Here is a 72,089-nt window from a genome sequence, read left to right as displayed (position 1 = left end):
AGTGAAGCACCCTCCGTGCTCTTTCTAGCCAAGCTTTATGATTCTTAACTTGTTCTGCAGTAGCATTTCTGGCAAATTAGGCTCTTTCTCATCACTTGTAACCAAATCCTAATAGCCTTTTCCAATAAAAAAGTTCTCCATTCTAAATTTCCAAATAGGATAGTTATGGTAATCTAATTTCTCACCAACAATCTAGATGATATTATCAGACCCACTTGCATTTGCCGTAGTTACAAAAAAACAGATTCCTGCAACTTTTTACTGTTTTGGACCATCAATATCTTTCACACCTTAGCTTGGATGCAAATATTGTCAAAAGCAAAAATGTAGCCAGTGCATGGCTCTACAAACTTCTAGTTTAATGCAAATCCAAATTCCTTAAGGATTTTCTGATATCTACTGCTAAAAACAGCCACCTGCACACTTTTGATTGCAGTCTAAGAACTTCCAGTTACCACTGCACAACTGATCAACTGGAATCAAATGGCACTTTGCTCCTTTCAATGGCAAGGCAAAGCAACACACCAACCAATAATGGCAATCAAGCTGTCCAATAATGCCTCACAATATTCCAACAGTCAATCACTAGTAGCTCATAGCATGAGCAAATGACAATCAATATGTAGCCAGAATCAGGCATAAAAAGTACAATCGCTTGCTAGGCATCAAGATCCTCAAACCAACCACCGTATCACAGCAAGATCAAAGGCATCTAATCCATTGCAAATATTCAAATATCACTACAAAATCATGCATCAACCATGGACCATATCAGGCCCCAAGATGCATCCACCAGTAGTATGTCACTAGCATAGGATCACCTGGCAATATGACAATAGATAAGCATAGCCTCATGCATAGTAAGGCATCAACCACTATCAACCATTGTCTTTGTAAGTGTATGTTCCTACAAAAAAACTATCCCCAGGCACAAGTCTACCACCCCTATAGCAGTGGGCTATGCCAATCCTTGCAGTAAAATGAATAAGAAAAATAAGTGTAGTGTAAAGAAACAAGGCACCTGTATTTCTTTTTCAACTATAAGTGGCAACCAATCTCTTGAGAACCTTCAAGAGGTCTTCTTCCCTCAGTCTCTAAGCTTTGATAGATAGTCTTCAACAGACTTGAGCAAATGCAACTTTCACACCTTCAATATGCCAGATTTCTTCACAGGAATTTTAAAATGGCGATTTGGAGATGTAAACAATTGAATTCGGCCCAAAAAATAGTAGACCCAAGTCTTATGGACTTGAAATTACTCAGAGTAGCAAAATTGAGTAATATAAAGTATTTGTTTTGATGTCGTGACCAAAAACTGCCCATAAGCATTGAAGTGCTCTGATACCATGTCAAAGAAGATAGTGTAGCAGAAGCGGGAACACCTAGGTATGAGAAAGAACACCAAGAGGGCAGGCAGCCTCCAACACACAATCTATTCCATACTAGAAGGAAAAAGACAGTACATCCACAAAGTGAACACACTAAAAAGAACTAAAACCATAAGATAAGACCTAACTGGACTGTACACACCAATAATAGTGCCGATAGGCATATCCAGCTATCCATAACATATCTGTGGGATAGCATACCCAAGCTTGTCTTCCAACACAAAGAGAAAATGAGAATGCTGAGAGTGCTCACAACAGAGGTGGAACAGAAGGTCGTGAAAGAGAGGGAGAGCCAAAAGAGAGCCACACAAGTTTTGGTGGGTGTAGAACACCTAATCTTCTATGTCATTCATATATATGTGTGTTTAAGTATTGCACATAACTAGGGTTAAGGCGCAGTGGCCTTTAACCCCCACAACCTCCCACTTAAAGGCCAATGTGCCTTCAAGGGAGAACAGCCAGTGAGCATACTATCCAATGCCCATCAATACATGACAATACTCAAACCGATGACTAGGTAGACTCCGTCAGCATATATGTAGGGTTATCATCTATATGAACCTTGACAATCTCTATGCACTTGTCCTTAAGTACTTCCCTGATGAAATGGTACCTAGCCTCAATGTGTTTGATTTTGCATGAAGAACCGGATTTTGTGGTAGCTAAATAGCACTCATAGAATCACTATGCAATGTCGGTCCACCAGAATGAATCTCCAAATCTACCACTAGACGATCAAGCCATATAACCTCCTTGTAACCCTCTGTGGTTGCAAACATACTCAATCTCTATGGCAGACAAAGAAATACACTTCTATGTGCGAGACATCCATGACACTACACCACCTGCAAAGGTGAACACATAACTAGAAGTGAATCTCCTGCTATCCACATGCCCTGCATAGTCTGTCTCTGTATACTCAAGTACACACATCTCTCCTCTGCCAAAGAAGATGCACATCTCCTTGGTACCCTTCATATACTTCCATGTGGCAAAGAAACCAAGTCCCAAGTCTTACATTTCATGAGTGAATTCATCTGTGATTGCATAGCATACTCCCACATTTGGCTCATTAGCTCCACCAAGATCCATCATCTTTCCTTGATTGTGTACATGTGGGAGTGCTTAGTGGCACCATTTTCTACACATTCAATGCATGGATAGCTTGCTATCTATCAGCATGTGAGGGTGCACATTCAATGCATGGATATCTTGCTGTCTATCAGCATGTGAGGGTGGATTCACATCCTGAAAAGTGATTCTCCTCATTTCCACATCCCTCATGGGTGTCTTATGCATCTTCTTCTCATTGAAGGCCACATCATGGCTTTGTATGATCTTCCTTGCTTCTAGATCCCATAGATGATAGCCCATCTCTCCACTTTCACCATAACCCAAAAAGATGGGAAGCTTCACTCCCCAATCCTTAGGAGGTGGAAAAACAAGCTTTTTAGCACACAAAAATGCAAATCTCACCTACTTCCCTATGGATCTAGTCTTTGAAGTCTTCTGACTCAACATCACACTTGCTATTGTGCACACAATCGTATAGTCTGATCGAAAATTCGATGCACACACAAAAAATTTCTTTGTGTCACACGGCATGGTTCCAGGGTGGTCACACGTTTGTCACGAACAAAGAGTGTCATATTAAATTCTAAATTTCTCACTCATTTTAGATTAAATGTTATTGAAACTTTGTAAGTGGTCTCTTTGCATTATGTAGAGCTTAACTTGATTTATTGGTAATTTTTTGAATGATTTATCTAATTATAAATAATTATTTATAATAAATAAAGTCATAAAATACATGCATTTTAGTAGCACACCACATTTTTTTAGTATTTTGAATAATTAAGCAAATCCAATTCGGTGGAAGGTTAGTAGGCACATAAGGGTGTGTGGTTGAATCATCAAATCCCAAATCCAACGGTTAGATTTAGGAAGATTGAAGTTTAATTTTTACTTTTACTGCTTAGAGGATCAACAAAGAATATTAAAAATGAATCTAGTAATTCTCAAACATAACCAAACATTTCAAAAATGTCAATATTTTGTCCTCTGCATGATGAATAAGAGGAAAAAATTTTGGTTAAATTTGAGTAAGGGAAACGTACGATATGGCCTCCAACAGTTAAATCTCCCTTTTGTGGGGGAAAAAGGGCCACCCAAGCCTAATACCAAGACAAGGTAGGCTTGGTATTAGGCTTGCTGAGGTAGGCTAGGAGCATCATCGACCCTAGTGGCAAGCCTTTGGAGTCTGCATGCTGCCCATGTGGAAGGCTGAGTCATCAAAACCATGCCACGTTGTTAGACCACGTGGTGCCATCTCATCAAGCAGATGTGACATCACTCCTTGCCATGTCACCTTACATTGCCACACGTGCTGCCACATGTGCCACCTCATCATTCCACATCATCAGCCATGTGATCACACAATGCCACCTTGGCATACCTCCTCAACCTTGCCACGTCACCAATCCCTCCACCTCAATTTGCCATGTCAATCTACCACCTCATGAATGCCAACTCATCATGCCACATCACCTTTCAATGTCATCGAAGAGGCCCAGTACCACATCATGACCATGTAGGAAGAGACTATATTACCACATCATGACCATGCATGGTGCCACATCAGCCAGATGTATACACATGACGATGTGCGAGGCATACAATACCTCGATCGAGGTATATAACCTGGGTGAGGCATACAATACCTCGATCGAGGTATGTGACCGAGGACACCTAGGGATACCTTGATCGAGGTTCATACATACATGCGTAATGCACTGAATACCTCGATCGAGGTATAAGGTCTGATCGAGGTATATGATGCTCTGGGCATAGCAGACCTCTCCACCAAAACTTAGCCAATTAGTATCAATCTTAGCACCAAAACTTAGCCAATTAGTTTCAATCTTAGCACCTCTCCACCAATAATAATGAAGAGCAATCTAAGAGCAATCTAGTGGATGAGTTGAGGCTCTCTATAAGACACCACGTTTTGGTTCATTTCACCCATTCTTAGCCATTCTTGCCTCCTCATCACTTTGTCACACCTTCCATCCTACTTTCATTGAGAATGGGTTCTCAAAGCCGTAGAGCTAGTAGACGTGAAAGATGTAGGAACCCCCCCCCAAATCTCATTGACGAGGAGTGCAAGCGGAAGGCTCGTAAGCGCAAGAGAGCCTCTAGAGCTCGAGCTCGCGTTGCCACCACTGATCCACCTCCAGCTCTACCTCTACATCCCACCTCCACCCCCACCTCCACCCCCACCCCCACCTCCATTGTCCCCCCATCCTCATCCGCTCCCCTACCTCTAGCCTCCGCCCTTCCCCTAGCCACCTACATTTTGGCCTGCACCTCTACCTCTTCCCCCTCCACCCTCCCCCCTCCCCCTCCCCCCGGTCCGCTTGGTGCCTCCCTTCCCCCATCCACCCTACCATCTCCCATTGATCCCCTTGCCCCACCTTGCAGCAGCAATGTTGCTTCACGACGTGACTTGCCGAAGTCCACTATCCGTCGTCGTACTAGCAAGATTGTGGAGTCTTTTTTTTGTGACCTCACGCCAGCTTCGCAGTCTTCTCTTCTCACATCCTTGATTGATCACCCTGACTTGGTAGAGTGTAGGAGGCTTGCTGGTCTTGGTGCACGTAGAGATAGGGTTGTATCTAGCGAGGTCCTTAGCAGTGTTCGACGTTCCTATGCTTCTATTAAGCATAGGAACTCCAGTGATGCCTTGGCAGCACGTCGTGCTATTGTGGCTGCCATTAGTAGACCTCATATGATAGGCCATGTGCGTACCTCTTCACGTCTTCTTCAGATTGCACCGCGCACATTGCGAGTAGGCATCATTAGGAGGCAGAGTCTAGAGGATAGTGAGACTGATGCTCTTTGGGCTTCGAGTGGTCGTGCACCTCGCAGCGATCGATTGTTGGATGATTCCACTAGGTCCTTCATACAACAGTTTTGGGAGGAGCATTGCAGAGCATCCCCGGTGTTCAAGAAGGCATTGCGGAAGAGGGTGTCACGCAGTGTGTACATTGAGCATGGTGCATGTTTTTTGGAGTGTACCCAGACTGAGTTGTACACTCAGTTTGTAGAGGCACACCCGGAGTTCAAGATTGGGCAGAGGTCATTTGAGCGATGCAGGCCATGGTTTGTGTGATGCTCTCAGGAGCGTGACACATGCTGTTGTCACTACCATGTGGATTTTGGATTGATGTATGACGTATTCCGTTCCCTTGATGGTCATAGGGGAGTGGTTCCTACTAGCCCTCGCGACTTCATTCATTCCATATTGTGTACACGAGATGGTGATGCTTTATTCCACTCCCTTGGTTGTGTGGAAGGCACGTGTACTTTGTGTGGTGACTTTGCTAGAGTGCCACGAGTTGCACTAGATACTTGTGATGTGCAGATGGTTCATTGGCAGCAGTATGAGTACTGTACCTTGACATTAGATGGTGGTGCACAGTCGAGGAGGTTGCAGCTTGTGGGGAAGGAGACACCACGTGTTGTATTCATTGATTGTTTTCGAGGGAAGCTGTACTGCTACATACGCCACTCGCACACTGCGAAATGGGAGGATCGTCAGTTTCGTGCATGTTTGAGGACATTTCCTACAAGGGTGGTTGCCTCAGTGGTGGACTTTGTGGAGAATTACACCTTTGCACCACAGCATGAGATCCAATCGGAGTATTATTTCTCCGAACAGGTGACGTGTGATTGAGTATTGATTTTTTCCCCGCCTCATTGTATTGAATTATTTCAATAATCATATTTTTTTTCAATGCCATATTGCAGGTTGCTATATTTGTGCACATTAGCTATCGTCATGCACAGGCTCATGTGGATGGCATTGATATGCACCACGTGAAAGGTATAATGCGTACATTTTTACAATCCCTACTAGCACGACTACGTGTGAAAAATGGCGCACGTACTAACCAAATATGCATGTGGACTTATCTATTGGAGATTAAACTTTGCACGGCTCTTAGGCTACCGTAGACGTACATCCACGCAAGATTTGGTGCCCAACTGATTTGGTATGCGCCACATGGAAGGACAGCTACGTACATTTTTACAATCCCTACTAGCACGACTACGTATGAGCTATGGCGCATGTACTAACGAAATACGTGTGTGGACTTATCTGTTGGGAATGAAACTTCACACGACTCTTAGGCCACCCTAGACATACATCCACGCAAGATTTGGTCTCCAACTTATTTGGTTTGCGCCACATGGAAGGTATAATGCGTACATTTTTACAATCCCTACTAGCACGACTACGTGTGAAAAATGGCGCACGTACTAACCAAATATTCATGTGGACTTATCTGTTGGAGATTAAACTTTGCACGGCTCTTAGGCTACCGTAGACGTACATCCACGCAAGATTTGGTGCCCAACTGATTTGGTATGCGCCACATGGAAGAACAGCTGCGTACATTTTTACAATCCCTACTAGCACGACTACGTATGAAAAATGGCGCACGTACTAATGAAATACGCACGTGGACTTATCTGTTGGGGATGAAACTTCACAGACCTCTTAGGATACCCTAGACGTACATCCACGCAAGATTTGGTCTCCAACTGATTTGGTATGCGCCACGTGGAAGGACAAATGCATACATTTTTACAATCCCTACTAGCACGACTAAACCCTAACCCTAAACCCTGAACCCTAAATCCTAAACCCTGTTGGGGACAAAACTTCACATGCCTCTTAGGCTACCCTAGACGTACATCCACGCAATATTTGGTCTCCAACTGATTTGGTTTGCGCCACGTAGAAGCAATCCCTACTAGCACGACTAAACCCTAAACCCTAAACCCTAAACCCTAAATCCTAAACCCTGTTGGGGACGAAACTTCACACACCTCTTAGGCTCCCTAGATGTACATCCACGCAAAATTTGGTCTCCAACTGATTTGGTTTGCGCCACGTAGAAGCAATCCCTACTAGCACGACTAAACCCTAAACCCTAAACCCTGAACCCTAAATCCTAAACCCTGTTGGGGACAAAACTTCACATGCCTCTTAGGCTACCCTAGACGTACATCCATGCAAGATTTGGTCTCCAATTGATTTGCTTTGCGCCACGTAGAAGCAATCCCTACTAGCACAACTAAACCCTAAACCCTAAACCCTAAACCCTGAACCCTAAATCCTAAACCCTGTTGGGGACGAAACTTCACACGCCTCTTAGGCTACCCTAGACGTACATCCACGCAAGATTTGGTCTCCAACTGATTTGGTTTGTGCCATGTAGAAGCAATCCCTACTAGCACGACTAAACCCTAAACCCTAAACCCTAAACCCTAAACCCTGAACCCTAAATCCTAAACCCTGTTGGGGATGAAACTTCACATGCCTCTTAGGCTACCCTAGATGTACATCCATGCAAGATTTTGTCTCTAACTGATTTGGTTTGCGCCACGTAGAAGGAATCCCTACTAGCACGACTAAACCCTGGACCCTAAACCCTAAACCCTGTTGGGGACGAAACTTCACACGCCTCTTAGGCTACCCTAGACATACATCCACGCAAGATTTGGTCTCCAACTGATTTGGTTTGCGCCACGTAGAAGCCATCCCTACTAGCACGACTAAACCCTAAACCCTAAATCCTAAACCTTGTTGGGGACGAAACTTCACATGCCTCTTAGGCTACCCTAGATGTACATCCATGCAAGATTTGGTCTCCAACTGATTTGGTTTGCGCCACGTAGAAGCAATCCCTACTAGCACGACTAAACCCTAAACCCTAAACCCTGAACCCTAAATCCTAAACCTTGTTGGGGACGAAACTTCACACGCCTCTTAGGCTACCCTAGACGTACATCCACGCAAGATTTGGTCTCCAACTGATCTGGTTTGCGCCACGTGGAAGGTATAATGCATACATTTTTGCAAGCACCTTTTCAATGCTTAATGTTTACAATTACGACACACGGCATTATTTTTAAAATACATTATGTATTAGATGTGTGAATTGAGATATTTGAAATTCAAAATCATACTCTTAATTTTAAATACGCACATGGGGATGAAACTTCGCACGGCTCTTAGGTTTAGTGTAATAATTGCAAGCATTGATATATATGAAATTCAATATGATATTCAAAATGATAAAGTTGGATTTTCAATGCTTAATGTTTACAATTACTTCACATGGCATTCTTTTTTAAATACCTTATGTATTAAACAAACTATAAACTGAGATAAACTGAGATAAACAAAGTGTGAAGAACATCATGAAAGTACGAAAATGCTCATACATCATAAAAGTGGGAACAATATCATGAAAGTACCAAAATGAATCTGTACATCATCATCATCATGCTGCAAAAGTGCATCCCTATACAAGAAACATGTGAAGCCTAAACAATCAATATGAATCCGAATCTGATATCTCTACATATGATCCTCTAGTGCAACGCTGACGTGGCTTCTGTATGACCCGCTGCCCAACCGTCCGCTGTGTGCCCTCAGGCAAAGCCGGCTCAGATGGGCCAGCCTCATCACCTGCATGAGATGGGCCAGCCTCATCATGATGAAGAGGAGGGCATGCTGCACGTGCCACCGCTGCCATCTCTGCCTCCCTCGCCTCCTCTATGTATGCGCGTCTCAGCTCCCATAGCCGTGCATTTACGAATACTCGTGCCTCAAATCCAGCGCGAGTAATCGTCTCTACATGTGAAAGAGGCTGGTCTCGGCCCCGCCTTAGCTGCTGCTCCACCCACTGTTGCAATGATGTCTGCAGCTCTGCCTCTCGCTCAATCCGGCGTGCCTCCTCTGCTTGTGCCTCGTCACCTGGCATGAAATCACCATACGAAAAGCGTCGTGGAACGCATGCTGCAACCATCGATGTATCAACACCCTCCTGCATTAGCAACGCTCTCTGTGCCTCCTCCCTGTAGTGCTCTGTCAAGACTACGCGGGCGAATGGATCAATAGCCTGACGATGACCAGGATATAGATCATCCATGCCTAGTCCTCTGTATGTCGCCACATCAATGTTAGCAAAGCATACAGGGCACACTGATCGTGCCACCATGTGGCGGGTCATGCAATGGAGATGTGCGATGTGGCCGCACCCTAGTCCAAACCACCCTACGGTGTCAAACTCCTCGTGGCAAAGGACACAAGTGGCAGTAGGAAGCCTGGCTATGACTGCTGCGTCTATGGGTATCCTAGTCCGCACATCTACAGGAGGAGCAGGGTATAGGGCCACGCTGGGGTCGATCCTATGGCGAGATGGATCACAACTAATATGCCTCAACTGCAAAATATAGTGCTCTGCACGATGGTATGCTATGCGTGTCCGAATCCTCTGCTCCTCCAAATCTGTCTGCAACAGTCGTACGCGAGACTCCATCTCCTGACGCAATAGATATGCCTGCAATGCAAACATGTCGCGTACATGGTGAGAATTAACCAAAAAACTTCAGTTCAAAACACACTACAAAAAAATAAACTAACATAATCAAAATAACTAACCTCGTCCCTAGACTCGGCCAACAATGCCTCCAACTCTGCAATCCGTGTGTCTCAAGCCTCCAACTCGTGCTGAGGCGGCGTAGATGTGGGAGGTGGTGTAGATGTGGGAGGCTCCATCGATGATCGAGGTGGGGGAGGTGGAATCGCAATAGATCTCGATAGGGCAGAGACCATGTGCTACAAGGATGATGCCACTGAATGAACATCCCCCCTAATCTGTCCTCCCACCGCTCGCAATGCCGGTGCAGGGATGGTGTGCAACTCTGGTGCCTCGCGTCGACGCCGAACACCTGCAATCTGATGCTCCTGACGCCCCATCCTACCATGTCCCGCTCCTGATCCTGGACGGGTACTAAGGTAGTCCACCCGATGACCAAGCACAAACTCAGCGTATAGCTGCATGGCAAACGACCTGGCTATCTGACGGTTGTGAGGCAATCGACCACCATTCGCAGCGAGATATCTCGGATAAATGTGTGCTGCTATGATGGGGTGCCTATAACGTAAAATATGCAAGGGGAGCCCTGATCGTGGTCGCATCGCCTCGGTGTGACCATCCCAAAACATATCCTCCAAGGCCTGCCTGTGATGTGACTCACACTCAAACAACTGTCGAATGGCTCTCCAATCCAAGCCACCACCAGTGATCTCCGCCTCAGCCTGTGCCTGAAAAGCTATCCACAACATCCTCAACTGTGTCCAATCGACCCAGAGCCTCAATAACTGAATCCAGACTCGCAACCAAGTGAGGGGGTGCCCTAGCATCCTGCAGTGCCCTCATCTCAGCTCTCAGCATCTCTATCTGCATACGAATAGTGGTGCTAGAACCTGTGCGCTGGCTGGCGCATGCACAAAAAAAACACATGTAAATTAATATTCTATTTGGGTAATGAAAATAATATTCTATTCAATATGACTTATAATCTATTTACGTAATGAAAACTATTTGTACGTACTCCTTGATGAGGTAGGATGTCGTTGGGATCATCCTATGCACCTACCGGTCGATGGGCCAAATGTGTGGCTCAATATTAATCAATATTATTAATAATTCTTAATTTTGATTAGAATTTTTTCAAACTCTAGTTGTTGCATTTTTAAACTTAGATGTCTCAAATATTTTTTCCTTATATGTTTCCCTTTTTTCACTTTTTATCCAATATGAAACTTTTCCACATGTGGTGTAAGGACCACATTGTCCACTTATGGCCCCTATACTAAGGACAGATAGTGGAGAGGTTTGGTTAATAAGACCTTCTTTGAATGCTTTACTGCCTTGGGTTTGCAATAGACATGGAGGAGATAGAAGGATACCTAATACATTACTTTGAACGATACACAAGCAAGGCGCATCTAGTATTTCTCGGACTACACATTAAAAAAGAGAGCGGGTTCACACTACAGACCTTTTAAAGTGAGAACTTTGAGAAAATAATTAAGCCTTTTCAATATTATCTATTTTGGTTGGGCAATCCACCTCAACTAGTGGCCATTCCTATAGATCATCACTTGGTTCCCATGCTTGGGGAGAGAGGAGACCTTTGGACAATCATAAATTACGTATGTGTTTTCGATGCGCTGGTGCATTTACAAGATCCAATTAGCCATATGCTTATGCATCTAACCACTCTAGTGTTGGGGTCTTTGCCCATGTGGTGTGGTGTTTTAGGGATAATGCCCATGTGGTGTTTTATACAGCCTACTTACTCTACCTAAATTATGAAACAACTCTTAACCAACTATATAATCTATAATATTCCACATAAACGATGATTTTTTAAAAGATGGTTTTGAAGACTAAAAATAATTCCAAAAATTATTAAAAAAACTTTAAAATGCATTTCACATTTGGAAATATTTTATAATTATTCCTATAAACTAAAATTTAAACGTTTCTTTATATTAATAAAAATAGCACTAATTTAAACTTTAATCTCTTTTTTTTTAAAGATGATTTTAAAAACAAAATATTTACATTTTCTCATTTTAAATAAATAATTACGTAATTCCAAAAATCATTTAAAAAAACTTTCAAATGCATTTCAATTTTAAAAATATTTTATAATTATTCCTATAAACTAAGATTTAAACGTTTTTTATTTCAATAAAAATAGCTCTAATTTAAAAAAATAACTTTAATCTCTTTTTTTCCAAAGATGATTTTTAAAAACCTAATTTTTACTTTTTCACATTTTGAATAAAAAATTCCTCATCAAACGTTTTTTAAATTTTAAATTTTCACATTTTAAATTATAAATGTCGTAATTCAAAAATTTTAAAAAAAATTTACAAATGCATTTCAAATTTATAAATACTTTATAATTATTCCTATGAACGTTTTTTTATTTAATAAAAATAGCTCTATTTTTTTTAAAAAATTTTCATTTTCACATTTTAAATAAAAAATGTCGTAATTCATAAATTTCAAAAAAACATTAAAATGCATTTGAAATTTAGAAAATTTTTATAATTTTTCTTATAAACTAAAATTTAATTAAATTCTACCAAAAAGAAAATGCTACATAAAAAAAACAAAAATATAGAACATTTTCACATTTTGAATAAAAAATGCCTCTTTAACGTTTTTTAAATTTAAAATTTTCACATTTTAAATTATAAATGTCGTAATTCAAAAATTTTAAAAAAATTTACAAATGCATTTCAAATTTATAAATATTTTATAATTATTAATATGAATGTTTTTTTATTTACTAAAAATAGCTCTATTTTTTTAAAAAAATTTCATTTTCACATTTTAAATAAAAAATGTCGTAATTCATAAATTTCAAAAAAACATTAAAATGCATTTGAAATTTAGAAATTTTTTATAATTTTTCTTATAACCTAAAATTTAATTAAATTCTACCAAAAAGAAAACGCTACATAAAAAAAACAGAAATATAGAACATTTTCACATTTTGAAAAAAAAATGCCTTATTAAACGTTTTTTAAATTTAAAATTTTCACATTTTAAATTATAAATGTCGTAATTCAAAAATTTAAAAAAAATTTACAAATGCATTTCAAATTTATAAATATTTTATAATTATTAATATGAACGTTTTTTTATTTACTAAAAATAGCTCTATTTTTAAAAAAAAATTTCATTTTCACATTTTAAATAAAAAATGTCGTAATTCATAAATTTCAGAAAAACATTAAAATGCATTTGAAATTTAGAAATTTTTTATAATTTTTCTTATAAACTAAAATTTAATCAAATTTTACCAAAAAGAAAATGCTACATAAAAAAAACCCTACCTGGACTCTCCCGCTCCGGCTCCGTCCATCTCCGTCAATGTCCATTGGTGGCTCTCCGTCGCTCGCGCAATTCCGTCGAAGTCCCGCAAATCCAAAATCGGTGGATGAGGAGGAGCTCGATCGAGGTATGCGGAATGAGGGGGGTCGCTCTCCTTTTATAAGAAAAATTAGGGTTTAGCTACCTCGATCGAGGTATTATGCATGTATGCCACGACACCTCGATCGAGGTATCATGACATGCCCATACATCTCGGCACATCTACCTCGATCAAGGTATCGGCATGCCATGATACCTCAATCGAGGTATTGTCACATGCCCATACATCTTGGTACATCTACCTCGATCGAGGTATCGGCATGCCACGATACCTCGATCAAGGTATTGTGACATGCCCATACATCTCGGTACATCCACGTCGATGGAGGTTTTGACATGCCACGATACCTCAATCGTGGTATGTCGACAGAAGCGGGATGCCAAGTCATGGGTCCAGCATACCTCGATCGAGGTATGTCATCTACCCTGTCGGCTGCCCTGTCGGATGGCACATACCTCGATTGAGGTATGCTGGACATGCCACCTGACCTCGATCCAGGTTGAACTGGATTGCCACGATACCTCGAACGAGGTAGATGTGGCATGTATAGGTGGCTTGCCAGCAGATACATTCCCTATGGACACATTGAACCAAAAACACGAATTTCCTATAGACACATACGATCACCTTAGCTTCATAGACTCCATTCTTGATTATTCAACAAGAGAACTACAAGATTAATCAAATAAGAGATGAATTTAAGATAATTTAACATTCATTAATAAGATTGACAATCCCTTCAATGTTTCAAGATTTATATTAATATCAAGATATAGCTTGTATTGGCATAGCTTGTTTGTCTAGTTTTGTTTGCATGGTTACAAGAGACTTTTTCTTGGGCATTTGGAAAGGATTTGCACTATCATGTGGCATACTTTGCCCTGCAAGCCTCCCACAAATGGATTCTTTCAAACAATGCTATTATCAAAACCATCTTCCACAACTTGAAACTCAAATACACAATCTGTCGCCTCGCTATAGTAGCTTTTACATCACAGAATTGATGCTTCATTCACCTTATTAGGGATACCAAATGTTGAAGAATTCTCATGTCATTACTCGCAAAAAGTCAATTTAAAAATTAGAGGCTCACCAAGTTTTCATGGCAACACTAACATAGAAATGATTCGCATCCCTACTCACCATTTCCCAAGTGGGTCACTCCATTTTGCAAGAATCATAGGGAGCCCTCTGGAATATTTTGCCTAACATGAGATTCAATCTAGTGTGGCTGTTTCTGCCTCCATACAATACAAAACATGCCACTTGAATCTTTCTTAGAAGTAGCCATAGCAGCAAATGTCCCAAATTTTGGGTGGCCTAATCCGAAAGTTAAATTCAACACACCAAGCCCAATGGGTATGAGGGTCACTTGGCATCTATGTTAATGCGATACCATATGACTATGGCACCTTTTCATTTGCCTTGTCAAATGTTATTTTTTGCACATGCCTAGGAATGCTAGCCAAGCCATCGATGAAATCTTGCAAATTCATCTTTAACTCTACCAAAATAGGGTTGCCTTAGCCACATGTTGTATACAAGAGGAAATATATTTTTAAAGTAAAAACACAATGAATTTTGTCAAGCTTCTCTTGGAAACTGTGTCTGGACTTTGGGGATCCCCTAGCATGGCAATGCACAATCTTCTTTGTGGTGCCAACATAGGAATCTTGATATGACTATGTCACCTATGCCATTTTTAACAAAGTAGAGGAATCTCTCGAGTATGTGGGGTCTCACTTTCTGCTCTATCTATGATCCCTCACCATTTGTTTCCAAATAAATACAAATGACTTATATTTTTCCTAGATCTATCCACATAATCAAAGGTCGCCTATTTTGATGGGATAAAATTGAAACTTGTTTTAAAGATGTAAATCCACCTTGTATATGGATATGTGGGCATGTAGTATAATGGAAGGCCATACTCCCAGTTTGATTGATCTTGCACAAGCCCATATATTTTTTGTTTTGATACTAGTAGGTAGATTTCGCATGTAGTGCTTGAAGATAGAAATCTCTATAGGGTCGATCGCTACATGTTCCTCAGGTTCCCCTTACAAGATCGATTCCATATTTTCTACAAGTACCCTTCCAAGATTAGTTCCATACCTGCTACAAGTATGTATAAGACCATAAGAAAATAAATTTGAATGTATGTTTCTACACATTTCCACACCCTGTGGCTCCGGCCCTACCAAAGAACACCTAGTACATGAACTAGAAAATTATGCAATTCACCTCCAAGTCCATCTTGGCTTAATGCCACATCAATCTCATGTGACTCCTTCTTTGAGATGGTAGGAAACTTTCTTGTCTTTTCCTTGTAGGTGAAAATCCATGCTGGGGCATTTACTATATCTAATCTTGGTGCCTGGTCAAAGACCATTTCTGGTAAAAGTATGCACAACTCCATTAAAAGAATGTATTGCAAGTTCTTTGCTCCCACCTTGCTACCCCCAAATGTAAAATCCTATGAGCAATGGCATAGATGCATGTAGCGGAAAAGAAATTCATGTGCAAGCCCAACTTCTCCATCCAAGTCCTACATAATTGACTTCAATATCATTTCCCTCTTGTGCAAGTCTGCATAGGAAGTATCTACATGAAATTCAATCCAAGCACATGTGTGGACATGAAGATCAAGTGATGGACTAAGTGTACATCTCATAGCAAAAGAAAATAATATAATTTCATGAGCATATTATGTGTACCTTTATCTAAATGTTCATCTAGACATAGCATTGAGTCATGTACATGCACTCTTGTTGTTGGAGCATTCAATGAAGAGGCAGCACTAAGCTCATCTTGGTACAAGTTGCAGCATTTGTGAATGACTGTCTACACCTCCAAGCCCTGAAGAAGCATAACTTTGATTTGATGCTTGCACACATTCCCTTTCAAGTGCAACAAGCCAATTTGGAGATGGCATTATACAAACAATAATGATGCTCATCTTTTCTTTCACTTAGAACTGATGCGGTGCATCCATCACTTGCAAATGTAACAAATGCATCATTATTGTTGAGGGCTCTTGTGACAGAGTGCTCAATTAGTCATTCGATAGTAAAGTTATGCTTGAATCCCTTCTCTTTAAGAACATCCATATACCAATAGTAGGGTAAGCAAGCTGATGTACTTTATGTACCAACCAATCTAGACGTTGCCCATATATTTTTTCCTTCTCACATAAAAAGCGAGACTTCAGAAATGAGTATGTTCGTCACAAACTCCTATAGCTGTAACACAATTAAGCATGTGAGAGGTTATGCAAGATGTGTAGATGCAATAGACAAATTAACATGTAGGGAAGAACACTAAGCTGAGCTTGAGGCAAAATCCTCTTTGGCATTTGTTTTGCTGGGTTGCAAAGTTGAAGGCACGGGATATAAGCAAATCTTCTCAGACACACATATGTAGTGGTGCAAATATCTGGAGTTAGAGATAGAATTTTGACTTGAACTCTTCAAGGAAGTTGTAGACCAAATTGAGAGCTACATTTTCACTTTTACCATCTCTCTCATCCGAGTTTTTAGTGAGAAGTTAAAACTCCTGCAAAAAGTGACAAAATTCATTTTCTGCAAGGATTTCATGTGTTGGAGCTCCATATCCAGCCCACCATTTGCAGTTTTGACACTCCCAGTGGATCCAGAGTGGTGGTCCAAAACTTCTACTTGAGAAGCTACTTCTAGTTCCATGAACTTTTGAAGTTGTGGTGAATCTCTGTCTACTCCAACGTCTTCATTTTGCCATTTTTGTGTGAATGGCATTTGTAGAGTTGTCTATCCCATGGATCCAAGACTGCTTGAAACATATGTCTATAAAGCTGCTTGCCATTTTGTGAAGAATCGAGGGAGTTGTGATTCTCTATGTTTTTTCGTCGTCTCTTTAAAGGAAATTTCTCAAAGTTTCCAAGACCTTGGCTAAGGTTAAGTTTCCTAAGGTTCATTTTTGCAAGTAAACGCAAGGGTTGACTGGCTCTTACTCCACCCTTGGATGAGATTTTAGAGTTGTGGTAGAAGAGAGATATTTGCAGATTGTCTTGCTGAGTTCGATTATGTAGTCACGCCCATGTTTTGAGACATCCTAGGTTCTACTTTCACTAGCGGTCATCGCCACCGTAAGGCCATGATTTCATGGATATACCTTATGTAGATCACTCTAGTTGCAATCTAAGCCATGTACGCTCATTTGTGGTTTGCATTAGGTTGCAGTGGATGCTTTGTAGGCCATTTGGATGCATTGTGATCCTTGTTGGATGCACTGATAGGCCCAGATTGCCTTGTGGGATGCTTTATTGATGGACGTTTAGCACACATATGGTATTTTATGCTGAGGGACAGCTTTGACATATTGCATTGGATGCATAGGTTGTGCTATGATCTTTTGGATGAAACATCATTGATGCTTATGCCCATGGACAATGTTTATGCTTGAGGCATTTGGCTCTTATTGGCATTATATTTGCCATTGTTTTGTCATTGTGGGTTGACATTTTCTTTTGGGCCAGATTTGCTCATATGGATGCATAGTATATGCACATGAGTCAGATGCATTTTGATGCTTTGAGCCTTGAGTTTTGGTGACACTATCCTTCATTAAAGTAGACATATTGGGTGCACCTGGTATTTGGTGTGATTTCTCTTTTGCAGGTACTAGCATTTGGGATTTTGTTTCATTTGCATCATGGCATCCTCTTCCATGTCTGAAAAGGAGTTTTTTAGCATTAAAAATTTTGATGGGACAAACTTTTCTTTGTGGAAAGAACAGATAAAGGATGTTCTTATTCAAAAGAAGTAGATTAAACCCTTGGCAGGGATTGAAGCTAAGCCTGCAGATATGTCTGAGGATGATTGGAATGACTTGGATACATTAGCAAAGTCTACTATTAGACTTCATCTTTAAATGAGCAGACTACGAAAGATTTGTGGAAGAAATTGTGTGCCACTTATGAGAAGGAGACTGCCTCTAATAAATTTTACCTCATGAAGAGGTTTTTTGAGCTACAGATGAAGGAAGGGGTCTCCAATGCTTCTCACTTAAATGAATTCAATATTATTTTCAGCCAGCTTTAGGCTCAGAAGATGAATTTTAATGCAGAGACTAAGGCGATATTTCTCTTATGTTCATTGCCATCCTCATGGGATACCTTCTGTACAACTGGTCAGTAACTCTACACTTGGTGGAGTGCTAAAGTTTGATGATGTTGTGGGTAGCTTGCTGGCCAAGGAGATTAGACGGAAGTCTATGGATGGCAACAAGCAGCATGTAGCCTTAAATGTGCAAAGGGGCAGATCACAGTTCAGGGAGAAGTCCCAAGAAAGAGGGAAGTTTCATAGCAAATCTAGGGCACAGAACATTGAGTGTTACCACTGTGCCAAGAAGGGCCATATGAAAAAGGATTGCTATAAGCTGAAAAGAGAGCAAAAGTATAAGAAAAAGAATGCAAATTGGGGTGCAAATAAGAAGGAAGAGAGTCCAAGGGAGGACAAAGGAAAAATGAAGATTGAGGAGATTAATGTAGTCACTGATGATAGTGACAATGACATTCTCTTCATTTCTAGTCTACCTGCAAACTTGCTCACCACTTCAGATGAAGCATATTCCCAGGATTGGATTTTGGATTCTGGTGCTTCATTCCATGTTACTCCCCATAGGGAATGGTTCTCCACTTATGACCATGGAAAGACAGGTTGTGTGCATCTTGGAAATAACTATGCATGTGACATAATGGGAGCAGGTGACATAAAGTTTTCTTTTGCAAATGGGTCTGCATTTGTTTTGAAAAATATGAGACATGTGCCTAAGTTGACCAAGAGTCTTATTTTAGTGGGTCAGCTAGATGATGCTAGTTTTCAGACCACTTTTGGCTTTCAGAGTTGGAAAATTCAGAAGGGCTCTATGGTTTTTGGCCAGGGGTGCCAAGTATGGGACTTTGTACCCCTTACATGTATCAAGGGTGTCTAATCATGTTGTTGCAATAACTGAGCAGCCAAGTACTTCTTTGTGGCATTATAGGTTGGGGCACATGAGGCAGAATGGAATGAAACTCTTATGCCATTTGGGTTATGTACCGCATTTGAGTTTTTTTTATTTTGAATTTCATGAGCACTATCTCTATGGGAAGCAAACTAAATCAGCCCATAAAAGAAGGGGAAAGAAAGAGCTTGAAAGGCTTGATTTGGTGCATTCAGATGTATGTGGTCCCATGCCTACACGGTCATTAGGCAGGGCTGATTACTACGTGACATTCATTGATGATACAACTAGGAAAGTGTGGGCTTATGCTATAGCTTGGAAGAGCGATGTGTTCTAGGTATTTCAAAAATGGTGCCACCAGGTACTCCCACAGGTACACAATCAAGGGCAAATGATGGATCATCTATTGGTGTGATGAGCCAAATGTGGCTGATATGCAGGCGGGACAGCAAGCTGAAATGCCCTTGAGAAGAACACCTAGAGTGTCTAGACCGCCTCAGAGATTTGTTCCAGGGTTACACTATGTGATGCTTACTGATTACGAGGAGCCTTCTTGCTACAGAAAGGCTATGATGCACGAGGATCAGTGCAAGTGGGAGTATTCTATGCAATTAGAGATGAGTTCACTCATAAAGAATAAGACTTGGGACTTGGGACTTGGTTTCTTTGCCACATGGGAAGAAAGCATTGCCATGTAAATGGGTCTATAAGATGGTCACAAGTGATGATGTGCCTAAGTACAAGGCCCATTTGGTTGCTAAAGGGTTCAAGCAAGAGAAGGGTGTGGACTTTCATGAGATATTCTCTCCGGTTATGAAGATGACCACACTTAGATGTGTACTTGAACTTGTGGCAATAGAGGATATGGAGCTTATGCAAATGGATGTCAAGACAGCTTTCTTGCATGGGGATTTGCATGAGGAAATTTACATGATAGATCCAGAAGGCTTTGAAGAAAAGGGCAAAGAGCATTTGATTTGCAAGCTGAAAAAGAGTCTCTATGGCCTTAAGCAAGCACCTAGAGAATGGTATCACAAGTTTTATGCTTTCATTCGGTCCTAGGGTTTCAGAAGAAGTGAGATTGATCACTGCCTCTACAATGAAAGGGCTCACGATAATAGCCTGATATTCCTGGCACTTTATGTGGATGATATGTTATTGGCTAGAAAGAACACTTATGAGCTTGATGCATTGAAGGCCAAGTTGCATGAGGCCTTTGACATGAAGGATTTGGGACCTGCAGGTCATTCTTGGTAGGAAATTCCTTTGGCTTTCACAGAAGGAGTATGTTACAAAAGTGTTGCAGTGTTTCAATATGGAGGGAGGGAAGGCAATAAGTACTCCATTGCCTCCATATGTGAAACTGAGTCAGGCATATAGTCCCAAATCAGATGAGGAGAGGGCCATGATGGCCAAGGTTCCTTATGTGTTAGCAGTTGGGAGTCTTATGTATGCTATGATAGCTACTAGGCCAGACATTGCATTTGCAATGGGAGTGGTTAGCCGGTATATGGCTAATCCAGAAAAGAGGCATTGGGAGGCAGTTAAGTGTATCATGAGGTACATGAAGGGTACCAAGGAGGTGTGTATCTGCTTTGGCAGAGGAGAGATGCATGTATTTGGGTACATAGATTCCGACTATGCAGGGCATGTGGATAGCAGGAGATCCACTTCTGGTTATGTGTTCACCTTTGCAGGTGGTGCAGTGTCATGGATGTCTCATGCACAAAAGTGCATTGCTTTGTCTACCACAGAGGCCGAGAATGTTGCAGCCACAGAGGGTTGCAAGAAGGCTATATGGCTTGATCGGCTAGTGAGAGATTTGGGGATTTATATAGGTGTATCGACATAGCATAGTGATTCCATGAGTGCTACTCAACTAGCACAAAATCTGTTCTTTCATGGAAAGACCAAATACATTGAGGTCAGGTACAACTTTATCAAGGAGGTACTTGAGAACAAGTGCATAGAGCTTGTCAAGGTTCATACATATGATAACCCTGCAGATATGTTGACAAAGAGTCTACCTACTCAATGGTTTGAGTATTGTCATGTATTGATGGGCATTGGATAGTACGCTCATTGTTGCTCTCCCTTAAAGGCACATTAGCCTTTAAGTGGGAGGTTGTGGGGGTTAAAGGCCACTGTACCTTAATTCCAGTTATGCACAATACTCAAACCCATATATATATGGATGAAATAGAAGATTAGGGTGTTCTGCACCCACCAAAACTTGTGTCTCTCAAGCTCTCTCTCACCCTCTCAGCTTCCGTTGTGTCCTCACAGAGCGAGCCCAGAGTTCAAGTGATGCTTATGATGAACTTTCTCTTAACTTATAGTAGCAATAGTTTTTTACTAGAAATGGTTGAATCTACATGACACTATTAGAGATTTTTCTTACTTATTCTTCATATGATTCTTGCTGGCAACATAAAAAGATAAAACTTACTATTGGGGATAACTCATAAGTCCATGCAAGTCAGCAATGACACAATGAATCCCAAATGAAAAACTATTGGCAACATACAAAGAGAAAACCTATTATTTGATAAATAATAAATCCATGCAAGTTAGAAATCATTCAATAGATATAAAAGGGAAATGCTGTAATGTTTACACCTTGAGGTAGTCACTCAAAATTATGTAAGGCAGCACATGAGTTGAATGGGTTTCTTTATTTTGTGGACTACATACAAAAAACAATAGTCCCGCCCATGATATAGAAGCTCCTCTTAGAAAAATCTTTCACAAAAAATATTTGTAGCTCATCGATTTTAACACTACCCATATGATTTGATCCAGTTGGTACACATCACATGAATAAAATGTTTAAACTATGGAGCTAATAAATTATTGATTACCTTATGACCATGATGCTAACAAAATATGGATCACCTTCATATGTCCATGACCATGTGTATAACTATGGGATGGAGGGAGGGAACCAAGGACCCAAACTCTATATGAGAAAACTTTAAGAAAATATAGAGTTTGATAAGGTTTAGCTTTGATCAAATAAAGATAAGTAAAAACTTTCTAAAGCTCTAGAATCTTGACACTATAACATGATAAATGATTCATTCATATCATTTTGATCATTTTGACTACAAACATGACCATATCTGGAGTCTGATTGACCAGGTTATGGCCCAAATAAAATTGACAAGAGGAGCCTCCCAAGAGGCCGCGATATCGCGGCCTCCTAGAAGGCTCCTCCTCCCAATAGTTTTTGCCTTGAAAATGGAAATTTCAAAAGAAAAACACATACTCTAACCCTTTCTTCCACCCCTCCTTCTTCCTTGACCCTTGCAAAAACATTGCCAGACATTTTTAGAAATTGTTATTTGTATGTAAGACAATTGACTTCTCACAATATCATGGATAGGACAACAACTATAAAAGTAAGCAATGCATGCTACTTTTTTAGCATAAATCATCACACTAGATTGTCAATTTTATGAAAGTCCTCCTCGAACTGTCACCTCGCTCGAACGCAATTGCTCGAATTTTGGTGATCCTCGGAAGACATGATCACTACTCTTGATCATCCACATTTGTATGCTTTGGGCATCATTGGAGTGTAGTTCATAAGTGCTCAAAACTAAAAGATTTGCATATTTAGTACATCTCTAATGGAAACAAAATTCTCTTTGATAGACATAATCGGAGATTAACTAGTGCCTCAGATGCATTGTTAAAATGTGCTTGTCCAAACTTTGTGAGTTAGTGAAGCCCTTACACAACATATTGAAAATCCATTGTTTCCTATAGACACAAGCCAAAAGCATGATTGGGATCACTTATTATAATACCCAAGTAACTCCCACACCTAGGGGGGGAACTAAGAAATATGTAAGATAGCACGTATGATCGGTGGAGGGAGTTTTATATTTTTATGGAGCTACAGAAAATATACATACATAAGGGGTTTTTTAATTCAAAAAAAGAAAATTTTCATACATAAGAGAGACTTTAATCATCTCAAAATTTACAAAAGGGGTGTATATAGGCTATAAAAATCCATAGGTAAGGGGACTTTTTAATATGCCTTGATTGCACATGCTATATGGGGTTTTTACATAGTGCCCCCTCGGGCTTCCATGGTAAAATCGTGTCATCCAAGTCAGCAGTGCATGTGAATGTATCAAATGCATGCTATGTCAACCCAATGGTACAATTGCTTTACCACAAAATGGCATTGGTAGCCTATTGCATTCCACCCATGCATTGCATGAGGCCTAGATCCTTTTCCTAACTTTGGAACTTTGTTGGGGATCCACAGGGAGTATTGGAGCATTTATAGCATCCAAGGGACCGAAGAAGCACCGATATCTACACCACACCCATATTGCAATGAGGGAGGTTGTATTAACAACAAAGGGTCAAAACAAGCATAAATTAACAAGATCTTATGTTTTTTAAAGCAACCAAGAATTGCCTTTTGACTTTCTAAGGGACCCATCCTCTCTATGTTTTGTATTCTGGATGCAAAAGCTTGTAGGAAACATAGAGTTTTGTTGGCTCTCTCCCTCAATGAAGTCATCAACACAATCGATACCGATGTATGCTATGCGATAGGCCTTGTATCAAGATCCAAGGTCTCCAACAAGATCCCAATGTAGGTTGCTTGCATTGAATAACCCAATGGGAGGTGTATGCAACTTGCAAAGTATCTGGAATAGGTTGGTTTCAAGCAAATTGCTTTTTTCTCTATGTCTTGAAGCTTGTTATCGAAGAATTTGAGAAATAGGTAAAAAGAATGTTAAAAAAACACACCAACAATGAGTGAAAAGAAAGGCATGATGTACACAGTCATTAGTAGGGAAGCCATGGGGCCGGTTGTGGAGGGTAATCTTCATTGAGATACTTTTGTAATTCTTGAAGGATGTCCATGTTAAACTGACCCCTCGGACCTATAGAGAAGAAACACTTAGTAATACATATTATGTGTACCCTTATAAGGGACACAAGGGACTCCATGACTTGCTACCTGTGACTTGCTAAACAACCTTAGATTGTATCTTGAAACATAAGGTTCTAATTCAAAGGAACATTCATTCACGATATAGTTGATGCCACCTATAATCTCACCTTCTTAACATCTACACATGGACCCTCTCAAATTGTGTATGAGCACATGCACACACAAATTTTTATCATCTCAAAGTGTTGATAACTCATTAATTCTTATCTTTACCATCCCTTTAATAATGAGATATTCTATGCTACCTTCTAGACTTTACATATCTACACCAAGCCACAATGGAGACTAAGTTTATAGTGCTGGGGATTACGTTACGATAAAAAAAATTATGGTCACAAGAAGGGGATTACAATTGGGTCTTCTCTGAGATAGTTTGGAGACCACACACAACACGTGGTAAGGTGGGGTAGAGGGGGTTTGTGGTAAGGAGAGTAAGGGGGGGTTTTGGCCACATAAGTGGCTTTGAGAGGGAAGGGGATTTAAATAGGGGTTAAGGAAATAGATTAAATAGGGATAAGGAGAGGGGTGTGTGTGTGTGTGTGTGTGTGTGTGTGTGTGTGTGTGTGTCTAATGACATATTTGAGGAGACATTTTACATGTACAACAAAATGTGATTTGTAGCACAAGGAAATTACCGATCCCTCAAATTGTGTTCTTTTATACACATTGTTGTCTTTCTTACAAAGGCTAGTTTAGTAGGTTTGACAATTTGAACTTTGAGAGCCTTGGATACCAGTGGCAGCCATTTGGGCATTGCATGTGAGTGCCAAATAATTTTTCATATAGTTTTTCTAGGATACATTTCTTCTTGCAGTCCATAGCCATAGGGTAACAATCATGGCAAAGCATATCAGTACTTTAAAGATGGTTCGATGGCAATATGACAAACTCCTCAAGGCTACAGATATGACAGACATGAAGATGAGAGACATTTTGCTGATACCACTTGCACAAATGCCAAAAAAAGATGTAGTAACTATAGAGGAAGTGACTCATGGAAAAGGAACAAAAAACAGGCTTCAAGAAATCGCAAAAGCTAAAATTGAAGGACACCAAGCATCTTTGTACCTCTTCCACCATTCTCTATACAAAATTTTACTTTATTGAATACAATACCTTTGTTTATGGAGTCTGTGTTATCTCAATTTTCAAATTTTCAATGTCTTTGCATTTTATTGAGCTCTCTCTTCTTTTGAGCACCTGCAGAAAAGCAATATGAATCAATAGGGTAAAGTAAACTAATAGCAGTGCTTAATGAGACTAGGATAAATCAGATGGTGTACCTTTTTATTATTGTAGATAAATAAAAAGTCGTTTGAAATAGAACCTTCCATCTCAAACAGAATGTCATTGCACAATTGAGCTAGGGAGCAACATTCTCTTAATGAGATATTGACTAGCACATCACCATTCTCAACAACATCAATATCAAGAAGTTTATTTTCTGCACCAAAAGAATCTTCATCTTGATCCATTGGGACTAGTTTTGTGCCTAGCATTCGACTGTGCTTATAATAAAAAGAAAAAATAAAATTTTGTGATGCAACCATGTACTTCAATTGCATAGAAGGTTGGATAACCTCACAAAACACTGAACTACATGTCTTCTTATCCCAACCTTTATCCAAAAATTGTGGCATGCATGCCGAACTTGTTGCTTTAACTGTGAACATTGTTTTTGAAACTTTCACTGGAAAGGTATGCATAAACAAGTCCACAAAAACTGTGAGAGGTATGCATAAAGAAATTTTTATTATCCTTGTGGCAATATTAGGCCTCAGACCTTTCTGTACTTCTTTGAAAAGCTTGGCCCTATATGCCTCTGTAACACTAGAATGTGGGTGAGGCCAATCCACTAAATTCCATGCCGGAAGGTCTTGTTTCCTTAACACACCATGTGTGTTAGCATTGTCTAGCAACTGATAAAAATGATCAGTAAAAAATATACCCGATTGAGCTAGCTCTATTGCACATCGACCTTGGTATTGTTGTTCTCCTATCGATCCATGCAAAACATCTATAAATCCCATAATACAATCGATGTTTTGCCATGTCTCATACGATGAAGGGTATAAATCTGAAATAAAACAACACAAGAATGTCAATAAGAAAAGAAAGAAAGCTTCATCTTAAAAATCCATACACCTCGTAAAGAAAAAAACCACAATAGAAAAATATACAATTAGGCCTGTGTTGCGGAAGATCATTTGGATAGTCTTGCAAGACAAGTTCTTTATGCATGTACACATGTTGAATCAAAACTTCTTTCATCGATATCTTTCCTCTGGTGATTTTAAAATCTCGTACTCTTCCCTTCCATGATGCCAAGAAAATGTTTTTTGTCTGGGGTCTTTTTCTTTTGCTAGGTTGCATGAGCACCCATGCTCCTTTTGAAACACTAAACCTTTCCCAAGTTCCTTTCGTTTTGACTGTACTTGAATTTTCTACCGAAGAAATAGAAGAAGCAGTTTGACGGGGTAAGGATGTGTGGTATAATTCTGCCTTCGTAGCATTATCATCCACAGAGCGTCTTCCACAAGAATGGCCATGGTTTTTATTCACCATGGAGACCTTCTGAATCTGTAACAACAGCAAAGTAATGTAAACAAGATAACAAATTGAAGTTTCAAGAAAGAGAAAGTGGGCAAAGAGACAATTGACAAGAAACATCTTACTCTACGCCAAAGAGGATCAAGGGAGTAGTTTTGGAAAAGAAGAGGCTGCTGCACAATGAGGTAGTGGTGTAGAATGGTAGACCTTTCGAAGGAAAGGCAGCACAACATTTCAAAGTTCAAAGGAAGGTGGAAGCGGGAAGGCCCTTGTCATATAAAATGTCAGACTAGATTCTATCTTCATGTCCAAAGATCTTTTGAGAATAAAAAACCAATCTCCACATTAATGTAGCACGCTTGTACCTACATAAAGTATTGTTTCTTTTTTCTATTTTCTCTTATTTTCGTGAATTTCCAATGTTACGTTGGCCCTCTATTGATTAGTTGAGAGCTTATTTTTCCAAACCATAAAAGGCCCCAAAATGAGCTCCCTTTTTTCCTAATGATGGTGGTGGTGAGTTTGTTTCTACAGAGTTTGGAGATTTTTGCAAGAGCAAAGGGATCAAGCGACAAACGACGACACCACATATGCCTCAACAAAATTTGGTTGTTGAACGCCGAATGTAGACCACAGTGGAGATAGGGAGGTGTATGTTAAAAGGTGCTAGGCTACTAAACCTCTTTTGGGCTGAGGCTGTCAATACTGTGGTTTAGATCCTTAATTGCAACTATACAAAGAAGGCTTTGTACGGGCTAAAATAGGCCCCAAGAGCATGGTACCAACGGATAGACGAATTCTTTCATAAATTAAACTTCAAAAGATGTGCCTCAGATGCTAACTTATATGTGTACAAGCAAGGTGGAAAAACTGCTATTATTGTTCTATATGTGGATGATCTCCTTATTACAGGTGACATGAACACATGATCCAGTAGACTAGAAAGGCATTGAGCATGGAGTTTGAGATGAAAGACTTAGGCTGCACTACTGTTTGGGGATTGAAGTCTGGCAAGAGCCAGGCAAGATCTTCATCTCTCAGCAAAAATATGCAAGGGAGATCTTGAAGGCATTTGGTATGTCTGAGTGCAAGGAGATAGCTACACCTATGGAGGTAAATGTGAGGTTGTCTATGGAGGATGCCTCACCACTAGCAGACATCGGGAGGTACAGGAAGTTGGTCGGCAGTCTCATCTATCTATGCAACACCAAACTGGACATCAGTTTTGCTGCTGGCGTTTTGAGCAGGTTCTCCAATAAGCCCTGAGAGAATCATTGGAATGTAGGGATGTGGGTGCTTAGGTATGTGAAGGGCACTCTTGATTATGGCATCACCTATAGTACAGGCACTTCCTTGGCTGGTCATTGTGACTCAGATTGGGTTGGAGATGTTGATTCCAGGAAATCAGTTTCTGGATATTGTTTCTCTTTAGGTTCAGATATCTTCTCTTGGATCAGTGTGGCTAAGGAGGATCTTATGGCACATGGGAGTGCAAGAGGATGAGGCAACTGTGCTGAGGTGTGACAATCAAAGTTGCATGGCCATTGCTAAAAATCCAGTGCTTCGTGTGCGCATAAAATATATAGAGATTCAGTATCACTATGTGCGTGAATTGATCAAGGACAGGATAGTGGAATTTTCTACTGTACAATAGAGCAAAATAGAGTAGATATCTTCACTAAGGCACTCGAGAAGGATCAGCTTCAGGGTCATCTTCAAAGACTCGGCATTAGGCCGAGAAGGTAGTTCACCTACGGGTGGACATTGAGGGGGGGTGTTAGATATGCTCAATGCCCCACCCTCCTGGTAACTTCTGTTTCGTTGCGCTGTGTAATTTAACAACTTTCACCAAGTTTTAGGACAATCTTTAACTTTCCATTGCATTCTTCGATAGGCATGTAATTAAACTTGACCATGGCTTACTATTAATACTCTTTGGACATTCAACTCAAGTTGTTCTTCTCTATTATCTCAAACTTTTCCATCTTTTGATCGTGCAGTTCCACACTTATGGTACTACAAACATGATGAGGCTCCCAACGAGTTCATGTCCTCTTGATTTGAGAGCATCACGAGCTTTATTAGTATCTTTTAGATTTGGTAGAATGGGGCCTTCAAATTTTTCCATTTGAAAGGCATTCTTATTTTAACTTCTCAAATATGAGTTGGTGTTTCCTCACAACTATGTCTACAATATCACACACTCCTTGTGTAATAGTTGCAGTGAATTATTCCACAACTTTATGCATTAAATCAAAGGTTATTTTTGTTTTGATTGAATCAAATTTTGGATGATTTATAATAGTTTCTATCACTCGTTTTTTGAACTCTTCCCCCACAATGCCAGAACCTTTATCATGAATAGAGATGAGCTCTTAAATAGTCCTACAATCACTTACTCAATGCTTCCAATGCCACTTTTCTTAGCCATTCATCAATCCCACATAATTTTCTTTTCTACAAGCGTACACCAATTGAATTATATTTCATGTATAGTATTTCCCTTTGTAGCTTTAAAATCTCCTCATTTAAAGTTGCATTTTGCATTTGAAGCTAAAGGGTTTCTACAATACTCTCAGCCATTTGAGCATTTAGTGTTTGAAGGTTGACTTGTATGTCTTGATTCCCTTTCTGAAGTATGCCATTCCCTCTTTCCTTCTTGATTATCATGACATTTAGATTGTGCATAGATTATATGCAATGTTGATTCCAAGACTTTAGCATTCTAATCCTTATATCTCTTTTAAAATCCAAAGGTTAATAGTGGCTATGAAGGATGTTATCTCCATGAGCTTGTAGCTTTTGACAATATCCTAAAAAGACATCTCACCCTCACATAAAAGCTTCATAAAAACTAGTTAACCCATGGAATTGTCATGCTTTATGATGAAGAGACTAGAGCGGAAGGATATATATGCACATCAAGCCATAGTTCCATATAGTTTCTCCCTTCATTTCAAAGACTATTGAGATCACTTTCAATTGCTAAAGAGTTTTTATTTCTCTTAAAAAAGGGAGATCCAATTTGAAAATAAATGTCCCGTTTTCCCTTATCCCAACACCCACTCTAGTTTCATTTATTTTTCACCTAACATAAGCATATTCATAACATTAGCAAACAATACAAAAACCTCAAACTTCTTACCATGATAACGATCATCCAACATGTGAAATAAAAGCGCCCATAAACGATATAAATAACATTTTAAAAAACACAATACAAAAACAATTATAATAATACAAATATAAGCATTAATATATTTGACAAAAAATCTAATCAAACAATAAAATTCAAATATTATAAAATTTTGATACAAACTTATATACAAAACACACTTAGTACACAATAACAAACTAAACACAAATGACATGATTAAAAGACATTGTCCAACACAATAGAATAATGCATAAATGAAATATTAATAAATTATTCTCATTGTACTTGACTTGTTGTATCGAAAGAGGAGCCTAAGATTTAAGGTCTAACAAATAAATACATACCTAGATGTTGACTATGTTTAAGAAGCTTGTCTTCCTTCGTATATCCGCTCTTCTCTTTGAAACTTGCTTACAAACAATTTTCATACTATATAATATTTTGAAATCTATCTTGAGTAAATTTTCATAGTAAATAAGAGAAAGTTAGGGAACATATGCTCAAAATTCATTCACAGCTATATCAACCTACAAAGAGATTATAACGCTTATTTAAAAGTGACTTTAAAAGTGAGGTTTCACTAAACATCGCATCGTATGAACTTCAAATCTATGTATTCTGAATATACTTTACTAGTTATGTAGCAAGAAGAGCCTTACCTTTTAGGTTCAACAAATAAATACATACCTAGACCTTGAGTATGTTTGAAATTATTTTCTTTCTCAATGGGAGTTTCCATTTTTCGAGCAAAAACCCCCGAGTGACGAGTGGACAAAAGGTGGGAGGGGTCAAAATATATAGGCTCAAGTCATTTTTGGGGAGCAAAAAATTCCAAATTATTTCAAGGAATATGTAAGTAAATATGAAACATTGATAAATAGATATAGATATAAATATACCTTTATATAATATACATATATAATGTCCAAGTGATGACATTTTATGACTTTCAAAATTCCTTTCTTTTCCTTTCACCATTGCTTGGATCATGAAATTTTGAGCAAATATCCTCTTTACGGTTCCTCGGGATGACCTAAGAAAAATAAATAGTACCTTTTTAATAGACCCTCTAAGTGTATTTTGCCAGAGGAATATGGTTTGAAGAGCTTGCCCCAACCCTATTCCGCCGGCAAAATACCCTTGGAGAGCCTATGCAGAAGGGGTCATAACTTTTACTCCTCAGCTCAGATTGAGGAGCTGTAAAAAGGAAAAATGTTCAAAATTTAATGATCTATGCAATGGTAGGCTTGAAATTATACTTTTTATAGTTATAAAAGAGAAAAATTAAAAATTTCAAGATGTATATGAGAGTTACAGATAACAAGGTCTAGAGATGCCACCCATGCATTTGGTAGGCCTCCAAGTTAGATTGCTTATCAACAAGCATGGGATGAATTTTATGTGGAGTGAGTAAATATATGTTTTAAGACAAAGACTGATAGTTAAAGAAACTTTATTCAGCCTACTATACCAGCAATTGCCCTAATCATTGAGTGTACATAAAGATCACCAGACTTGCAACCGAGCTATGTCATTTGCAATCCAATACACATGTACCTATATCTCCCACTTTATGAAATGAAGAGAGAATGTCACATTTTGAGGCCATGCAGCAAATATAAAAAAACCAATTTCGTCATACATTTCAGAGTAGAATAGGCACAATCAAAAGCACGAAAGTTGGGCTACAAAGATTAGCTAGCTAAGTAAGACCAAAACAAATTGACGAAGCTACCAACTATTCTACCAAACTGCCATACTTCAAATATCATTCGTAGGATAAGTGGTCTCAATCGAAGTTGACAAAAGTGTGCCTTGCCTTATCAGGAGACAAGTCAACCACTGGACTTGTTCGTCATCAACTTGCAACTACAAATTTGAAGAAATTAGCTATACATTTATGTTGTTTCAGAGTATGTGAAGTTCAATCACGACAATGCAGAAGGTCAACAAGATGCAAGCAAATAAATTTGTAAAATTAGATGCAAAGAGGAGATCAACATGTCATCAACTTTTCAAGAAGCCAACATTCATGCAAATGTCAAAGAAAATCAACATTTGGCACTACTTCATAATGAATCATATATTTCATTAGGTTAGTCTCTAAAACAAGATGCATTGACATTTCATGGTGGTAATAGCCATGCAAGAGATAAAGGTACATCATCAATATCAACAATTAGACTTATTCACATACAATCAATCGTAAATAGACAATATAGCATCAAATCCACTTAAGATCATTTAAAGAAGCCAACAACAATCTCTTGGATATATAAAAAATCTTTCAAGTATCAACAAAAGATTTTTCAATTTAGTTCTTTTCTAGCAATCTTTATGGACATGTCACCAATGGAACACTTTGATGAAGCAAAAACTTTTGACAAATCTTTGCAAAGTAATTTTCATGTAGCATTACAAAATAATTTGACTAAAAAAGATGCCCTATAAGAGTGCCCTTCTTGTGGAAATATGGCAGAATAAGGTGACTAAATTCGAATATTAAATTGGCTTGAGGGGATGTGATATGATGCTCCCCTTTTCCCGAACTTATGCCCTCACCTCTCCTATCACATGTTTTAAAAGTGTAACCAAACTTGCAAACTCAATTTCTCAACCAGACCTAAACCAAATCTCTTAAAACCAAACTCTCACATCTGACGACTGTCTTTCTTTCATCTTCCACGTTTTCCCCTTCCCTTTCCCTTCCCTCAAATTTGGGTGCCCTTTCACCTCCTCTATGGAATCCCAATTTTGAACCTCTTCTTTCTTTTGAGTGGGAAGCTTCTTTCTTTGTCCCTCCTCACATTTGATTGGACTTAAATGTCATGATCTTGTCATTCTTTAACTTGCCTTTTTAGTATATCTTTAGCACAATCCCATCCTTCTTCTCTCATCTACATTTCCTCTCCATTTCAAAGTGTTTGAGTCAAGATTCACAAGATCTTTGAGGGTATTCCTCCAAATTTGTTGTAGCTTCAATGCGACTACAGGGAACAATGATTTAGTATGCCTCTAGCTTAGAGGAGACACCTGAATTAGATTCTTAGAAAGAAGATGGAAAGATGATCAATCTCAAGATCAAGCTTATGGAGAATGAAAATCCATCTTCCTTTCATCCATCTTTCAACCTTCATAGATATTTGGATTGCTTTCACAATTCTTGTCTTTAGTTTGGTATGGAAATTCTTTTCCTTAACATTTTGAAGTGGTTTTGGTGGATTTTGCCAATCTACAAGCTTCTTCATGGAGAACAAGGTACTATCTTCTTCCCACTAGCAAATTATAGTGAGAATAAGGAGCTTTGAAGTCAACTCTCACTTTTAATATTCCTTTTGTTACTTGTACAAACATCATAATCTCTTTTCAGTGTCATAGAGGTTTAGATGAATTTCAAGCATATGTTTCCTTACTTTTTGGTATTTTCTATGAAATTTTGTTCAACACGGATTTTGAAATGTTTTATAGCAATAAATTTGTTTGTAGGCAATTGTCAAGGAGAATAGTGTAGTATAAGCAAAGGAACAGATGCTTCTTTAATGTACCCAAGGGGTAGGCATGTATTTATTTATTGAACCTCAAAGCTTAGGCTTCTCTTTTTATAAAACTAGTAAAGTGTAATGATAATATGTAGATTTGAAGTTCTTATGATGCAATATTTAGTAAAGGATCACTTTTCAAGTCACATTTGAGCAACCATTATAATCACTTTCGAGTTTGATAAAGGTTTAGGTGAATTTCGAGCATATGTTTACTTACTTTCTTATTTGCTATAAAAATTTATTCAAAATAGATTCCAAAATGTTCTATAATAATAAAACTGTTTGTGGGCTGGACATGACATTTCAGAATGCAGGAAGCGCATTGCTTTGGAGAAAAAGAAAGCAGGATTGACAGTTAATGCCTCTCATGCTATTGAATCCCATGAGCCAGAAGATGCTTCACATGCACATGCTCTTCAGGATGATTGGGCATGGGCTGTCCATTGCTCATTTGATCCCTCCAAAGCTGATGCATTCTTTACTACTAATGATGCTCAGTCTTGGTACTTTGATAGTGGTGCTTCCAAGCATGTCACATCTTTCAGACAGTTGTTTCATGCTTTAGCTGATGCACCTCGAGGGGGGACTGTCACATGTGCTAATAATGCTTCATATGCTATAAAAGGAATTGGAGATGTGCAGCTCACATCCATTTCAAGCGATCCTGTCACTGTGACAAATGTTCTTTTTGTGCCTAGAATTGAAGTCAACTTGATTTCAATTTCAGCAATTGCCACTTCAGGTTTCAGAGTGATTTTTGATGGCTACAGATGCCTAGTTTATGATCTTCGTGATGACAATGCCATAGTTCTCACTGGCACTTTGCAAAAGGGGCTTTATCACCTTGATCATCACTCAACTGCACTTTCTATTAAAGCATTTGCAATTTCAGATTCACAGCTTGCTGAAACTCATCTTTGGCATGAAAGAATGGGTCATCTCAATTATAGAGCTCTTGCAAAGCTACATTCACAGCAGATGGCAAATGATGTACTCAAACTCACACAGTTTCCAAACATGTGTGTGAGGGTTGTCTTTTGGGTAAAATGCATCGATTTCCTTTTCAAAAGAATTGTCCAAAACTCTCACAAAGGAAATTACAGTTAGTGCACAGTGATGTCTGTGGCCCAATGAGGACAAATGCCATTAGAGGGTACAAATATTTCACGACTCTCATTGATGATTTCACAAGATATTGCTGGGTATATGCTTTAAAAGCCAAATCTGAAGTTTTCTTATGCTTTCAGAGGTGGCTGAATATGGTTGAGAATGAATCATCCAGGGGGAGAGAGTATATGTCTAAGGAGTTTGATGCATTTCTATCTTCACGGGGCATTATTCACTCATGCACTACTCCTTACACTCCTCAGCAGAATCATGTTTCTAAAAGGAAAAACAGGTCCACAATGGAGATGGCCAGATGCATGCTTAAATTTTGGCTTGATGCAGTGATGTGTGCCAACTATATGTGCTGAATAGATCACCTACACGGGCATTGAAGACTATTACACATTATGAAGCATGGAAAGGCAGGAAGCCTTCACTTTCACACATGAGAGTTTTTGGGTCTCTTGCATATGTTCATGTACCATCTCAACTGAGACATAAGCTTGATGGTAAGGTAATCAAATGCATATTTATTGGTTATAGCCAGGAGAGTAGAGGGTATCGGTTATATCAACCAAATACTAGGAAGATTATTGTCAGTAAAGATGCAATCTTTGCTGAACATTTAGCTTCTCCTCTTGTGGACTGCAAAGCTAAGCCAGATGTTGACATGTTTGATGCCTTTGAATCTTGGTTACCTCTGCCATCCTCAGAAGAGGACTTTGACCATTACCATGAGCCTCCTGCAGGCCCTTTACCAAGCAATAATCAGCCACAACCCCATGCTGATTTGCAGGTTTCTCTTCCAGCACAAAATGATCCCACTATTCATGATACAGTCATTGAAGAAAGAGCTGTCAATAGACAACAAAGGCAAGTTCCCAGATGGCTTCTTGATACATTGAGGGACAGCAAACAAGATCAGCCTTTTGCTGCCCGGACAAGATCAGGGAATAGAGACATGCATGGTCACTTTCTTGAATTTGCACTCCTTGCTACAGCTTGTAATGAAGAGCCCTTGTGCCATAAAGATGCTTTTGACAGCAAAGAGTGGATGGATGCAATGAGAGCTGAGTTACATTCCATTGCTAAAAATGACACATGGGAATAAATATCTCCCTCCCGGCAAGCATGCCATTGGAACCCGGTGGGTCTACAAATTAAAAAGGAAATCTGATGGCAGCATAGATCGATACAAAGCCCGTCTTGTTACAAAAGGGTATGCCCAACAACAAGGCATTGACTTTGAGGAGACATTTGCTCCCACATCCACGATTACTACCATTAGATGTGTCATTGCCATTGCAGCCCATAATCACTGGCAAGTGCACCAACTTGACATCAAGACTGCTTTTCTTCATGGGGATCTGCAGGAAGAAGTATATGTCACACAACCTCCTGGCTTTGAGGTTGTTAATTCTGAAAATAAGGTATGCTAACTTAGAGAAGCCCTTTATGGTTTTAAGCAGGCACCCAAGGCATGGTATGCCAAAATTCATGCACACTTACTATCCCTTGGTTTTCAGAATAGTCCCACAAAACCCACTCTTTATGTCCCATAGAAATATATAAGCATGGTTGGTGTCAAAAACTATCGCTCGGACTTTTTTGCTCGTAGGTTTTTGCTCGAAAAATGTGCACATCCTCTCTCAGTGTACTACACTCTTCTCCTTAAAACTTGCCCACTTGCGACAATAGTTGCATCTTTTCTCTTCTGACTTATCTACTGTATTTTTAGATGCATGGGAGGAATTGCAGCTGCTATGTGCAGATTTTGGTTTGCCCATAGGCTTGGAATCCTTGCCTCTTCCTGTCTGCTTGAAGCAAATGCATGATCAGGAATAATGGCTTGTCTATTAGCTCTACTTTGCTCTTCCTGCAAAAGCAAAGTAACTAGCTGATCAAAAGAATAGTGGTCTGGATTACCCATGGCCACTAATCGAAGGGTTGTAGCAAACCCTTGATATGTATCTAGCAGTCCATTCAATGTGGTACCGACAAGCTGTGAATTTGGCACCACCTCATCAATGTTGGCAAGTTGTTCCATGAGGTCCTTGACCTTTGTCAAGTATGCATCCATAGAGTCACCTTCATTCATGCTGACTTTTGCCTTCTCAAATATTCAACACGTGCCTCATTGCGAATCTGATAGAGAGAAGCCAATTTATCCCAAGCATCCTTTGCTGTCCTGCAAGACCGGATGTGTGGAATAATGATTCTCCCGCATGATAAAGCAATACATGAATGTGCATTTGCATCTCTTGCATCCCATCTTGTCTGTTCCCCGAGTTGAAAGAGTAGTAGCAGGAGTGCTAGAAGATGAGGCATCAGGAGTAGTACCGCCTGCAGAGGGACCAGTAGTAGAGGCAACCACTGTAGCATTGGGCTTCTCTAAGCCGGCATACCTTATTTTCAGAATTAACAACCTCAAAGCCAGGAGGCTGTGTGACATATACTTCTTCTTGCAGATCCCCATGAAGAAAAGCAGTCTTGATGTCAAGTTGGTGCACTTGCTAGTGATTATGGGCTGCAATGGCAATAACACATCTAATGGTAGTAATCCTCGATGTGGGAGCAAATGACAAAGTTCTTATGATGCAATATTAAAGGATCACTTTTCAAGTCACATTTGAGCAACCATTATAATCACTTTCGAGTTTGATAAAGGTTTATGAGGTGATGTCTCACCTTACCATAAAATACAAATGAGTTGTATCAACCTATAAAAGGTCTCTTAATGTTTGTAACGAGGCTTGTTAGTGGATGTCGTAGGAATGCTTCCTTTGAAGCGACTTCATAGTTTCAATTTCATGTGCATTGAGTTCGTTCCAACAAGAACGACCAAGTACTATTGAAACACATGTTATCCATGTTCCTGTAAAGTAATTATGTGGATGCAAAAACCCCTTAAGGGCCTGTAGGAAAATAGGAACTAGCTTGCCAAGTAAGGTGGCGATCCATGGTGAGGTATGATTCGTTGTTGCGAGTGGCAAAATCCAACAAGATAGTCTACAAAATTACAACCCTCTCAAGAGTCCTTTTGACTAATTACCTGCGAATCCTAATCTTGGCAATTGTCTGAAGATGCAATCCTGCATGTCTCAAGATGTCCCTACGCAAGACTTTCGTACCCTTTTCATTGTCTTGCAAGGTTAGTCAGCACCCTTAACAACCACGACCAGCCAAAATCATGTGTGAAAAACCTGACCTTTAGCTGCAAAAGGTTGAACAAAAACATTTTTTGCTGCTCAAAAGTGCCTTTCTGGACTACTCCCATATAGGAAACTCTGATTTTCAAGGTCTGCTCACCTGTGTGCAAGGTTAAACCCTGACAATCTGTTAAGTGTTACGTGCATCACAATGTTTAAGGATTTTGTCATGTTTTATACCTTTTTCCACTTGCAATAAGCACTATTGTAAAGTTCCATACACACACTCCCATTCTACCTTCCATTGTCAGCAGATATCTGAGATGCAGAGAATTTTTGATATGGCGTAATGATGCCCTGTCTAACAATACTTTTCAGACAGAATCCCAAGGGAATTCAGCTGGTTCTTGATGAATGGCGTCATTTTGCAGATAGAGAGTTGCTTTAAAAGCAGTAAATAATGTTAAGTCACTTTACACGTACTGGACCAAACCTGTCAAATTCTCAAAGATGATAAAGCAAAGCAAGCTGATGTTTTATAACCAAACAGCCCTCCTCTTTAATTCTTGTTTCAAAGAGGTGATCAGCATCCTCACCACCTGCATGAGCCTTCCCACATGCACAACGTATAAAACAGCATGTAGCCATTAAGGCACGGGAAGTGTTTAATGTTGAACTGCACCCATTGGGAATCTGGGAAGGGTACAAAAAAGGGGACTATAGAATCTCACTATCAGACCGCCTTCCATAACGGCGATTTCGGCTCTGGTATGATACCAAAGCTTTTGCATACAGGGCCTCGTCAACTTCAGGCCAATATGCATCTAAGAAAAACAACTCTGTGTATGCAAGCTGCCATAGCAAAAAGTTGCTGAGTCTTTGCTCCCCACTCGTCCTGATCAACAAGTCAGGGTTTCGAGCATCTCCCATCCAGCTTGTTCCAAGTTCATTATCCACGAGAGACTCCGTTATATCTTCAGGTTCCAATTGTCCTTTCTGAATCTTTACAGCGATCCGTTTACAAGCTTGCACTATGTCACTACGACCACTGTAACCAATTGCAACAGTTAACTTCAGGCCAGTGTTTTGTCCAGTCTTATTCTCCACTTCAGTCACCAATGCTCGCAAAGATTCTGGGAGTTGTCTGATATCTCCAACAAGTCGAACCTGAATATTCTCTCTGTAAGAAAACGAAAGACTTTAAGATTTAAAGAAATGCTGCTTGCTGTAAGGCATTCACACGAATATGTTCCTTAGTACAACTACTTAGAAGGCTAGCTGATGGTAACAAGCTAATAAATTGGACTAGAAACGCATGCATGGTGGCAGGAAAGAACTCTGGGAAAAAATGTATATTCCTCATCATGGCCATGAACTTCGTGACTGCACAAATTTCATCTGAAATCCAAAAAGCAAATGCAGAAACCAAGGGCGCATAGTGATAGAGAACACTCCTTGAAACTTTTGAACGGCATTAGCTTTACTAATGACTCATTCATTATAGCAATGAACCACAAAGTTGATGCCAAAGTCTGATAGAAATTTGTTAAAATTTTTACCTGAAAGTTTACCTTTCCTAGGCTTGCTTACGTAGGACATTCAATATGGAAATCTTTTGCACTAGTGACTCTGTGTTTGTGAATCCTTGGACAATTGCCTCAACTATGAGTTGACAGAGTGTATCAGCATTAGGACGAAAAGACTTGGCTGCAGCATTGTAACCCATTGACTAGTGTACTGACCGTAGACAATAGAGATAATTTCACTTCAGTTGATGTAGCAATGCCTATTTCAAAGAGAGATTATGACAACTAGACCAGTCAAACAATTTAACGAGTCATATTTTCTGTGGATGGGATTCATTGCTACACAAAGCCTTTCTTTGCAATAGAAAACAGTAGCTTTGAGCTTTTGAGTTAATAAATCATTGCACGTCTTTCATCTCACATGTCCTTCCTGAAGGAAAGCTTGGGCATCGCTTGCCCACCATCCTTCAACCTTTGCTTGATAACACGTAAACAGACCCATTCTCCTTCTTTGAAAGTGACATCTCTCCAGACTTATTCGCCTGATGTGTGTATGCTTGATGTGCCTTGGCTGTAGGCCATCTCCTAGTGGTTCTAGTGATGCCCTATAGGCCATGGTATGTGCCTTGTAGGCATAAATATAGGCACTTGTAGTGTTAGTGCCTTTTAGGCCACATAGGACACTTAGTCCTATGTGACACCTAGGACACTTAGTCCTAGGTCTAGGTACAAGTACTTTGTACTCTTTCTTTTCTACTATCCTAGTTTGACGTGATGGCTAATCCATCGACTCTTTTGCAACCTGCACTCTCTCTTTTCAAACGATCCTACAGTGGTATCAGAGCTAGGCTTGACTCGTCTTCCTGTCCCTGGACTCCCTGCTGTACATGTCTGTACTGCGTTTTGTACCTGCGTCGTACAGATCTGTACCTGCGTCGTACAGATCCGTACCTGCCATCGTACTTTTGTAGTACAACTTTCGTATCTGCACCACCGTACGTTGGACTCTGTACACAGTACTTGTTACGTACCTGCGCCCGTACTTGTTCGTCCTGTACCAAAGCCACCATACCTGCGCTACCGTACAGATCAGTACTTGCATCGCCGTACTGACCGTCGTACAGTTCCGTACTTCAACCACCGTACAGATTCGAATTTGCATTTCGTACAACCGTACAACGTACCTGAGCAGCCGTACAGATTTGAATCTGCATAGCCATACAGCCGTACACCGTACAGCATAGTACATGCATCCATACAACGTATCTGTATCCGTACAGTCAGGTACCTGCATCCGTACACTACACGTACTTGTTCCGTACACTGCAGTCCGTACTTGCTCAGCATGTTGTACCTGCAATCCATACAGCTTGTACTTTACAGTACATTATCAAAATTTGGGGCTTTTGAGGATTCCTTATCTTCCTTCTACTGTTTGAAATCATTTCAAGACATTTCAACAGATTGGAAAGCCTACATTTTTTAGGTCCATACCTTGGGACAGGTGCACTTTTGCAGTCATTTTATGGACAACAAGTCCTAATTCTGCAGTTGCAAGCCTTGAGGCCATATTTTTTTTGGGATTTTGTCTGCAATTTCTCTTTTGATTGCAATACATTGGGACAGATTGGAGAACATTGAGTCACATATGCAGGACATTGAGTCAGATTTTCAGACATTGAGTCTTTTCCGCAAGACATTGAGTTAGATTCGCATACATTGGGTCACATTTGCAAAATTTCAGCAAAATTTGGGGCTTTTCTGCATTTGCCCTCATTAAATTTGGGGCTTTTGCCAGATTTGCTGTTTTTGCAGTGAACATTGCCTGCCACAGTCACATTTGGATCAGATCTGCATTTGCCCTTTGATTCGGGTTGGAAATTTGCAGATATTTGCTGTCATTTTTTGGACAGCCAGCCTTTGTAGTGATAGCCTTGAGGCTTCTGGGTTTTCAAGTCTCTTTCAGGGTATCACATTTGCTATGGCTGGGAACAATCAAGATCTATTTGGCGTTCTTCGAGAAGATGATAAGTTGGATGGCACCAACTATCCGATGTGGTCTTATCTCATGAAAATTCTTGTTGCAAAGCATTTGTGGAATATTGTTTCTGAGGTTGATCTGAGGCCAGCCAATGCTACAGTGGTTGCCTCTACTGCTGGTCCCTCTGCAGGCGGTACTACTCCTGATGCCTCATCTTCTAGCACTCCTGCTACTACTCTTTCAACTCGGGGAACAGACAAGATGGGATGCAAGAGATGCAAATGCACATTCATGTATTGCTTTATCATGCGGGAGAATCATTATTCCACACATCCGATCTTGCAGGAAGCAAAGGATGCTTGGGATAAATTGGCTTCTCTCTATCAGATTCGCAATGAGGCACGTGTTGCATATTTGAGAAGGCAATTACAGGAAGTCAGCATGAATGAAGCTGACTCTATGGATGCATACCTGACAAAGGTCAAGGACCTCATGGAACAACTTGCCAACATTGATGAGGTGGTGCCAAATTCACAGCTTGTCGGTACCACATTGAATGGACTGCCAGATACATATCAAGGGTTTGCTACAACCCTTCGATTAGTGGCCATGGGTAATCCAGACCACTATTCTTTTGATCAGCTAGTTACTTTGCTTTTGCAGGAAGAGCAAAGTAGAGCTAATAGACAAGCCATTATTCCTGACAGGAAGAGGCAACGCTTCCAAGCCTATGGGCAAACCAAAATCTGCACATAGCAGCTGCAATTCCTCCCATGCATCTAAAAATACAGCAGATAAGTCAGAAGAGAAAAGATGCAACTATTGTCGCAAGCCTGGACATGACATTTCAGAATGCAGGAAGCGCATTGCTTTGGAGAAAAAGAAAGCAGGATTGACAGTTAATGCCTCTCATGCTATTGAATCCCATGAGCCAGAAGATGCTTCACATGCACATGCTCTTCAGGATGATTGGGCATGGGCTGTCCATTGCTCATTTGATCCCTCCAAAGCTGATGCATTCTTTACTACTAATGATGCTCAGTCTTGGTACTTTGATAGTGGTGCTTCCAAGCATGTCACATCTTTCAGACAGTTGTTTCATGCTTTAGCTGATGCACCTCGAGGGGGGACTGTCACATGTGCTAATAATGCTTCATATGCTATAAAAGGAATTGGAGATGTGCAGCTCACATCCATTTCAAGCCATCCTGTCACTCTGACAAATGTTCTTTTTGTGCCTGGAATTGAAGTCAACTTGATTTCAATTTCAGGAATTGCCACTTCAGGTTTCAGAGTGATTTTTGATGGCTACAGATGCCTAGTTTATGATCTTCGTGATGACAATGCCATAGTTCTCACTGGCACTTTGCAAAAGGGGCTTTATCACCTTGATCATCACTCAGCTGCACTTTCTATTGAAGCATTTGCAATTTCAGATTCACAGCTTGCTGAAACTCATCTTTGGCATGAAAGAATGGGTCATCTCAATTATAGAGCTCTTGCAAAGCTACATTCACAGCAGATGGCAAATGATGTACTCAAACTCACACAGTTTCCAAACATGTGTGTGAGGGTTGTCTTTTGGGTAAAATGCATCGATTTCCTTTTCAAAAGAATTGTCCAAAACTCTCACAAAGGAAATTACAGCTAGTGCACAGTGATGTCTGTGGCCCAATGAGGACAAATGCCATTGGAGGGTACAAATATTTCACGACTCTCATTGATGATTTCACAAGATATTGCTGGGTATATCCTTTAAAAGCCAAATCTGAAGTTTTCTTATGCTTTCAGAGGTGGCTGAATATGGTTGAGAATGAATCATCCAGGGGGGGAGAGTATATGTCTAAGGAGTTTGATTCATTGGAGATGGCCAGATGCATGCTTAAATTTTGGCTTGATGCAGTGATGTGTGCCAACTATGTGCTGAATAGATCACCTACACGGGCATTGAAGACTATTACACCTTATGAAGCATGGAAAGGCAAGAAGCCTTCACTTTCACACATGAGAGTTTTTGGGTCTCTTGCATATGTTCATGTACCATCTCAGCTGAGACATAAGCTTGATGACAAGGCAATCAAATGCATATTTATTGGTTACAGCCAGGAGAGTAGAGGGTATCGGTTATATCAACCAAATACTAGGAAGATTATTGTCAGTAGAGATGTAATCTTTGCTGAACATTCAGCTTCTCCTCTTGTGGACTCCAAAGCTAAGCCAGATGTTGACATGTTTGATGCCTTTGAATCTTGGTTACCTCTGCCATCCTCAGAAGAGGACTTTGACCATCAACATGAGCCTCCTGCAGGCCCTCCACCAAGCAATAATCAGCCACAACCCCATGCTGATTTGCAGGTTTCTCTTCCAGCACAAAATGATCCCACTATTCATGTTACAGTCATTGAAGAAAGAGCTGTCAATAGACAGCAAAGGCAAGTTCCCAGATGGCTTCTTGATACATTGAGGGACAGCAAACAAGATCAGCCTTTTGCTGCCCGGACAAGATCAGGGAATAGACACATGCATGGTCACTTTCTTGAATTTGCACTCCTTGCTACAACTTGCAATGAAGAGCCCTTGTGCCATAAAGATGCTTTTGACAGCAAAGAGTGGATGGATGCAATGAGAGCTAAGTTACATTCCATTGCTAAAAATGACACATGGGAATAAGTAGATCTCCCTCCCGGCAAGCATGCCATTGGAACCCGGTGGGTCTACAAATTAAAAAGGAAATCTGATGGCAGCATAGATCGATACAAAGCCCGTCTTGTTGCAAAAGGGTATGCCCAACAACAAGGCATTGACTTTGAGGAGACATTTGCTCCCACATCCAGGATTACTACCATTAGATGTGTCATTGCCATTGCAGCCCATAATCACTGGCAAGTGCACCAACTTGACATCAAGACTGCTTTTCTTCATGGGGATCTGCAGGAAGAAGTATATGTCACACAACCTCCTGGCTTTGAGGTTGTTAATTCTGAAAATAAGGTATGCCGGCTTAGAGAAGCCCTTTATGGTTTGAAGCAGGCACCCAAGGCATGGTATGCCAAAATTCATGCACACTTACTATCCCTTGGTTTTCAGAATAGTCCCACAGAACCCACTCTTTATGTCTGTGGGAGTGGATCTGATTTTTTAGTGCTGATTTTATACGTGGATAATATGCTCATCACGGGCCCAAATACTCAGCAAATTGCAGCTTTCAAGGCTGATTTGCAGCAGATTTTTGACAGGTCAGACATGGGACAGCTCCATTATTATTTGGGCGTTCAGTTTGCTCATGTTGAGGGGGGTATCATGATGTCTCAGTCCAAGTATATTGGACAGCTCCTTGATTGTTTTCAGTTTGAGGATTGCAAGCCAATCTCTACTCCAGTAGACCCTGGCTTCAAATTCTCAGCTCATGATGGGAGCCCACCATGTGATATCACTCTTTATCAGCGGGCTGTTGGATGCCTTATTTATTTATGTCACACCACACCTGACTTATAGTATGCGATATCTCAGCTCAGCAGATTCATGCACATGCCCAATTCACAACATTGGCAGGCAGTGAAGAGAGTCTTCAGATATCTCAGAGGCACTCAGGATTTAGCCCTCTTCTATGGTGATCAGGGTTCACTTACCATGCATGCTTACACGGATAGTGACTGGGCAGGATGTTCCGACACCAGAGTGTCACATACTGGCAATTGTTTTTTGCTTGGCAATTCATGTATCTCTTGGCTCAGCAAGAAGCAACCAACAGTTGCCACATCTAGCTGTGAGGCTGAGTACAGGGCAGCTTTCACCGCTACAGTAGAGTGTGTTTGGCTTCGACAGTTACTTACAGATCTTGGTTTTCGCCAGACATCCTCCACTATTGTCTACACTGACAGCCAGAGTGCTTTGGCCATTGCACGTAACCCAGTGTTTCATGCGCGTACCAAGCATATTGAAGTTCATTATCATTATGTTCGGAAGCGGTTGTCAGCAGGAGACATAGAGTTGTCCTATCTTCCCACAGAGGACAACATAGCAGATATGTTTACAAAGGCACTTCCTCGTCCCAAGTTCAAAGTCTTTCGACAGGCCTTACACTTGGTTCCCTTTGTTACATGATCTGACATCCCTTGTACATTCATAGGTGGCTATATCCTTTTGGATAAACATGTGCCACCATGACCAGAAAATACCAGGTATTCTGAGACATTTCCAGAGTACTTCAGCCCATCCCATGGAGGGGGGTTTGTAGGTCATCTCCTGGTGGTTCTAGTGATGCCCTATAGGCCATGGTATGTGCCTTATAGGCATAAATATAGGCACTTGTAGTGTTAGTGCATTTTAGGCCACATAGGACACTTAGTCCTATGTGACACCTAGGACACTTAGTCCTAGGTCTAGGTACAAGTACTTTATACTCTTTCTTTTCTACTATCCTAGACATGACGGCTAATCCATCGACTCTTTTGCAACCTGCAATCTCTCTTTTCAAACGATCCTACATTGGCTAACTGGTCTCCTGCACATTTGACATTCAGCCCTCCCGTGGAGGCTGCCACATGGGCAGCATATGGGCTGCCGGCAATATAGGCAGCAATGACTACTATCGTATAAGAGCACTTAGAGCCGAGGGAGCTTATAGGTCGTGGTTAAATCCATACAGGTTTCCACTTCGTCATGAGACGCAGTACTAGTCAGGTGTCGTGGTCTTCCAATATTACCAAAAGGTCCTCCTACTATATGCCTGGCATCTCTAGATCTCTCGGCCTGCGTGCTCCTCTGAGCTTATGTAAACTCTCTGTCTAGTGAACCCTTCCACCTTGCTGTCTATATAGCCAGCCTAGGTGGGCAGCTCTTGCTGAGCTAAGTCTGCAGCTCCTCAGCCTAGTTCACCTCTTGGATAAGGCCCAACTATTGCTGCTCTTGCTGCTCCTTCCTGCTCCTCACAGGCTGCTCCAAGTGATGCCATTAGGGGCTCAAATGGCCCCTTTGAGCCCCCTGCCATAAAACCGACCAGCCCTCTGTTGGTAAACTGAAAGGAAAGGAAAGAGTGGACACAAACTCAGAATACTTGCATTATGGAATGAAGAAGAGTGAGGTCCTTAAGTAGGCTCCTCATACATGCTCACTGACATCACTGATGACTTCAGAGCTCCACAATCATCTCCTCAATCTGCTCCTAGATTCTCTCAATCATCCTATGTGGCTCTCCACCACCTAACTGTGCTTGTGAGCACCTAACTGTGCCTCTAGCACTCACACATAGAAACCAAGGTGTGCCTGAGGCATACACCTTGAGATATCCCATCAAACCCCCCCTCAAGGAAATGCCTCAGGCTATGTCAAGGATACATCTAGTCTCATAGTTTCTCATGCCATCTCATGGTGGTCAAGGATAAATCTATGGCTAGGTTCTCATGCTAGCAAGGGTTCCCTTGGCTGTAAGGTAAACAAAAGGGATACAAAAAGACCTTCCAATGGTTATCTCCCCTGCATGTACATGCACACAATGTCTGCAGGAGGTACCATGGAGCAAAACATACACATGGCCTACATCATAAGGTGACCAGAGGTGTTTACAAAATACACAAAACACAATAGTTTATTTCATTCATTTTGGAGGACTATCCAGGCTGAGTACCTTGACATAAAGAGAGATCTGGAGCATACATAGAGATGATTTAAAATGCATAATCTTCAAAGGATGCCTCATCTTGTGGAGGCTCATTAACTGAAAGTAGATTTGCATTTTCTGTCTTTGCTTTGGCTCTGCAAAACTTCTCATTATGGTTGTTCTTGCCACAGTGCTTGCATGGATTAATTTTGAAGCAGTCCTTTGAAAGGTGATTTGTCTTTCCACAGTGATTGCAAGGGGTATACTTGCCCTTCTGGACGTTTACAGCATAAACAGTGTCATTGCCTTTCCTGAGCTCCATATGTCTTTCTTCTTCTTGGAGAGCAGAGATAATACCTTCAAGATTAGGATTAGGAAGATTTTTCAAAGTGGTAACTATGTGATCATAATCTTCAGGCATACTCTTAAGTAACACTGCCATAGCATCATCTGGAGTAATAGGAGAGTTGATAGAAGCTAATTGAGTCATAAGACTCCGCATATAGTTGACATGAGCTGCTAAAGTAGTACCACTAGCCATCTTCAATTCAAAGAAAGAGATTTTAAGTGATAGTTTAGAGATGTGAGAGCTAGCACCAAAAATTATGTCAAGCTTCTGCCAAGCTTCTGAAGGAGACCCCAAGTCAGAGTTATGGTGAATATAATCATCTCCTAAAGCAAGAGCAATGATACCATATGCTTTTTCTTCTCTAGCTGGATCCCTTACCGGTCGTGTCGGAGTTGAGGATTCTCCAACATTAGAGGCCGTAGAAGAAGTGGTAGGAGTAGGTTTGACAAGTCCCCATAGGTTCTCCCTCATCAATGCAAATTTCACCTTCATCTGCCATGTGTGGAAGCCCTTTCCATTAAACTTCTCTAGATTCAATAGGGTAGCCATGAGAGGGTCTAACCCAGATATTGGGCAATGTCTATCTCTCTCACAAGGCAAAAAATAACTGAAAGACTTCCAAAATGTGAGCACTTGATGTAGCAAAGACTAGTGACCAATATTCAATCAACGATGCTTCTTCTTACATGCTTCATAGAAGTGGCTAAAATGAATACTTTCCAATCAAAACCAGGTCTAGCAATTCAAAACAAAACTGAAGCCACACTTGTACTGAAGTTATTGAAAGTTTCAAAAAACCAGAAATGCTAGAGTAGCATTTTATGTAGCATCATCTTCAAAAACTTGTCCAAAACTGTCAGAACCAAAAGGCTGAACTTAGAGGGCTTGTAGCTCACTCTTCAAAGCAAGGAAAAGAGGGCTTTCTGAAGCAAAAGAAAGCTCATATACCAGAGAGGGTCCAGCACAGAGGTTGGACGAAATGGTGCGCACTTTTGCCCGGGGGAGTTGCTACAGGCTGAACCTGAGTTTTGACAATTTCTCCTTCGTTACTGAACCAAATGAGCTGAAAAATGACTCAAAATCTTCGTCTTGAGATCGCCCATCCACTCCTAAGAGGGCTCAAGCAATGGCGGAGCAGGCAGGGAGTATTGAGCAATAGAAGAATGGTGAAAAAATGCGCTGTTTGGAGAATGGCAGCCAACAGAGACGTTTTTTTTTTAATTGCTTGCAGGTGGAAGTTCGCCCATACTAGAGGAGTTTACAGCTTAGAGGGTTTTGGCAATGGTCGTTTGTAGGCGGAGAACCAAGCTCTCAAAGATTTTGGGAAGGAGGAGGAAAATGGAGAAGAAGAAGATGAAGAAGATGATGATGATGTGGCAGAAATGGGCTCAAGGGGGATCAAAGGGCTCTGATACCACCATCCCCCTACCAGCCGACTAGATTTCTCCCTACCAGCAGACTGGATGGGGAGGCCTATAAATGCCCTGTAGAACCTTCTTTTCCGAAACAGCTCAAACAACTCAAAAACTTCACAAGAACAACTGAAAACGTCCAACACCTCTGGGAGAGTGAGGGGAGAGAGATGGAAGGTGGGGGAAGGGCATGCATACACATGCTTGACAAATGGCACCTCCTCCTTGCCATTTGCCTAACCCCCATACCAAGGACAACGTTGGTTGTCCTTGGGCCCAACTTTTAGACCCCTCTTTTAAAGCCTTTGCCTTGCCCTAGGACCTAGTGATGCACCTAGACTTTGCCCTTAGGAACTTCTAGAAAGTGTGCACTTCCTCTAGCCAGTCCCTTACGGCCAAACCATTACAACACTTAACCATGGTTAGCCCCGGGTTAAGCGTAGGTTGAGTTATAAAGATACTTTACGTCCTCTTTTCACGTCCTCGTGACATACCCTCCTCTTAAAACAGCAAACTACCTAGGTTGCTGTTGAAAAAGTACAAATAGGCAAAAATAGCCCATACCAGAATATACATCATCTATAAGATACAACCTGCAATGATAATATGGGCTAGGAGAGCTCGAGAGTCCATCCATACATCAATGCATCCTCTATGTCGAGTGTCGTGAACACCCATCATGGAGACCTCACGGCAGAAATATTGTCAGCAAGCAGCATCTCGGGTGAGACAATCGGTGCCACCAAGCGATCTCCAGATATATGAGCAGTCTGAATCAAGGAAGGTGAGGTGCTACCCTCCTCTTGAGCACCAGGCAATGCTCCAGATCTCTGCTCTGCTGAACCTGTAGGAGCCTGTACCGTAGTTGGCGCAAGCTGAAACACGTCGAGGTAGAGGTGCAAAATCTGAGGTGAGTCTGCCAGGTCACCCTCCTCCATCCACCTCGCATCCAGTGCAGGATAATTCCTAAACTTCACCAGATATCGACGGGAAACTCTACCTTTTACTTTCTTTCCATATGTGCCAAAACCTGTTCCGGAACCAAGATTTCATCCAACTCTTCCACCTCGGGCTGATCCTCATGTAGCAGGTCAACAGGCACATCACCCTGGAAAGGCTTCAATGAACTCACATGAAAGGCATTGTGTATGTCCAAGTGGCAGGTAGCTTCAGCCTGTAAGCTACGTCATTAATGCGTTCAAAAATCTGAAAAGGACCATAATACCGCATCTTCAGCTTTGTGTACACTTTCGTCATGCCTTTCATCTTCCTGAGTCGTGCTTTTTGAAAATGCAGCAGCACCCAATCGCCCTCTTTCAAGAGCAACTCGCGGCGATGCTTATCGGCTGCTCGTTTGTGCTTCTCTTGGCTTTTCTAGAGGGCTGTTTTGACCTTCTGGTAAGCAACATCCAAACTTTCCACAAATCTGTCCGCTTCAAAAATCTTCTCTTTCGTATGCAGAATGGGAGGTACCTTCCGTTCTCCTGCCACAATTTCAAAGGGGGCTTTCCCCGTGGATGTGTGTATAGTGTTGTTGTACGCGAACTCAACAAGTGGCAGAAATTGCTCCCATTTCGATTGCTGATCCGAAACATAGCATTAAGGGCAGTGGAATTGGCTTCTTCGGACTGCCCATCAGATTCAGGATGGAAAGAGGATGAGAACTTCAGCGTGGTACCCATATTCTCAAAGATACCTCTCCAGAAAAGACTTGTCATCCGCGGGTCTCACTGACAATTGATTGAGGCATCCCGTGATGTTTAAACACATGAGACATAAAGAGTCTCGCTATCTGGTCTGCTGTAATTTTCTTTCTGACGGGATGAAGTGGGCCTGCTTGCTAAATCTGCAAATAATGGTCCATATCCCATCATGTCCAGATGGTGTACGAGGAAGATCAAAGATAAAATCCATGGCAATACTCTGCCAAGGTCGATCGGGAATAGGTAGAGGCTGCAGCAGTCCAGCCGGCTTCTGCCTGTCATATTTCACCTTTTGGCAAGTGATGCATGTCCTGACATATGCCTCGACATCTTTCCTCAATGATGGCCAAAAGAAATAGTGCTCCACAGCTTTGATGGTGGCATCAATGCCTCTGTGTCCTGCATAGGGTGGAGCATGACTCTCTGTCAACACTTTGGGCCTCAACTGTTTCGTGACACACAATCTGCCATGCATCATCAGAAATCCATCTTTGAGAGTATAGTGCTCATGCCTTTGTCCATCAACCAACTGATCATAAATCCGTGAAAAATCAGCATCATTAGCATATTGATCCTTCATGGCACCAAGCTCATCATGATATGCAATGGTCACTGCTGAAACTTGTGGCTTAACAGACACTGCATCTGGAGTGGGCTTGCGTGAGAGTGCATCTGCAACAACATTCTTCTTCCCATGCACATGCACAATCTGAAAATGAAACATAGAAAGAAAATTTGCCCACCTCATATGCTTCTCAGACAACTTTCTCTGAGTGAGAAAGTACCGCAGTGATTGATGATCGGACTGAACATGAAAATCAGCACCCAAAAGATAATGCTTCCAGGTCGAAAGAGCATGTATGACAGCCAACATCTCTTTCTCATAGACGCCGAAATTCATTTCAGCATCGTGGAGCACTCTACTCTCATATGCCACGACTCTTCCATCCTGCATAAGTACCCCTCCTACGCTGTTCCCACATGCATCTACTTGGACAGCGAACGGTTTGCGAAGATCTGGTAAAATAATCACAGGATCTGAGCAGAGTCGCTCCTTTAGTAGGTCAAAAGCTGCAATTTCTTTGGAACCCCATCTAAAAGTGACCCCTTTCTTCTGTAAGGCATGTAAAGGAGATGCAATCTTTGCAAAATACCGAATGAACCTCCTGTAGTACGAGCACAAGCCTAGAAAGCTACGTACTTCATGGATGCTCTTCAGGTATGGCCAATTCCTTATGGCCTCTACCTTGGTAGGGTCCATCCTAACTCCATCCTTGGAAACAATGTGCCCGAGAAAATGGATCTCATGCATGAAGAATTCACTTTTCTTGGCATTGACAAGCAGCTTATGCTTCCGTAGCTCCTCGAGAACAATTGCCAGGTGCTTCCTATGTTCAGCCTCATCCTGAGAGAACACGATGATATCATTGAAGAAAGTGCCAACAAAGGTTCGGTACTCTCTAAAAATCCTGTCCATCATTCTATTGAAGGCGGCAGGTGCGTTAACCCAAATGGCATGACAAGAAACTCATACAGACCAAATGTGGTACGAAATGCTGTTTTGTGAACATCCTCTAGCTGAATTCTGATTTGGTGATAACCACTCTTCGGATCAATGCGGCTGAACATTCCAGACCCCTGTAACCTATCCAAAATATCATCTATCCGAGGTATAGGGAATCTGTTCTTAATGGTAATCTTATTGAGGGCTCTATAGTCAATGCACATCCGCCAGGATCCATCCTTCTTCTGGACCAAGAGTACTGGTGAGCAGTAAGGTGAAGAGCTGGGCTGAATCAGCCCCTTCTCCAGCAGGTCCTTGACCTGGTTCATAATTTCCTCTTGCTGGGCTGCACTGACCTTGTAAGGAGGTCGGTTAGGAGGACTGCTACCAGGGATTATATCTATCGTGTGGTCTTCTGGCCTTTCAGGAGGCAACTCCGGTGGAAGTGAGTCAGAAAAACAGTCCCTAAACTGAAAAAGAAAATCTGTCCGCTGTTTTTCCAGCTTAGAAAAATGAGACTCTTCTTCTACTGACTTCTTTTCAGATGCAAACACTAAGTACGCTGAAAGATGCTTTTTCATTACGTTGCCAATGGCAGAAGCAGATACAACAGGGATGGATTCTCCCTTCAATTTAGCATCCAGAACGAGGTCTTGCCACATTGAGTGATTGTGATTGTTTTATTCTTCGTATCCAAAACAACCCCAACACAAAAGTGCCAAGGTATCCCCAGTAACACATCACAACCATTCAACGGCATAATATAGAACTCTTCTGTGTCCACGTAGCTCTGAATATGCATCCGCAGCTTGCCTACCACCGAAGTAATTGACTGGCTGAGTCCCGGACACGCCATATCTGCATCACACAAAGGACCCATCTCTTCTGCCCTTATTCCTAACTTTCCAGCCAGCTCTGGAGAGATGAAATTGGCCTTGGCTCCCGGATCGAAAAACATCAGAGCTGTCTGGTCTCTTATCTTGTCCCATGCCCGGCATAACTCTGTAGCATCTATATTCTGAAAAGCCCCAATCAAGTCTGGCAAAAGACCAGCAGTGGGCTTGGGATTTTTATTCTTCTGATCAGTCCTCTTTTCCTCCTTGTGCTCACTCTGCTCAGAAGGAGGGAACTTCCGCTTCTTATGTGGGCATTCAAAAGCCCTGTGGCCTTCCTCCTTGCAAATATAACACTTGTTGGCATCATAGAGAATTTGCTTTTCCTCATCAGACATGCGGGTCGGTACTCGCCTCTATCCTCCAACAAACTTTGCCTTCATGGGCTGCGAAAACTTTCTGAACTTCTTAGGGGATTCCGTCTTGCTGCCCTTTGGCCTTGCTGTCTCCTGTGAGCTTCCTTTGAACCCAGAAACTTTCCCTTGCATTAGTGCATAAGCTGTAGTGGCATTCTCAACCAACTGAGACATATTGGAAACCCTTGTCTTCGTGCAATAGTCCCGAATCTCCTTTGGCAACCCGCAGCAATATCTTTCAATTTGCTCGGACAGCGGCACATGTCTGTAAGAATTCACTGGCAGTAGGGCTTCCCAAAACTTCTTATTGTAGTCCTCCAAATTTCTGCAATTTGCAGCATCCAACCTGTACCAGGCGGTCATGATATCCACCTCAAAAGTGGTAGTGAGCCATGCTGCTGAGAAGACCTGCTTGAATTCGATCCAAGTGGTAGGTGCTCTGCCTTGCAAGAGGAGGTTGGTCCACCATTGGAGCGCATTGCCCTTCAAAAAGGTGGCTGCCTTTCGGACTTTGGAGGATTCTGTGAAGTGTCCACCTAAGTAGGCAGCATCAAACTGTTGCACGAATGTCAAAGCCTTCAACCTGTCCTGCATCCCATTGAAAGTCTCAAACTTGACAGTTGCCCCTCCCTCCTTGTAATCTTTCAATTTTCCTTTAGGGGTGAGATTGTCATAAATGGGGGCCTGTAAAAACGGTGGGGGCATCACTGCTCCCGCATTCTGAGCCATTCCAACCGTACCTATGGTGGGGTTTGGCATTCCAGGTCCCACTCCCTGCATCTGTGGCATATTCCAAGTATTGCCCATTGTCCCAGGCATTCCTGTCTGCATTCCACGCTGCATTCCAATGTTTGAGTACATCATATTGGCATTTGCAAGGGGCATTCCACCCATCATAGGTTGCTGGAAATTCTGCATTCCCGGCTGCATGCTGCCCATAGAGCTACCCGGCATTCTGGGTGCCTCTACGGATGGTGCCACCATTGCCTGAAAAACTGATCCCCCTCCGAAATATCCTGGATGCATCGTGGGCTGAGGAAGGGCTTGCTGTCCCTGATTGACTGAATGGAAGTTATTGGCATGACCCGCTACAGGGGTGATCGAGGGCATCTCTGACGGCTGTCCACTGAAAGAAACATGCCTAGGGGTCTTCTTATGCTTCTTATGTTTCTTTTGAGATGACTTTTTGCTTCCAAGGGAAGCAACCATAGGGGGAGGAGCTTGCATAATCTCCATGACAGCATGTTGCAACTGCGACAGGGCTCCCGCTACACCTTGCATCCGTAGCTGAAAAAGTGCATTGGGATCAAGCTCCTCTGTCTCATCTACCTCATCCTGTGAGTCCTCTGTGGCATGCTCATGAGAGACTGGATGAGTCCCACTGTCCTGCTGGTCATCACCCCCGCTGGTACTGTGCTCCTCTTCAAAGCTCTCTGATGCTTTGTCTTTGTCCCCCTCCTGCTCTGAAATGGTCAATGACCTCTCACGGTGTGACATGCTTGCTGAGATTGATGGCTATAGCAACAATTGCACTGAAGGTGTCCTTCACCCAACACTACGAGAGCCCACCTCTGTAGGAAGATGGTGACGATCCCGGCAATGGAACCATTTTGGATCATAGGGAAAAGAAGCATCGGATTGTTGCAAGAACAGAGGGAAACCATTTCCATTCTATCTTATCATTCCGTTGCTAAGTTAATGAAATCTGCAATTTCTATGTATATGGTTTTGTTAAAGAAGTAGAGAATGATATGTATGCTGAATTGAGTTCTTCAAATAGAAATAATTTCAATTTCTTGAAAATTGAAGAGATTGCTTTTCAAATACTCTTCCAGGTGAGCTAGCCCTTGAAAGGCTAGAAGATCATACTATTGATCTTATTCCAGGGAGTGCGTCCCCAACCGACCTTCTTACAGGGTGAGTGGATCGCAAAGGGAGGAAATAGTGGCACACGTGCAGGATCTATTATCAAAAGGGCTACTTCAGCCCAGCTCTTTACCCCTTTGCTCCCCAGACCTGTTAGTTCAAAAAAAGGATGGTTCTTTCTGCATGTGTGTTGATTACCATGCATTGAATAAAAGGACCATCAAGAACAGGTAGGTTCTCCATTCACCGTATTAACAATGCTGTAGACCGGCTGGAGTTTTTACCAGGATTGACCTCAAGAGCGGGTATCATCAGATACGCATACATCCACGAGACGTGCATAAGACGGCCTTCCATACCACTTTCGAGTTGTATGAATTTCTAGTTATGCCCTTTGGATTGACTGATGCACCAGCCACTTTTAACAAGATGATGGACGAAATATTCAGGCCTCACTAACATTTTACCGGCACTTTTTTTAATGACGTTATTATGTTTCCAAATCTATAGATGAGCATAGATAGGCAGCATTCCGCCACACTTTCCCAGGGGACTTTGCAACCATAAGCTGTATGTTAATGGCAAGAAAAGTGAGTTTTTCCTAAATAAGATTCAATATCTTGGTCTCATTAATTCTAAGAATGGGATGCAAGATGGATCCTACAAAGATCCAAGCTATACACAAATGGCCTAATTTGAAGATCGTACATGAAATACACACTTTTTTAGGTCTATGTTCTTATTACAGGCGTGTATCAAACATTTTGCTGATATTGCAGTACCACTCCATGATTTGACTAGAAAAATACTGTTGCAGATGGGGGGAATGTCACAGAACAGCCTTCAACACTCTTAAGGAGAAATTGACCACTGAGCCCATCCTTGTCATTCTGATTTGTATTAACCGTTTGATGTGGACTGTTAAGCATGTGGGGATTGTATCGGAGCTGCTCTGCATAACGAGGGGCATGGTGGCCTAAGAAAGTAGGAGGTTGTGAGATGCCGAAAAGCACTTGCAGACTTGAGAAAAGAAATTGTTGGCTGTAATTCATGCTATGACCATCAGGAAGCATTATCTTTTGGGGGCTGATATCACGGTCAAGACTGACCATCAAAATCCCAAGTATTGACCAAGTTTTCTGAAAAGCATATGATGTGGGTAAATTTTCTATCAATGGTCCACTTTCAAATTGTTCATATACCAAGAGTGAGCATCCCTTTATAAAAAGGTCTTCGTACTGAGTTTCTGTCGGCACTCCGGAGATGAAGGGTAGACTCAGCTGTGACAAAGGCAAGTACTAAAGGAGAAGATATCTTCCATTGGTGGAGTTTGCATAAGACAATATTGTCCACAGTTCATGGGGAAGGCACCTTTTACGGTAATCTACGGAAAGGTAATTCTCCCACCCATCCTAAGGACAAAAGATGAAATTTTGCTGCTGATCAATATAATGGAGATCCGGAAACAGCCTTTGAACAGGTCATGACAGCAATTGCAAAATCTCAAAAGAAACAAAAGAAAGCTATGGATAAACATCGGAAGCAGCTAGATCTTCAGATTGGTCAAGTTTGAAAAGGCTAGGCTTCGAAAGATGAAGAGTGAGGAATATGTGTATCCCAAGCTGTCCACCAAGTATTATGGACCGTTTCAGATATCAGGGGAAATAAATGAAGTAGCTTACAAGCTGGATTTACCCGAGCATTGGAAGATTCGTAATGCATTCCATGTGAGCCTTCTGAAAGAGTAGAACGGGCCTGAGCCGCGGGCCTGAGCCGCCATAACATTAAGGGAGATCAAGATGAAGGTACCCCTGTTAAGTGGAGACTTCAGGGGGCAGTTAAACCAGCAGACTGGAGAGCTACACGTGGGTGGAGAGGACAGGCAAATATATATACCTTTGTAAAACTAGAATATATCCAGTCGTACTAATTTAGATTTTTGTTGTTCTGAAGTCCAAAATTCTACAAAGAAAATAAAAGAGAAAACAAAAGAGAAGAAAAATGAGGTACAAAACTTTTTGAAAAACAAAAGGGAGACATACTTAGCAAGCAAAGCAACACTTACGTCGGCATCAATGCCCAAGCATAGGCAGCTATACTGGGTTTCTAAAGACCCGCAGGAAACCACACATTCCAGATCGCTATTTTTAGCAAGAGTTGCCACAATTGGAATTTTCACGCCTCTATTAGACTGGAGGACGATTTTTGGAGAGTCACCTGCTTTGTTGTGGCTGTAATTGCTCTAGCTTCTTCCTTGCGTGCAAACTATTGATTTTCTGAAATAAAAACCTTCCAGGGGCTACTGTGTGTGTTTTTTGTTCCCTTTTCCCCGTCTTCCAATTCGTTTTGCTCCCCAAGAAGAAATCATTGCTGTCCCCCATTCGGACGAATCCTCGGATTCACATTTTCCTTGTGTTCCCCGAAATGCAACTTTTTCTAGAGAGTTTCTCTGCTGCAATTTTGATGAAACTGCTGCGTTTTGTGGAAGATCGCTGCGATTTGCTGAGAAGTGCTGTGTTTTAGGGTTTCCAAGCTGATTATTGAACCCTTGCACAAACCAGACTCTCTCTCTCTCTCTCTCTCACACACACACACAGACACACATGGATGATACATGACAGGGGTCCCTGCACACACCCAGAGTGTATTTCTACCTCCCATTTTCAGTTTCAGTTTCAGATTCAGGCCATATTAGATCCTTAGGGGTTTACTAGAGCCCCTAACAATGTACAAGGGGACTACTTGCCAAGCATTGCACGTGGGAGTATGGGAACAATAAAAATGGGGGAATGCCAGAATGTGAAGAGAAGTGAAGGGAATGGTAAAGAAGGGAGACAAGAAGGTAAAGGGACAGTCGAGAACCGCAAGATGTGACTGCCATTAAACAAAGCTGCAAACAGTATCTTGGGAAACATTTCCAAGCCCACTTTTGCAAAGTTTCCACCACCATTTTCCTGGCCAGTTTCCCTTAAAATGTTCTGAAATTTGAAAAACAAACGGGAACCATGACTTGCTGGTTTCTTAAAACTTCTCTCTCCTTAAAATGCACACCCTGTCAAAGAAAGGGGCCACAACATAAGAGGTGCCTACATCCTAAACCTGTCATTTAGTTTAATTCGCAGCTGTGCCTACATGATTTCCCCATGATCCTTGACTCTAATCAAACAGAATGCACTTCATCATTCAGTTACTGAAATTTTAGTTAACTCCCCAAGAAACCTGGATAATAAGCACAAGATAGGGGTTTGAAATGCCGAAACAATGCCCTCTTTCCTTTTCTCCTTTTTCTCCAAAAACCATACACAAACATAACTCAGTCCTTAAGGATGACTTTAAGGGAACAAGAACTGGCAGTGCTAACAGTTGCTACTTACTTCACAAGATTTGCAAGCTCCTCTTTCAGCACCGCCTCAAATAATCCTAACAGAAACGAGACTTCCGCCTACCACGCAAACGAAAATGTCACATGAAAGTTCCAGGCTTACACAAACTACAACGATACTTAAGTGGAGAGAGAGAGAGAGAGAGAGAGAAAGAGAGAGACTGTCGGACACAGTAACAGGGTAATCTAAAGATATGGATTCCTAAAGCTAAATAGTGCACACCTGCAAAATCATACCCACCTTTGGACGAAGCCAATTCTCAGTAGAGAAGGCGAATACCGTCAGAGCTTGGATACCCCATAAACAAGACAACCGAACTACCTCTTTCAACGCCATGATTCCTGCCTCGTGTCCAGCATACCGAGCCAACCCTCTTCTCTTAGCCCATCTTGAATTCCCATCCATGATAATCGCCACGTGACTAGGTAGAAATCGTGCATCCAGGCCATGAGGCAACCCTCTCTGCTTCGAGCTGCCACTGCCAACATCGCAGATAGATTCTACACTAGCGTGAGACAATGATCGGTCTGAATCTTCCGGTAGGACTAGCTTAACGTTCACAACATTCTCAGTTGCTGCCTCGAGACTGCTCTTACAAATGCACAGAATTCTGGAGTGAAAAGGTGCTCGAGAAACTGTATTCACTGATAAGCTTCTGTCTTGATATCCTCTGAAAAAACAGCCGCAAAACGGGTGGGGACTCTCGGAAGATGTCGTTATGCGATAGCGGAGGCTGGGATGGGAACTACCAGCAAAGGTAACACTAGTGAACGAGCCAATCGCTGCCATTGCGGGATAATTTTCGCTGCCGAATACAGCTGGCAACGATCAGCACCGCATTTGCGAACTCTAGATCCTTAGAAGGAAATGATCCAGTCCTTAGAGACAGCGATTGACGGGGGACAAGGGTAGGAAGATGCGCAGGAATGGCGTAAGCGCTTGCAATCGACCAAATGTGGATTTCCGAATCCCATCAAACCTTGTCCTGTGCTGCCAAAATGCTGCAAAATTCTGGAAGTGGCGGGTCTTTGGAGGATGAATGCGCAGCAATCAAGAACTGAATTTGCAATGAACTCCACAGTTCGCGGAGGAAGAGAAAGATGAAGAATGCCTTAGTCGTCATCGCTTGCCTCTGCTCCTTCGATGGCTCCATTGCTCCCGCAACTCCACAACTGTTCCAAATAACAAGTTCATTCCTCTTAAACCTTTCATTGGCATCCATCACACATCATATCATATCATCCCTTCAAGGCCGTGGGTTTGACTCCACGTGTCCTCCCTCATTCCCGCTCCTCCTGGCTCCGTTGCTCGATCCTAGTGTGGAGTGTCCATTCCCATGTCGTTCATATAGAACTCCCACTCACTCTTCTCCCCCCTCATACTGCATAGCCTCATTGTTGAACTGAACATTGACGTCCGACAAAAAATTGTCGGCTATGTCCACAGTCCAAGCAAATGTTGTGCAACAATCTCTAGCAAGAGTTCACGTGTGGCCCACAAACCGGATTATGAAGAAATGGCCATATAGTTTAAAGTCTTCCAAAAGCCCTTTCCACCACATTCTTGATCAAGGAGTGGATGAAGTTGAAGTCCCTCAACCTCTTACTATCTGGTGTTGCGAAGGGAATCACAAGCTAAGGAAGGGATGTGTATCTTCAATCACCAAGTATGTAATCATAGACCTCAATATCTCCATCAACAAATGTAGGACCATTCAAGTTTTGGCCCCTTTCAGCTAGATGGTATAGAGTTGAAATCCTCAAAAAGCCGAAGTTCATTCACGGACCCTCCCCATCCCATGAGGATATTTAATGAAGCACATGTTCACATCCATGACTCTTTGCAAGGACATGGAGTACCCATGTTTGCAGTCCCTCTAAGCTATGCGCCATTCCCTTGGAGGCAACTCGAGCTCAATGAGTGTGCGTTGTCAATAGCTTGGGAAATCTCTGAGAGCCTAGAAACCTCTTACATGGCTGCCTCTCTTGTGCACACGTTTATAAATGCCATCATATTCTTGTTCAAGGCATTCACAAACTCCAGCATGATTTTCCAAACTATGGAGTTTCCCACTCCATAATCATCCTTGTGCCAACTAATGCAAAGCATATGGCCACCTTTTTTCCACCGTGAAGACTCTAGTAGGAATGATTTTCGACAATTGCGGGATAGGTTTTTGGAAAAGGCCATCCCTCAACAAGTCACACACAAAGCAGTACAACTCTCTAGTTTTTGGGAAAGTTCATCCCTCAACAAGTCACAAACAAATCAGTACAATTCTTTGGGTAGCCTCACTGCTGCTTCAAACCTCACATTGTCGTTGCCCACATAATCAAAGAAATTCCACCTAAGGTGCAGCAACCAAGGCTTCACATACCATACCCCATACACATGTTGTATGGAATGCTTTCCAATTGCAACTAGCATCAACTAGTATACTTGTTGTTTGCACCACCCATGCATGTATCTGTTGTGTCTTTGTCCATGAAGTCTCCTTCCGATTCTGTGTAGTCCTCGTCACTATCTGAGTGTTGTAGGACAACTTTGAAGGAGAAAATTGTAGGTTTCATGGCCTCAGTAGTGAGTGTTTGCATCATCCCCATCCATTGTTGGATACACAACCCAATGGCCATGGACACTGCTTTAAGGGCTACAAGGGCCTGAGAATCCATGGGTTGCTACTATCTGTAGGAGTTATGTGGAAGACACTCAACAAGGTTGCTATCTAGGTTCGGGTAGCACCATGGGAGGCAGTCGATGGGAATTGTCATGGTTTGGGTAGCACTAGGTGGCAAGTTCAAGAGTGCGTAGGTGAGTGGGATGAACCCTTACATGCGGTTGCAATGACCTAGTAGGCAGAGCTATGAGAGAAATCCAGCCCACCATGGGGCCTTGATCAAGTTCCAATAGGTAGGTTCCACCATTTTTACTCCCATATATTTCCAGTTAGCTCCCATGATGCTCCAATGCATGGGGACTCGGTCTTATTGTCATTTTCAAACAGTAATGACCTCCTTATCAAAGTCATCCTGACCAAATACAAACAAAAAACATGGAAGGCCCTTTGGACCAGAAAACTAGCCATCTCCCCATAGTCCCTTAGTAGGGCCAACAAGACCAGAATGTCTCACATCCCTTGCACAATGATCTCTATTGGGGAGGCACGTGAGTGCTTTTCATACCTGGTCATGTTAAATGCAGCACATAGGTTGCATCCACATGCCGCGCATAGGGTTTAGAAAGGGAGCACAACAAATAGATTCCTACCTTTACTGTATCTCTTCCTCTAACCATGTATGCAAAAGATGGATCTTGGTAGAGACAATGTTACCGTTGTGACTCCTTTTAAGACTTGTGTGCACAGAGTTTCATTAACTTTTGTCAACACAACAAACTAGTTTGGATGAGATGCTTTGGATTGGTGTGTTTGAGGGCTAATATTGATCAAAAACTCTCTTCACTTTTGTGTCCTCTCATTTTGTGATTCGGTTGCACTTATCCTTGAGGTGACTTTGTTACTGGAACTGGCCTATCTCACTCAAAGTGTGTAAATTCCTTTTACTAGGTCTTAGTCTCTACAACCTATAGACTAGGCCTCAACTTCTACAACCTACAACTCTATGAATATCCTCTCTAGTTGTTGCTCCTTAAATTGGAATGTTCAATATGCCATGTTCATCCTCTAAGATGGGGTTGTGGTCTTAGCATGCTCGTCCTATTAGGCATCACTGACCCCACATGTGAGTCCCCAAATGAGGAGGATAAAGCAGTACTAGATCTAGGGATTAGGTAGGGGTAGGCGAATATGATTTGTAGCTATCATAGACCTTAGGCTGAGGCAATCAACAACAAATTAGGGTGGTTGTTTGCAAACACTAACAATAGTAGGTATGGATTAAATCTACACCAAGATGAGATGCTTGGAAAGGCCTCCAAAAGTGGTATTGGTAGTCAATAGATCTAACCTCTTGGTTAGGTCAATTTTTGACCAAGTCAGTTGGACCTACCAATAAACCAAGTCAACTAGTTGAATCAGCTACCTATTGGTTTGGGTTGGATATGGTTGGTGGAGTATTTGCAGGATGGAGAGCCAAGGCAAACAATGGGTCCATGATTGGCCAACATTATGCAGAAGGGGCGTTAGGGTTGTAGCAAAAGATTCATCATAGGGGTGGAAGGGGGTAGGAGAGGGATTTTAGTGTGTGTGGCAAATTGTTTCTCTCCCGTTAAGGCCTTTATATAGCTAGGGTTGGAGGACTTGCCACCCTCCTCCTCTTTTCCCCTTCATTTCTTATTTCATTTGGTGCGATTCTAGGGGGATTCTAGGTGGCTATCACTGCTATGATCACACAATCCACTGTTGGATTTGCTATGATCACAAATCGTGATACTGGAACCTCTTTAAATGACACCTTGTTGGGATGAGGGGGGGAGCGATGGCACGTGGTGAGTCCCAATCAAATATTCCAGCCAGCACCCACATTACTGGTAGCCTAGCCTAGCTTAGGTGCTCATATACATCATCATCTAGCCATTGGTGTATATTTCTCAGAATCCAAATCCCATGACATGTGATTGGATGGTTGCCATGGAAGAATTTATCGATCATTAGAGATAAGATCATAATAATTCAATGGCAAGCAAACTAAAAATTGACAATTGTAACCATTTTGAATGGCACTATAACTAGAAATTTGAAAATTATAACAGTTTGACTTCCTATTGTTCTTACACTTTGATTCTAACTCAACTCTAATCTGAGCCTCTGAATTAGATGATCTTGAGTGCTTAGTAATTGTTATAATGGTCTAATCTGAGGCAGAGAATTTAGATGGTCATGACCGCTCTTAGTGTTTAAACGCAATCCCGATAGCTTTAATTGTCCAAATGAACTTTGATACTACCCAATAATAGGCATCAGTACATTTCAAACTACAACATGGATCTTGCAAATAAGATGGTCCCAAGTCTACAATCTTGATCTTGAAAATATGAGCTTGTGAATTAGATGGTCTCTTAGAGCTACCTACTTTTAATAGACATTGATCCATTTTAAGGATAGTACTACAATGTGGATCTTTTGAATTATATGGTCCCTATTCTGTAATGTGGATCTTGAAAATCTAAGCCTGCAAACTAGATGATCTCGAGTGTAGTCATTGTTCTAACAGTTGCACGTGCACGCACATGCACCTGTGTGCGCACACACACACATGCGCACGCGTGCACACACACACACCCATTCCTGCTAGCATAGTGGCCCATAATCACCACACGTTGGGTGATATGAGCCTATGCATTGCAATCCCAAACACTTAACAAAAGGTCAACGAAGAAGATGATAGTAGTGATGAGTCTGATGAGTCATTGGTGTGGGATACATGGTATTATGTGAAATTGGCATACAATTCATTCGTTTGGGATTTGTGGTCATCTTTCTTCATTTGGGATTACTAGGGATTGTTGGGATTTGCTATTTGGGATTTAGTAAAAGGTTGGGTTGTACTATACTGTTTGGGATTTACATTTTCCCTCATTTGGGATTTACATTTTTCCTCTTTTAGGATTACTAGGGACTATTTGGTGGTTTACTAAAACAAGTGTGGTGGTTGTTTGGGATTTACTAAAAACAAGTGCAAGGTTGTTTGGGATTAACAAAAACAAGTGTGGTGGTTGTTTGGGATTTACTAAAAGAAGCGCAGTGGTTGTACAAGCTGACTGTAAATAAAATTTTCCATTTTCTAGGATAAGTGGAATACATTTTCCTTGCAATGAGACTACATTTTCTTTGTACTGTCTTAGTCATCCTTGTCCACTACTCCAAGACACCCCATGATGTGCTCATGTGTATCTAAATGCATTTTGAATACACTCTTTCATCTAGGCATAGCTTGCAACTGGAACTTAATAGCTCTTACTAGATGAGAGTGCACAAATGTTTGTGGACTCTTATCTAATAGAATTTGAATTGTGGCCTCTCTTGGATGTTTTTTTGTACCAAATAGCTCTAACTTCTACATATGACTTCTAATAGGTTGTTCCCCAATGATCCTAAATGCCTCCTCAACCTTGTTCTTGGGTTTAGTACACTACAACACAAAGTATGGGTCATTTTCCTCATCCTCCCTAGACGTAGTGATAACTATGAAGTTATCCCCCTCATCCAAATAGTCAATGAGGTCAACACTCCCCAAACTGGGGTGAGTCATTGTTTGTCACTCCATCTTCACATAGAGGGAAAACTTGAACTGGATCCCATCTCTTCACAGTTGCAATGTCCTCACAATTGTCATGAACCCTATGATTCTCGTACTACAAAAACAAGAAAGTTTTCTTGTTTTGAGTAGGTGGTTGTTTGAGAAGCCCCATATGCTTACAAGCTATGAGTTCCTTAATGGCATCACAATCATGCTTGCTTCTCCTTTGCAATTCATTAACTTTCACTTCATGGAACACTCGACACACTACACTATTCTTAAGTCTTTTTTTACTATATGTTGATTGCACCCCTGTAGAGAGACTAACTATAAGCCATGTTATAGCATCATGGGCATCATTGAGCTTTACTTGAGGGCATGTTAATTGGACTATAAACAGAGCTCACTTAATAACAGCACCACATCCCATCATGTTCACCCTTGCCATGGCTAGACCCAAATAAATTTCACATTCTGCTTAGACCAATCAATGATTTAAACCTAGAGACAAAGTAGAATCCATGAGATGATTTAAATTGAGAGGCAGCACCATCTAACTAGACCCAATGTTGTTTTATATTTTTTAATACATGGGGATCATCTTTTTTAGCCATTCCCAATGCAATAGAAAAGCATGTTGCACATATAAGATGTGTTCCCTATCATCTAAAATGTAGAAATGGTATGTGCATTGCACTAACCTAGACTCCTATGAGTCAGTAAGCAGATTGGCATCAATCCTCCATCAATCCGTGAAGAATCAAGAAAATGGTTGTACATGATATGCACTAGAGTTGTTATGTGCTTGTTATACTAGTGAAGCACTTTGTATCTCATCTTGTTCTTGAAATGAGTAGTTTTTTGCAAAATCTATGATAGAGATAATACTCTCATGGGGAAAATTGGCAAGGCATGTCCTAAACTACTTATGTGGCTAGTGGCCATGAAATTGTGAAGCATATATTTTGAGATGGATTGAATTAAGTGATCTATAAGATCCCTTGGTTGAGTGCTCTTATACGATAGTATTCATCTCTTTTTATCTGATCCTTCAACATTATCATGTTCAAGTCTCCTCCAGTTTAGAGTAATAGGGTTGTATTCCCTCATTTTCTTTGGATATACATCAAATTTCCTCTTCTTGAAACTACAATGGGTGCATGTTCCACAAATGCATTCAATGTGGTGACACTCAAAGTCTCCCTTTAGATAGGCCATTGGCTCCCACAGAGACCTTAGGCTATCAAACTTGATCTTTCTTGTGACACATGATGGGGATCTAGGTGGCCTATAGACTGCACATTCATCTAGGAGACATGGAGATCTATCTCCATGGAACAATCCTCAAATATGACCAGATCTCAACTCATTCATAGCTTGCTGGGCCTGGTCAAAAAAGTCTATGTGTTTTGCAGCAACATACATTCCTGTCTTTAAGTTTTCTGATGTAGTAGGGCTTAAAATTATCAAAGCTCCTTTGCCCAATCAAAGTGTTAGAGTTATGAGCCATAAACTTGAGATACAATTCCATCCACTCACCCAACATGCATGAACTATACTGAGCCTCCTTTTGGTACTAGTATGAGGAAAATAAAACAAAACATAGTATGTGCAAAAACACAATCAAGTAATATAATCAAGCTACTAGAAAACAAAACAATTTCAACCATGAGGATGGTTTAGGATAGTCACATATAATCAATCTAATAATGAAACTAATCAACTAAAGTAATTAAGCTGATAATTAAACTAATTAAGCTACTAGTAAAAAAAAACAATTTTAGTTTAGGGCAGTCACATATAATCAAGCTAATTAAACTAATCAAGCCAATAATGGAATTCATCATGTTACTAATAAAACAAAACAATTTCAACCACTGGGCTAGTGTTTGAACTAGCTCGATGATATATTTTTGTACATGCAAAAAACATAGTCTAATTAAACTAATCAAGCTAATAATTAAACTAATCAAAGCTACTAGAAAACAAAACAATTTCTGCCACTGGGATGGTTTATGATAGTCACATAACTAGTGTATGATTTATTAACAATATATTGCTATTCATTTCTATATTTTTGTTCAACCACAATTTCAATTATCTAGTTCTACTATTTGACTTGAACCATCTCGGTGACAACTAGCAGGCTGGTTTAGGACAATCACATTAAGTCCAAGCCATCCCGATTTAGAAATTAACTAGTATATGACCCAAACCAATGGGAAAAAGTTAACTAATTTGACTACTAGGAAACACAACAATTTCAACCATTGGGCTGGTCATCAATTAGACAATAATAATATATTGTTGTTCTGTCATGAAATATTTTGCTATTGATTTCTATTCAACCACACTGGTTTAGGACAATCACATAGTGGTGTTTGATCTAAAGGGGGGGCATGATGTTTCAACCATCGGGGTGGTTAAGGAGAATTACATTAAGTCCCAGCTATAGCCTAGTGTAGAAATTAAACAATGAAACTATTCCAAAGCTCAATCATAGAAAACCATTGGGTTGGTTTAGGCCAATCACATGATGTTCCAACCACCAGGCTGGTTAGGATAATCACATTAAAGCCCAACCAGTTGAGTTTCAGAATTAAACAATCAAACTATTCCAAAACTCAATCACAAACCACCACCAAGCTAGTTAGGTAACCAAATGATCTTCATTGTATCCAGCATGTGTATGATGTACTTGTTAAACTTCTTGCATCCTGTCTACTTTTTGCAGATGTCCTTCTTAGTTGGAGAAACTCTTGTATTCTTGTGCCAGAATGTTGTCACTCTAGCAATAACTTCCGCACTTAGGCTATCTCTTCTTTTCTTGTGTTATGTTGAAGCCCATAGACTTCTTAAATCGAGATGATCGTGCATTGCTTCTGCTCTATGTCCATTCCATGGAGTTACATTGGTCCTTTTGATTGACAACATTGTGTGCCCAAGCTTTTGTATTTCACGAGGCACCAACATAGCTAGTGTCACCCTCTTTGCAGCTAGCTCATGTTCTTTGCTCTAATGGTCCATGATCAAATGTGTGCATCTGCAAATACTTCTTGTTATTGCTATGCAAGGGGTCTTCTTTCTTCTCGTTGGTTTGCCCTCTATAAACATTGCAAAAGTGTCTTTCGTTGTCATTTTTATACCATGCCATTGCTTTCCTCGACCTATAATCTATTCCTTGTGCCTTGACCAAGCTTTTCAACTTTTCTATCTCTTAGCCTCTGTTTGTTTCTCTTGCAAGCCGTGACGAGCTGCATCTTGCCATTGATGCCATGGCAACAATTAGTGAACCACTAGAATATAACCTCTAGAAAAGAGACCAGCTCGCTTGTGAGGCAAGCAAAGAATAGAAGACAACTTACCCAAGTAAAGACCAACTATACAGTGTAGATTGCAATACTTTAAATATTCAAAGATTTCTAGGTGGGAGGTGTGAACATTCATAATTTATGGGACTAGAAATTCTTTTAGCTATAGGGGTTTCCCCCTTAAACGATACACATTAGCAAAATTGGATATCCCAAGCAATTGCAATGTTGCCTAAAATGGTTCAAAAAACAAATAGGCCAAAGGGCATGCTAATGCTATGTATTATGAAATGTAATTAACTTTGGCATGCTTATGAGACATATAGTGAGTGCATGGAAAAAGAAACAATACAAAATTATAAATAGTGTTGGATTTATTAAAAGATCTTTGCACATGCACAAATTGCAATTTTCAAATTCTTTCATTCTAGGGTGAAAATAGATATTAATAATATCAACAACTATCAATGTTTAAAGACCACCATTGGTTTTAAACAAATCAATAAAAAGTTATGGAGCATGCCCTCGAATGGGTGTGCATAATTTTAGCACAACATTAATGATGTTTGTCCTTTGGTTGAGGAGAAGCTCACGTAATGTACTTTTGCATGATTATTTCATTGCATGTATGTGCAAAACAAAATTTTAATAGATTGTCAGATCTTATACTCTTCAAGATGCATGCTTCACATGCAATGTAGCACTTGTAATGCTTTAATGGCTCATTCCAAAACTTTATTCCATATTTTTTGGTCTCATGTTCAAGTTTAGAATGTGTACTATAACTTGAAGATCAATTTTTTCAAATTGCTTAGCAATGTAACCTTAGAAAGCCAGCATCATAAATGGGATGAAGTTGTGAATTCAACTAAAAATTTACAAATTTGGCCAACAAGTCGTGTCTCGATTTAGAACTTAAAAAGATGATCCGAAAGTAGAGCTACTCGGAGTTGTGTTTTACATACCAGAGCATATTGAAGGACAAATTTGGGAGTGAGAAATCTAAAACCGCAAAACCTATTCTAGTTATTGTGTGATATAGGGGGCAGATTTTGTCAATAAAAAAGCATTTTGACGAGACTTTTTGTCTACCGGTTGGTGAGAGATTTTGTCCATCGAAGACCTTTCGATCGAGGAGCCAACAAGGAAAAAAATTTATGCAACTGAATCAAACATGATGAGAGCAATGAAACTCGCACTGAGCCATGGACAAATGAAAATTACTACTTCTGGGAAGACTACTGTTGCTTCAAAAAGCTAGAGCTATTTTCCATAGAAATTTTATATATTTGGCGGACAAGGTGATAGCACCTTCGTTCCCGTAATAGAAGAAGATGAGAGTGATGTGTTTGGCTTGACCCCTGTGCTAGGTGTTGTTGAGGTTGCACTCCTAATAGGGGTGGTCTCAAGCAGGGTTGAAGCTAAATTGGTCAAGGGTCTGGGTGAAGAGCAATTGTGGTAGGAGAAGAAGGGAGGATGTGTGGAGGGATGGTGATGAATTGGTGGAAATAAAGCTGGAAATGAAGGGAATTGGGGGGGTCAAAGGGAATGGAAGGAGGAAAAGAGGAAGGTAAGAGGAGTAGGAGGAAGAAGATAGGAGTTGCCATAGCCAAGCTAGTTGCGATTGCCTTTAAAGCTAGAAGAGGAAGAGGAGGGAGAATCTATAGAGAGAAGAAGAGGTTAACTTTGAAAAGAGGGGAGATGGAGAAATCCATAGCCAGAGAGCTCAGCAGAGTTAAAGAGAGAGCCACCATGGGCAAAGGGATTGCCATCTACATAGCTATGAACGAGCTATGTGCAGAAGAGGTGGTGAGGAGGATATAGAGCTTAAGATCCCCATAGCCAGAGACTACCACTTGAGGTCGTCATAACCAAAACGGTGGCCATAGTTTGCATAGAAATGGGGTGCAAGCTGAGGAGAGCACCTCACATTTTTCAAGGCACACTTTTAAAAATAGCATGGCATGTGGCATGGCAAGTGGTTGCATAAGAGCTTGAATTTTCACTCTTGATGGCACTATGTTGCCTATCTAATGTGTGGTTTGGCAAAAGGAATTTTGGCTTCGAGATGAATATGAAGCTAAGGAATGTTAAGGATTTAAATAGGAGTGTGCATTCCTATTGGGATTTAAGGGGGGTCGAGTTATGTTAAATCTCTCAATGCGGCTTGTTAAAATTGAGGTACTTTAAGGATATTTTTCAAAGGCTTACAAGTTGAAGGTTGAAATATATAAAAAAAGGTATTTACTTAATCGTGTACTATGAGGATAGTACTTAAGATTTTCGCTAAGTATTTTAAAAGTCAAGACTAAATTGAAACATGCTCGTTTGAAAGAGCCGTTGTGATTGTAAGCTTTGAGAATGGACATATCATAGTGTAAAGATATAACATTTATTATATTTCCTGATCCAGAGTAGCAGGAAAAGGAAGATGCTAAAAACCTATGCGTTTCGAGAAAGCCAAATCTTTTGAATAATGACACCTTGAACCATAATCCATAGCACATATTGAGCATCTGTCATGCACCCACAATTACCTATAGTGCTAGTTTCCAATGGTAGTCAAATAAAATGTTGATCTAAGCCAACCAATTAAGAATTGCCCCCCAAACTGCTCAAACAAACAAATAGTCCCAAAACACATGAAAATGAGACTCCATAGCCACCTTGCAAAGTGGGCACAGTGGGGAAATATCCCTCTTCCATTTGACTAACCGATCACATGTGGAATACTTAGAGACTAAAAGATGCCACAATGCAAAATTGAAGTGAGAAGAAAAGGTAGAAGACCAAATCCGATGTAACTGCATCAACCAGATGGAGAGAGTCCCGTGGTGCATAAGATTTCCAAGAAGCCATGACATCCTAAGCCAAACCGAGATGAGAAATCAGGAAGAAGTCTTTAATTGTGAGTTGAGTATGCTTTTTACCTTGATCATTCACCCACCACTGAAGATTATGATGAACAATTAATGTGCTACTAGTGGGCCAATCATCCTGACCTCTATTAAGAATGGAGCCCACGAAGGAAGTTTCTCTCTGAGTGAGACCAAAACGAACTCTGAGAGTCTTAATGGAAAGCGAATGCTAAGCTGTTGGGTCCCAAAGGTCACACCAGTTAACCAAACCCCACTGATAAAGATGCTTGGATATCATGGGCCGGCTGATTGTTATAGGCAGCACATTATTAGAAAAAGGAAAACTATTGATCAAGATACTCAGGGATAGAGAAGGATCACTTGCAATTCATCATGATCCCTTCCAACAACACGAGCATTGACTCTTCTTCCATACGATACAAGGCCTTTTGAAGGATAGGTGGGGCTGGAATAGACACTTGAAAAGGACACGTAAGCACCTCTTGCTAATGATCACTATATCCAAGAGTACCAAATGATTGAATCCAATGCCGAGCAATAATCACCCATGGCTGCTTAGAATGCAAACGAAGAAGCCATTTACAACACAGACTTACTTTCCAATTGCATCAGGCAAACCTAGACCACCTTGAGAGTGCGAAGTAGTAGCATATAACCATGAAAAGGAGTGCCATCGATCAGACTAGAGAAAATCCCATGCAAGTCGATCAAATCAAGCCAGACAGGTCTGAGAGAAGGGCAAAATTGAGCACACAAGTACTGGTGCATGGAGAAGAAAACGATGTAATATTATGGACCTTCCCAACAAAGAAATCCTCTTATCCCTCCATTTATGAAATTTCCCTGATATCTTTTGTTAAAGCCAATCAAACTATTGCCTGAGAGTAACACCAAAACCAATTGGATAGCCCAAATACCATTGCATGGCCCTCGTGGAGAAACTAAATGAAAATACCTAGTTTGGGATCAGGTCCCATAAGAGCCACATCAGTATGGTCTTGCCTACATTCACTTTGGAATCAGATAAGGTAGTAAATTGATCGTAAATATCCATAAACTGATTGAGATTATCCGGATCAGCTACTACTAAGAAATTGACATTATCATTAGGAAACATTTATGATGAAAAGGATGATTGATCGGGTAAGGGCAAACCACACAAAGATCCCGGAGGCCAGCTGGGAGTCAAGCTCTCAAAGTAGACATTCAATAACAATAGCGAGAACAAAAGAGGTGTAAGTGGACAACCATACAGAGTGTCACAGTGGGAAAGAGTGATAGTGGTAGCCATTAATTGCAACAATGGCGGAAGCATTATGCAAAAGCTTGGGTTTGGGGATGGTGTTTGTCGTATGAAGATCCAAAATATCTTGTTAGGATGGGTGGAAATGTGC

At 41.0% G+C, this 72,089-nt stretch overlaps 1 protein-coding gene and 1 pseudogene across 1 annotated transcript; both read right to left on the bottom strand.

The window, feature by feature from the left end:
- Positions 1-37,814: 37,814 nt before the first annotated feature.
- On the bottom strand, positions 37,815-59,496 carry LOC147892207 (uncharacterized). The gene is made up of 3 exons (XM_087388421.1): positions 58,549-59,496; positions 58,300-58,367; positions 37,815-38,916 (listed from the first exon to the last, which is right to left on the bottom strand). The coding sequence occupies exons 1-3, from the start codon at positions 59,095-59,097 to the stop codon at positions 38,454-38,456; spliced, it is 1,080 nt and encodes a 359-aa protein (XP_087244547.1). The 5' UTR covers positions 59,098-59,496; the 3' UTR covers positions 37,815-38,453.
- Positions 51,783-53,584, bottom strand: LOC147892208 (uncharacterized; annotated as a pseudogene).
- Positions 59,497-72,089: the final 12,593 nt, after the last annotated feature.

This window comes from Dipteris shenzhenensis, chromosome 17, assembly GCF_047967505.1.
Source record: "Dipteris shenzhenensis isolate YYH24624 ecotype China chromosome 17, Dip_SZ_1.0, whole genome shotgun sequence".
NCBI classification, from domain to species: domain Eukaryota; kingdom Viridiplantae; phylum Streptophyta; class Polypodiopsida; order Gleicheniales; family Dipteridaceae; genus Dipteris; species Dipteris shenzhenensis.
Note: the sequence above shows the minus strand (reverse complement) of the source record. Positions and strands in the feature narration are given on the sequence as shown.

Coding starts and splice junctions, on each gene's coding strand:
- LOC147892207 (XM_087388421.1), bottom strand. CDS start 59,097: ATGGCAGCGATTGGCTCGTTCACTAGTGTTACCTTTGCTGGTAGTTCC. Junction 58,368..58,548: donor AGAATTGGCTTCGTCCAAAG/GTGGGTATGATT, acceptor TTTGCGTGGTAG/GCGGAAGTCTCGTTTCTGTT. Junction 38,917..58,299: donor GAGCTTGCAAATCTTGTGAA/GTAAGTAGCAAC, acceptor GTTTTCTTACAG/AGAGAATATTCAGGTTCGAC.